Source organism: Phyllobates terribilis, unplaced genomic scaffold, assembly GCF_046119375.1.
Source record: "Phyllobates terribilis strain yellow unplaced genomic scaffold, ASM4611937v1 Scaffold_1__5_contigs__length_1240528914, whole genome shotgun sequence".
Lineage (NCBI taxonomy): Eukaryota > Metazoa > Chordata > Amphibia > Anura > Dendrobatidae > Phyllobates > Phyllobates terribilis.
Window position 1 is genome coordinate 112,278,134 of NW_027362761.1, and position 72,089 is coordinate 112,350,222.

The window sequence follows — 72,089 nt, forward strand, 5'->3', positions numbered from 1 at the left end:
CTTTGATGACTGCTTTGCACACTCTTGCCATTCTCTTGATGAGCTTCAAGAGGTAGTCACCGGAAATGGTCTTCCATCAATCTTGAAGGAGTTTCCAGAGATGCTTAGCACTTGTTGGCCCTTTTGCCTTCACTCAGCGGTCCAGCTCACCCCAAACCATCTCGATTGGGTTCAGGTCTGGTGACTGTGGTGGCCAGGTCATCTGGCGTAGCACCCCATCACTCTCCTTCTTGGTCAAATAGCCCTTACACAGCCTGGAGGTGTGTTTGGGGTCATTGTCCTGTTGAAAAATAAATGATGGTCCAACTAAACGCCAACTGGATGGAATAGCATGCCGCTGCAAGATGCTGTGGTAGCCATGCTGGTTCAGTATGCCTTAAATTTTGAATAAATCCCCAACAGTGTCACCAGCAAAGCACCCCCACACCATCACACCTCCTCCTCCATGCTTCACGGTGGGAACCAGGCATGTAGAGTCCATCCGTTCACCTTTTCTGCGTTGCACAAAGACACTGTGGTTGGAACCAAAGATCTCAAATTTGGGCTCATCAGACCAAAGCACAGATTTCCACTGGTCTATTGTCCATTCCTTGTGTTCTTTAGCCCAAACAAGTATCTTCTGCTTGCTGCCTGTCCTTAGCAGTGGTTTCCTAGCAGCTATTTTACCATGAAGGCCTGCTGCACAAAGTCTCCTCTTAACAGTTGTTGTAGAGATGTGTCTACTGCTAGAACTCTGTGTGGCATTGACCTGGTCTCTAATCTGAGCTGCTGTTAACCTGCGATTTCTGAGGCTGGTGACTCGGATAAACATCCTCAGAAGCAGAGGTGACTCTTGGTCTTCCTTTCCTGGGGCGGTCCTCATGTGAGCCAGTTTCTTTGTAGCACTTGATGGTTTTTGCAACTGCACTTGGGGACACTTTCAAAGTTTGCCCAATTTTTCAGACTGACTGACCTTCATTTCTTAAAGTAATGATGGCCACTTGTTTTTCTTTACTTAGCTGCTTTTTTCTTGCCATAATACAAATTCTAACAGTCTATTCAGTAGGACTATCAGCTGTGTATCCACCTGACTTCTGCACAACACAACTGATGGTCCCAACCCCATTTATAAGGCAAGAAGTCCCACTTATTAAACCTGACAGGGCACACCTGTGAAGTGAAAACCATTTCTGGTGACTACCTCTTGAAGCTCATCAAGAGAATGCCAAGAGTGTGCAAAGCAGTCATCAAAGCAAAAGGTGGCTACTTTGAAGAACCTAGAATATAAGACATATTTTCAGTTGTTTCACACTTTTTTGTTAAGTATATAATTCCACATGTGTTAATTCATAGTTTTGATGCCCTCAGTGTGAATGCACAATTTTCAAAGTCATGAAAATACAGAAAAATCTTTAAATGAGAAGGTGTGTCCAAACTTTTGGTCTGTACTGTATATGCAAATACCTGTTAGCCGTTATTCCTGTTATAGTTTACGGCAGCTGGGATATCTGACCACAGAAACATTCATTCTCTTTGAACCTTCCATAACAAAACAAGAGCAGCGCTCGCAGCCACGGAGGGAATGATTGGATCAGTGGTTAAGTCTCACATGCCGCACCAGTCTAAAGGGGATAAAAGCTCCACATTCTGCTGAGTGGGTCCCAGCAGTCGGAACCCCTGCAATCAATAGGTTATCACTTATCCTGTGGAGAGGTGATTACTTTTTTTCACAGGCGAACCCCTGTAAGTGCATCTCTGCCGCTGTGTTCCAAGTATTTAATCTCTAATGGAAATAAAGAATTTTCTCCTAATTAATATCAGAGGGAACAAATGAACACCATACACAACACAATCCACTATACCAAGACCAATAATACCATATACAAGGAAGAAATACCACCACACCATGATCAGACAACATATTTCCAGCATGACCAAGTGATACCACATACAAGGGACAAATACCGTCACACCATGACCAGACTACACATTACCACCACATAATGATTGAATAATACCACATACAAGGGACAAATACCGCCACACCGTGACCAGATCACATATTACCACCACATAGTGATCGAATAGTACCACATACAAGGGACATATGCTGCCACACTATGACCAGACCATATAGTACCACCACATAGTGAACGAATAATACCACATACAAACATTATACACAGGAGCTCTGTATATAGTGTATAGTGTACAGGTAATACAGTGATCAACAGTGATATTATATACAGGAGCTCTGTTTATAGTGTACAGGTAATACAGTGATTGACTCGCCCAGGGGGATAATATGGGGGAAAACTCGGTACCCGGGCCTTTACCTTCTTTGTAGGATGTCACGGCAGTCGGCTCCCGGGCCCGTCCTCTGGGGTCACTCTTTAAAAGGGGGTTTTTGTTAACAGTTTGTCTCGTGACGCCACCTGTGGTTCCCGGTAACGAATACCGGCGCTGCTGCAGACCTCCGGGGGTGATGGGATGGCAGCTGGGATGTTTCTGCTCCCCACAGGCGGAGCGGGCCCCCGGGGCAGGGTTGATGGATGGGATGTGTAGCGCCCCGATGGCTCAGTTGCTACAGGGGTATTGCACCTCAACCAGAGGTGTGATATTCCACTCCCAGGTAAGGATGGTGTGTGGACCAGGGCTCAGTTAGCTGCACACATACACACACCCCATTTCCGAGGGACAGCTCAACGGTGCTCCCAGATGCGGGCACAACTGACCATGTCCCTGGCTGGAGTGGGGAGGGGGGAGAGAACCCAGTGGTGTAGGAGCAGATAGGAGGCGGTTTCTGGAGCACAGGAAGGAGCTCATTGGGTGCAGGTCACCTGAGCTCGGACACACACAGAAGCAGATAAAAGGTGGGAGCCATCTTAGTCAAAGGGTTCAGAGGAGAGTAGCAGTTCAGTCAGAGCTGACAGGGAACCGCAGCTCAGCCTGAGCTCAGCTCCACGAGGCAGGCCTAGAGAAAAGGCCGGGGCCAGAGAGGAGAAAAGAAGAAGGAGAAGGAAGGAAGGAGAAGAGACAGAGGACTGGAAGGGCTCCAGAAACAAGAAGGCAGAAGGGACCCTAAGAGTGCAGAACGGACAGCAACCGTTGCATACCCCATTATATCGGGTGGAAGGGTCAGGCTGTGGAAAGGTACAGGATCCCTAAGTTGCTGGAGGCGAATCTACCCTCAGCCAAGAACCGGAGGTTGTGACCATTTATTAGTGCGAACCCCCCGCTAAACCTGCTAGGAAGGCACCATATAGCATAGCAGGAAGTGAAGGCCAACGCTTACCCGACACGGTCCGCGGTAGCTGGACAGAAGTCAGGACACTGGTGGGGCACGAGAGGCCAGAGAAAAGACAGAAGGGGGTCCTGTGCCATACTCCTGAATTGCCTGGGGGTTGACCGAGCTCCTCACCTGGTGGACGCAGCACGGCTCGGGCAGTCCTTGCTGACAGAAGTGACTTGGATAACAACTGTGAGTAAAAGACCCTGGACTGCATCATTGTGTGATTTCCGCTGCACCTGCACCATCACCCCCAGCATCCACTTACACTGCCCTGAGGCTACACTCTTCCTGTGGGGAGTTATCCTACCCCTGTGCTGCACACCAACACCAGCCTCAGCGGTCAGCCTCGCAGCGGCGGTTATCCCTGACCGCAATCCACGGGTGGCGTAGTCGGACATTTAAAGCACTGATTGATAGACTGCCACAATTTGGTCTGACCACCCTGAGCCACGGGATCGGGTTGCCACTACTACCCTCATCAGCACCGTACACGAGAAGGCCCGGTTCCGGGTACCCCACGGCCCAGGGGGCGAGTCAGATGCAGGGCGTTGTAGTGTAGGAGGGATGATGGCGCAGCGGCAATAACCGACAGAGACAGTCAAGTGCAGTCCTCTGATTTTTACTCACAGTTGACAAGTTCCTCAGGTTACACTGCACAGGTTACCGCTTCCCGCGTCGCGCTGCGTTCACCAAGCAGGGGTTCAGAAGTCCCTCTGGCAATTCGAGAGTACTTATCGGGACCCCCTTCTATATGTTCCTTTCCTCAGCCGACTTTCCGCTCTGGGTCTCTCCCTCCTGCCCTGCGCCTCACAAGCTGAGCCCCAAGATGGCGTCCTCGGATCCTTCAGGGTCACCTGAAATTCCTTGATCCTACACGGCTACCTTTCTTGGCTACTCGAATGCGATTATGGCAACTGCACCATAAAAGTCAGAAGCCTCCGGATTCCTAGCCGAGACTTGAAGTGACACGACTAGCCCAGGGACCGGTTCCCTTCTTGCGGCCTGGTCCCTCTGACACTTGACAGATTAGGGCGTACTTGTGGCTTCCTGCTCCTTCCGTACCCCTGGGACCCCTTCAGTTACCAGAGCCTTCCTCCTCTGCTCCCCTCCTCTTCTCTCCTCTGCCGGGCCTCATTTGCTAGGCCCACTCTGGAGCAGAGCTCCTTCAGAGCACCTGCTCCTCTCACTAGACACAGACCTCTCCTTCTTGCTTACTTTTTCCCTCTCCTCTCTAACTAAAATGGCTCCCCTTTTTATACTCCTAAAAAATGCTCCCCTAAACTCCTTCCTCCACCCACACCCACTACTTTGTTCCCCCTTACTCTGGTTCCCCTCACTCCAGCCAGGGACAGGGCTCAGCAGAACACAATGCATCTTGCCCTTCCAGCCGGCCTGGAGCAGTGTAGTGTTGGATGCAGGTGTTGGGGTCCCGGGCTGCACCCTTTCCTTACCAGAGAGTGAGGCACCACCAGATGTAGTACCTCTGTGGCGACTGAACCCGCAGGGGCGCCACAGTGATCACCAGTGAAATTATACACAGGAGCTCTGTATATAGTGTCAGTGTACAGGTAATACAGTGATCACCAGTGACATTATACACAGGAGCTCTGTATATAGTGTCAGTGTACAGGTAATACAGTGATCACCAGTGATATTATACACAGGAGCTCTGTATATAGTGTCAGTGTACAGGTAATACAGTGATCACCAGTGACATTATACACAGGAGCTCTGTATATAGTGTCAGTGTACAGGTAATACAGTATCACCAGTTACACTATACACAGGAGCTCTGTATATAGTGTATAGTGTGTGTGTACATGTAATACACTGACTCACCAGTGACTTCTGTAGGTGAAGTCCTCCATCTTCGCTTTTCTTCTTCATCTAGCACAGATCTCTATTACTTCTTCCATCCAGGACTCGCCTCTGCAGAAAATAACACACAGTTATCAATAGCTGATTGCTTCTAGAGCACATTCCCAACTTTTTCCCCAACTTCTACACTACATCAGATGAATAAAAAAAAATGACGCAGTGCCACCCTGCACAGTAACACAACCTCCCTTTTTGTCCCCCCCCCATGAAAAACAGTTTCCTAAAAAGTAAATTATATTACAGTAGTAATAATGTCCCTAATTGGACCCTAAAAAGTAATTATGTTCCCTACTTGCCACCATAAACTAATAATGTATGTTCCTCAATCTAGCCCCCAAACAGTAATTAAGTACCTCATCCTGGCCCCCTTTATTTAATAATTTAATAATGTGCCCCAGCCCTGGCCCCCTATGTCTCTTGTCCAGCCTAGCCCCCATATCTGCATCCTGGCCCCCCGATATCCATCCCGGCCACATTTTGTTTGCATCCTGGCCCCCATATGTCCCTTGTCTTGCCTCTCCCCCATAAATCCATCCTGGCCCCCATATGTCCCTTGTCCTGGCCCCCCCTCATAGAGCCATCCTGGCCCCCATATGTCCATTGTCTTGCCCCCCCCCATATATCCATCCTGGCCCCCATATACCTTGTCCTGCCCCCCACCATATAGCCATCCTGGCCCCCCATATATCCATGCTGGCCCCCATATATAACCATCCTGGCCCCCCCATATATCAATGCTGGCCCTCAAATCCCTTTTCCTGCCCACCATATATCCATGCTAGGCCCCATATCCCTTGTCCTGGCCCCACATATAGCTATCCTGTCCCCCCATATATCCATGCTGGCCCCCATATCCCTTGTCCTGCCCCCACATATAGCTATCCTGGCTCCCCCATATATCAATGCTAGCATCCATGTCCCTTGTTCTGCCCCCACATATAACCATCCTGGCCCCTATGTTCCTTGTCCTGCCCCCCATATATACATGCTGGGCCCCATATCCCTTGTCCTGGCCCCACATATAGCTATCCTGGCTCCCCCATATATCCATGATGACCCCCATATCCCTTGTCCTGCCCCCACATATAGCTATCCTGGCTCCCCCATATATCAATGCTGGCCCCATTATCCCCTTCCCTGCCCCCACATATAGCCATCCTGCCCCCCCATATATCCATTCTGGCCCCCATATCCTTTGTCCTGACCCCACATATAGCAATCCTGGTCCTCCATATATCCATGTTGGCCCCATATCCCTTGTCCTGCCCCTTCATATAGCCATCCTGCCCCCATTCCATATATCCATGCTGGCCCATATCCCTTGTCCTGCCCCCACATGTAGCTATCATGGCTCCCCCATATATGGATGCTGTCCCCCATATCCCTTGTTCTGCCCCCCATATATCTATGCTGGCCCCCATATCCCTTGTCCAGCCCCCACATATAGCTATCCTGGCTCCCCCATATATCAATGCTAGCCCCCATGTCCCTTGTCCTGCCCCCACATATAACCATCATGGCCCCTATGTTCCTTGTCCTGCCCCCCATATATACATCCTGGGCCCCATATCCTTTGTCCTGGCCCCACATATAGCTATCCTGTCCTCCCATATATCCATGCTAGCCCCCATGTCCCTTGTCCTGCCCCCACATATAACCATCCTGGCCCCTATGTTCCTTGTCCTGCCCCCCATATATACATGCTGGCCCCCATATCCCTTGTCTTGCCCCCACATATAGCTATCCTGGCTCCCCCATATATCAATGCTAGCCCCCATGTCCCTTGTCCTGCCCCCACATATAACCATCATGGCCCCTATGTTCCTTGTCCTGCCCCCCATATATACATCCTGGGCCCCATATCCTTTGTCCTGGCCCCACATATAGCTATCCTGTCCACCCATATATCCATGCTAGCCCCCATGTCCCTTGTCCTGCCCCCACATATAACCATCCTGGCCCCTATGTTCCTTGTCCTGCCCCCCATATATACATGCTGGGCCCCATATCCCTTGTCCTGGCCCCACATATAGCTATCCTGGCTCCCCCATATATCCATGCTGGCCCCCATATCCCTTGTCCTGCCCCCACATATAGCTATCCTTGCTCCCCCATATATCAATGCTGGCTCCCATATCCCCTTGTCCTGCCCCCACATATAACCATCCTGGCCCCTATGTTCCTTGTCCTGCCCCCCATATATACATGCTGGCCCCCATATCCTTTGTCCTGACCCCACGTATAGCAATCCTGGTCCTCCATATATCCATGTTGGCCCCATATCCCTTGTCCTGCCCCTTCATATAGCCATCCTGCCCCAATTCCATATATCCATGCTGGCCCATATCCCTTGTCCTGCCCCCGCATGTAGCTATCCTGGCTCCCCCATATATGAATGCTGGCCCCCATATCCCTTGTCCTGCCCCCCATATATCTATGCTGGCCCCCATATCCCTTGTCCTGCCCCCCATATATCCATGCTGGCCCCCATATCCCTTGTCCTGCCCCCACATATAGCTATCCTGCCCCCCCATATATCCATGCTGGCCCCTATATCCCTTGTCCTGCACCTTCATATAGCCATCCTGCCCCCTTCCATATATCCATGCTGGCCCATTTCCCCTGTCCTGCCCCTTCATATAGCCATCCTGCCCCCTTCCATATATCCATGCTGGTCCACATCCCCTGTCCTGCACCTTCATATAGCCATCCTGCCCCCTTCCATATATCCATGCTGGCCCATATCCTCTGTCCTACCCCTTCATATAGCCATCCTGCCCCATTCCATATATCCATGCTGGCGCCATATCCATTTTAATGCACTTTCATATAGCCATCCTGCCCCCTTCCATATATCCATGCTGGCCCCACATCCATTGCCTGCACCTTCATAAAGCCATCCTACCCCCTTCCATATATCCATGCTGGCCCATATTCCCTGTCCTGCACCTTCATATAGCCATCCTGCCGCCTTCCATATATCCATGCTGGCCCATATCCGTTTTCCTGTCCCTTCATATAGCCATCCTGCCCCCTTCCATATATCCATGCTGACCCATATCCTCTGTCCTGCACCTTCATATAGCCATCCTGCCCCCTTCCATATATCCATGCTGGCCCATTTCCCCTGTCCTGCCCCTTCATATAGCCATCCTGCCTCCTTCCATATATCCATGCTGGCCCCATATCCATTGTCCTGCACCTTCATATAGCCATCTTGCCCCCTTTCATATATCCATGCTGGCCCATATCCATTTTCCTGCACCTTCATATAGCCATCCAGCCCCCTTCCATATATCCATGCTGGCCCCATATCCGTTTTCTTGCACCTTCATATAGCCATCTTGCCCCCTTCCATATATCCATGCTGGCCCATATCCCCTGTCCTACACCTTCATATAGCCATCCTGCCCCCTTCCATATATCCTTGCTGGCCCCACATTCATTGTCCTGCACCTTCATATAGCCATCCTGCCCCCTTCCATATATCCATGCTGGCCCATATTCCCTGTCCTACACCTTCATATAGCCATCCTGCCCCCTTCCATATATCCTTGCTGGCCCCACATCCATTGTCCTGCACCTTCATATAGCCATCCTGCCCCCTTCCATATATCCATGCAGGCCCATATTCCCTGTCCTGCACCTTCATATAGCCATCCTGCCGCCTTCCATATATCCATGCTGGCCCCATATCCATTGTCCTGCACCTTCAAATGGCCAACCTGCCCCCTTCCATATATCGATGCTGGCCCATTTCCCCTGTCCTGCACCTTCATATAGCCATCCTGCCCCCTTCCATATATTCATGCTGGTCCACATCCCCTGTCCTGCACCTTCATATAGCCATCCTGCCCCCTTCCATATATCCATGCTGGCCCATATCCCCTGTCCTACACCTTCATATAGCCATCCTGCCCCCTTCCATATATCCTTGCTGGCCCCACATCCATTGCCTGCACCTTCATAAAGCCATCCTTCCCCCTTCCATATATCCATGCTGGCCCATATTCCCTGTCCTGCACCTTCATATAGCCATCCTGCCGCCTTCCATATATCCATGCTGGCCCATATCCGTTTTCCTGTCCCTTCATATAGCCATCCTGCCCCCTTCCATATATCCATGCTGACCCATATCCCCTGTCCTGCACCTTCATATAGCCATCCTGCCCCCTTCCATATATCCATGCTGGTCCATTTCCCCTGTCCTGCCCCTTCATATAGCCATCCTGCCTCCTTCCATATATCCATGCTGGCCCCATATCCATTGTCCTGCACCTTCATATAGCCATCTTGCCCCCTTTCATATATCCATGCTGGCCCATATCCATTTTCCTGCACCTTCATATAGCCATCCAGCCCCCTTCCATATATCCATGCTGGCCCCATATCCGTTTTCTTGCACCTTCATATAGCCATCTTGCCCCCTTCCATATATCCATGCTGGCCCATATCCCCTGTCCTACACCTTCATATAGCCATCCTGCCCCCTTCCATATATCCTTGCTGGCCCCACATTCATTGTCCTGCACCTTCATATAGCCATCCTGCCCCCTTCCATATATCCATGCTGGCCCACATTCCCTGTCCTACACCTTCATATAGCCATCCTGCCCCCTTCCATATATCCTTGCTGGCCCCACATCCATTGTCCTGCACCTTCATATAGCCATCCTGCCCCCTTCCATATATCCATGCAGGCCCATATTCCCTGTCCTGCACCTTCATATAGCCATCCTGCCCCCTTCCATATATCCATGCTGGCCCCATATCCATTGTCCTGCACCTTCATATGGCCAACCTGCCCCCTTCCATATATCCATGCTGGCCCATTTCCCCTGTCCTGCACATTCATATAGCCATCCTGCCCCCTTCCATATATTCATGCTGGTCCACATCCCCTGTCCTGCACCTTCATATAGCCATCCTGCCCCCTTCCATATATCCATGCTGGCCCATATCCTCTGTCCTGCCCCTTCATATAGCCATCCTGCCCCATTCCATATATCCATGCTGGCGCCATATCCATTTTAATGCACTTTCATATAGCCATCCTGCCCCCTTCCATATATCCATGCTGGCCCATATCCCCTGTCCTACACCTTCATATAGCCATCCTGCCCCCTTCCATATATCCTTGCTGGCCCCACATCCATTGCCTGCACCTTCATATAGCCATCCTTCCCCCTTCCATATATCCATGCTGGCCCATATTCCCTGTCCTGCACCTTCATATAGCCATCCTGCCGCCTTCCATATATCCATGCTGGCCCATATCCGTTTTCCTGCCCCTTCATATAGCCATCCTGCCCCCGTCCATATATCCATGCTGACCCATATCCCCTGTCCTGCACCTTCATATAGCCATCCTGCCCCCTTCCATATATCCATGCTGGCCCATATCCCCTGTCCTACACCTTCATATAGTCATCCTGCCCCCTTCCATATATCCTTGCTGGCCCCACATCCATTGTCCTGCACCTTCATATAGCCATCCTGCCCCCTTCCATATATCCATGCTGGCCCATATTCCCTGTCCTACACCTTCATATAGCCATCCTGCCCCCTTCCATATATCCTTGCTGGCCCCACATCCATTGTCCTGCACCTTCATATAGCCATCCTGCCCCCTTCCATATATCCATGCAGGCCCATATTCCCTGTCCTGCACCTTCATATAGCCATCCTGCCCCCTTCCATATATCCATGCTGGCCCCATATCCATTGTCCTGCACCTTCATATGGCCAACCTGCCCCCTTCCATATATCCATGCTGGCCCATTTCCCCTGTCCTGCACCTTCATATAGCCATCCTGCCCCCTTCTATATATTCATGCTGGTCCACATCCCCTGTCCTGCACCTTCATATAGCCATCCTGCCCCCTTCCATATATCCATGCTGGCCCATATCCTCTGTCCTGCCCCTTCATATAGCCATCCTGCCCCATTCCATATATCCATGCTGGCGCCATATCCATTTTAATGCACTTTCATATAGCCATCCTGCCCCCTTCCATATATCCATGCTGGCCCATATACCCTGTCCTACACCTTCATATAGCCATCCTGCCCCCTTCCATATATCCTTGCTGGCCCCACATCCATTGCCTGCACCTTCATATAGCCATCCTTCCCCCTTCCATATATCCATGCTGGCCCATATTCCCTGTCCTGCACCTTCATATAGCCATCCTGCCGCCTTCCATATATCCATGCTGGCCCATATCCGTTTTCCTGCCCCTTCATATAGCCATCCTACCCCCTTCCATATATCCATGCTGAACCATATCCCCTGTCCTGCACCTTCATATAGCCATCCTGCCCCCTTCCATATATCCATGCTGGCCCATATCCCCTGTCCTACACCTTCATATAGCCATCCTGCCCCCTTCCATATATCCTTGCTGGCCCCACATCCATTGTCCTGCACCTTCATATAGCCATCCTGCCCCCTTCCATATATCCATGCTGGCCCATATTCCCTGTCCTACACCTTCATATAGCCATCCTGCCCCCTTCCATATATCCTTGCTGGCCCCACATCCATTGTCCTGCACCTTCATATAGCCATCCTGCCCCCTTCCATATATCCATGCAGGCCCATATTCCCTGTCCTGCACCTTCATATAGCCATCCTGCCCCCTTCCATATATCCATGCTGGCCCCATATCCATTGTCCTGCACCTTCATATGGCCAACCTGCCCCCTTCCATATATCCATGCTGGCCCATTTCCCCTGTCCTGCACCTTCATATAGCCATCCTGCCCCCTTCCATATATCCATGCTGGTCCACATCCCCTGTCCTGCACCTTCATATAGCCATCCTGCCCCCTTCCATATATCCATGCTGGCCCATATCCTCTGTCCTGCCCCTTCATATAGCCATCCTGCCCCATTCCATATATCCATGCTGGCGCCATATCCATTTTAATGCACTTTCATATAGCCATCCTGCCCCCTTCCATATATCCATGCGGGCCCATATCCCCTGTCCTACACCTTCATATAGCCATCCTGCCCCCTTCCATATATCCTTGCTGGCCCCACATCCATTGCCTGCACCTTCATATAGCCATCCTTCCCCCTTCCATATATCCATGCTGGCCCATATTCCCGGTCCTGCACCTTCATATAGCCATCCTGCCGCCTTCCATATATCCATGCTGGCCCATATCCGTTTTCCTGCCCCTTCATATAGCCATCCTGCCCCCTTCCATATATCCATGCTGACCCATATCCCCTGTCCTGCACCTTCATATAGCCATCCTGCCCCCTTCCATATATCCATGCTGGCCCATTTCCCCTGTCCTGCCCCTTCATATAGCCATCCTGCCTCCTTCCATATATCCATGCTGGCCCCATATCCATTGTCCTGCACCTTCAAATAGCCATCCTGCCCCCTTCCATATATCCATGCTGGCCCATATCCCCTGTCCTGCACCTTCATATAGCTATCCTGCCCCCTTCCATATATCCATGCTGGCCCATATCCATTTTCCTGCACCTTCATATAGCCATCCAGCCCCCTTCCATATATCCATGCTGGCCCCATATCCGTTTTCTTGCACCTTCATATAGCCATCTTTCCCCCTTCCATATATCCATGCTGGCCCATATCCCCTGTCCTACACCTTCATATAGCCATCCTGTCCCCTTCCATATATCCTTGCTGGCCCCACATCCATTGTCCTGCACCTTCATATAGCCATCCTGCCCCCTTCCATATATCCATGCTGGCCCATATTCCCTGTCCTACACCTTCATATAGCCATCCTGCCCCCTTCCATATATCCTTGCTGGCCCCACATCCATTGTCCTGCACCTTCATATAGCCATCCTGCCCCCTTCCATATATCCATGCTGGCCCATATTCCCTGTCCTGCACCTTCATATAGCCATCCTGCCCCCTTCCATATATCCATGCTGGCCCATATTCCCTGTCCTGCACCTTCATATAGCCATCCTGCCCCCTTCCATATATCCATGCTGGCCCATATCCCCTGTCCTGCACCTTGATATAGCCATCCTGCCCCCTTCCATATATCCATGCTGGCCCATTTCCCCTGTCCTGCCCCTTCATATAGCCATCCTGCCTCCTTCCATATATCTATGCTGGCCCCATATCCATTGTCCTGCACCTTCATATAGCCATCCTGCCCCCTTCCATATGTCCATGCTGGCCCATATCCGTTTTCCTGCACCTTCATATAGCTATCCTGCCCCTTTCCATATATCCATACTGGCCTCATATCCATTTTAATTCACCTTCATATAGCCATCCAGCCTCTTTCCATATATCCATGCTGGCCCCATATCCGTTTTCTTGCACCTTCATATAGCCATCTTGCCCCCTTCCATATATCCACGCTGGGCCCTTGTCCTCGCCCCCGCATCATGCCACATCCACCGAAGGAATAAAAAAAAAAAGATTCCCCTAAAAACCGCAAGGCTTTTTTTTTTTAAACTTCTTTTTCTTCCCCTTCGCCTCTGCAGCAAGGGGCCAGGGGGAAGTGTACAACTTCTACACAGTCCCTGGTACTGCCGCTACTGACCTCAGGGGTCAACTCACAGACACAGACTGGGCTCGGAGTAACTGGCAAGACAGGATGCGGACTCAGTTCAGACTGCACAGGTTCTGGATCCTCGGTTGAATGGAAACTGACACTGAGTCACAGACAGGGCTGGATTTGGATACTGGAATAGGCTCCGACAGTATGAACTCTGGAACACTAACCAGGACTGACACAGGTACAGGTTCAAGTACTGACAGAACGGTTACAGTTTCGGGTACTGGCAGTGAGGCTTCAGATTTCAGGTACTACCGATGAGGCTTCAGGGTTTAGGGACCGCGAGGTGCAGTTTGAGGCTACAGGGACCACCAGGTGCTGTTTCAGGCTCAATAAACCGCCAGGTGCAGTTTTGGGTTCAGGGACTGCCAGTTGAAGTTTCAGGTATAGACCCTGGCCACAGAAGGACCAGGGGGTTAGGCCCTGGACACACAAGGACTAGGGGTTCAGGTTCACAAACTAACTTCACAAGATACTAAGATGGGGGACCTGGCAACATACAGTTGCACACACACTACATGAAGGGAACTATAGGGGTTGCTCAGGCACCTCCCAACTGGGGAGGGTGTCTTTTATACAAAATTCCTCCCAGCTATTGGCTGGGGGCATTTTGAAACTACGCGCGCTGCCCCTTTAAGAACAGAGGAGCACACGCACTAGGCACGCCACAGGGAATTCTGTGCGCCGTGGACAGGAAACAGGGGAGCAGGAGACGGGGAGGTCACCGTGCGGCCGGGGTGGTATGTCGACGTCCCTGCATGGAGGGGGAAGGGGAACCATACAGGGGCGCAGACATTGGTATTACAGTCAGTATCTTCCTGAGTTATAACACCTCCATTAACCACTCTCCACTCTGACTTGTAAAGGTGAGTAAAGTAGAGAGAACCTCCTCTGTGATGTACATATGCCTTAACAGTCTTGTGGTATGAGGCTGACTTAATGACAACTCCTTTATTTATAAATAAAGTATTAAACTACTCTGCACTCATTACCTGTATTAATTGCACTTGTTTGAACTTGTTACCTGTATAAAAGACACCTGTTCACACACTCAATCAATCACACTCCAACCTCTCCACCATGGCCAAGACAGAAAAGCTGTCTAAGGACACCAGGGACAAAATTGTAGACCTGCTCAAGGTTGGGATGGGCTACAGGACAATAGGCAAGCAGCTTGATGAGAAGGCAACAACTGTTGGCACAATTATTAGAAAAAGGAAGAAACACAAGATGTCTGTCAATCTTCCTCGGTCTGGGGCTCCATGCAAGATATCGCCATGTGGGGTAAGGATTATTCTGAGAAAGGTCAAGAATCAGCCCAGAACTACACGGGAGGACCTGGTCAATGACCTGAAGAGAGCTGGGACTATAGTCTCAAACATTACCGTTAGTAACACACTACGCCGTCATGGATTAAAATCTTGCAGGGCATGCAAGGTCCCTTTGCTCACTCCAGCACATGTCCAGGCCCGTTTGAAGTTTGCCAATGACCATTTGGATGATCCAGAGGAGGCATGGGATAAGGTCATGTTGTCGAATGAGATCAAAATAGAACTTTTTGGTATCAACTTTACTCGCCGTGTTTGGAGGAAGAAGAAGGGGGAGTACAACACCAAGAACACCATTCCAACCCCGAAGAATGGTGAGGGAAACATCATACTTTGGGGTGCTTTTCTGCAAAGGGGTTAGTTTAACTGCACCGTCACCACATTGAAGGGAGGATGGATGGGGTCATGTATCGCAATATTTTGGCCAACAACCTCCTTCTCTCAGTAAGAGCATTGAAAATGGGTCATGGCTGGGTCTTCCAGCATGACAATGACCCAAAACACACAGCCAGGGCAACTAAGGAGTGGCTCCGTAAGAAGCATTTCAAGGTTCTAGAGTGGCCTAGCCAGTCTCCAGATCTGAACCCAATAAAAAATCTTTGGAGGGAGCTGAAACTCAATGTTGTCCAGCAACAGCCCCAAAACCTGAAAGATCTGGAGAAGATCTGTATGGAGGAGTGGGCCAAAATCCCTGCTGCAGTGTGTGCAAACTTGGTCAAGCACTACAGGAAACGTCTGACCTCTGTAATTGCAAACAAAGGTTTCTGCACCAAATATTAAGTTCTGTTTTTCTATTGTATTAAATACTTATTTCATGCAATAAAATGCTATTTAATTATGTAAAAATCATACAATGTGATTTTCTGGATTTTTTTTAAGATTCTGTCTCTCACAGTTGAAGTGTACCTATGATAAAAATTACAGACCTCTCCATTCTTTGCAGGTGGGAAAACTTGCAAAATTGTCAGTGTATCAAATATTTATTTTCTCCACTGTACGCACACTCGATTCAGCTGAGCATGCATGTCTTCTCAGTAAGAAGAGAGTGGAGTAAGCTACTACCACAAACCTCTAGCAGTGGATTAACTCCCCGAGATCAAAAGGATCGGGCAGAAGATATTCCACTTGATCTGTAACTTCCCCAACAATCAGTTATGAGCACCCAAGTTCCCATTAGATAGTTGTCTTCTCGGCCAAAACTGATGAGTGTGGCTGAGAATGGGCAGCTTTAGTGTGGTGGAAATTGTTATGGCACTGCCAGTAATATCTTGGAATGGAGGAAATAAGCATGCAGTAAGTCTCTAGACAAACAAATAATGCTATAATGTATTTTCGCAGCATTTATAATCCTGACACATGGTAACAAGCCAACACCCCATAACTGTGGGTTTATTATTGTTTACTGAAAACTTCATTTTGTGCAAATAATTCCACATTGACATTGTTGTCAGAGAATACAAGAGTTTCCAAGGAACCATGAACTGAACAGAACACAAACAAGTTGTTACTCTGTCAGTGGGGAGTGTGAAATATATCTGAGCTGAACAAATTGGATATTCTGATGTGTATCAGCTCTGTGCAGGGCCAAGGGTATTGTTCCATGGTAACTGCAATGGGATAAGACTGAGATACTGTACCAGCCGCTCATTCACTCTGTCTACTGGCTTCTGTCTTTGGGGATGGTAGCAGCAGCATAGGTAAGCAAGTCATTGTTTGCAGCATAAAATATTGAAATATTCTGCAAAAATATTATATATGCGCATTACATAGAAGCATATAACTATATTTCTATAAACATCATTGCTTAAAAATTGTCATCAATTCAGTGGGTACTTAGACCCCCTATGAAATGTCAAAATGTTAAGAATACCATTGTTACACAGTTCTGTATTGCCTGATTGCTTGTCTTTAATGTTTAAGACAACTGATTAGGAAATAGTTTCATTCATTTTACAGCAGTCATTCTGTAAATTGGACTTAATCCTGTCTATAGTGTGTTCCCTGTATACAAAATATGTAAAACTCCTAATAATATTTAATCTGAGCATAACCTTAGACTTTAGGAGCTTATTAGCCAATTCTGCACATTGTTTTTTTTTATTAACCTATTGACATTAATAGAAAACAATCCAGAAAAGTAGGCACCACTAAGAAATGTATAGGTGCATTGGCTATATGGTGGGATCCACTATTTGAGAAAAGTATTAATGTTTGGTGACAAAAAAAAAGGTATTCTCACCATATAACGTAATTGCATATCACTAAGATTCGTTCCAGATCCTGAAAGTAAAAAAAATATAGCCCCTTTGGCTTTTTTTCATGCAAAGCAGCAGTCATGTCTACGCATTGTCCAGGGATCTTCAATAGAGCTCCAATGGCACCACAACGTCCTTCTGGAGATAATTATGTTCTGGAAGTTGGATCCTCAATGATCACTTGCCACTACTTGTAATAGTGGGCTAATGTCATGACTAAAGTAAAAAAAAAAGTCATGACACCTTATCAGTAGGTATTTTACAAAATGAGAGCACATGCAATGCTCCATTATTTAACCCCTTAATGACCGGAGCATTTTCCGTTTTTGCGTTTTTTGCTCCCATTGTTCCCAGAGCCATAGATTTTTTATTTTTCATTCAATATGGTCAGGTGGGGGCTTATTTTTTGCGGGACGAGTTGTACTTTTAAACGACATCACTATTTTTACCATATCGTGTTCTGGAAAACGGGAAAAAAATTCCAAATGCGGTGAAATTGCAAAAAAAAGTGCAATAGCACAGTTGTTTTGGGGGTTTGTTTTTTTACCACGTTCACTGAATGCTAAAACTGACCTGCCATTATTATTCTCCAGGTCATTACGAGTTCGTAGACACCAAACAATATAGGTTCTTTTTTATTTAAGTGGTGGAAAAAAAAAATCGAAGGTTTGCTAAAAAAAAAAAAAAAAAAAAAAAAGGTCGTCACTTTCTGAGACCTGTAGCGTCTCGATTTGTCGTGGTCTGGGGCCGGGTGAAGGCTTATTTTTTGCGCGCTGAGCTGATGTTTTTATTTATACCATTTTGGCGTAGATCCGATGTTTTGATCGCCCGTTATTGCATTTTATTACAATGTTGGGGCGACAAAAAAAAACGTAATTCTGGCGTTTAGAATTTTTTTCTCGTTACGCCGTTTACCGATCGGATTAATTATTTTTTTGTATTGATAGATCGGGCGATTCTGAATGCGGCGATACCAAATATGTGTATGTGTTTTTTTTATTGTTTTATTTTGAATGGGGCGAAAGGGGGGTGTCTTCAACTTTTAGATTTTTTAATATTTTTAAAAACATTTTTTTTTACACTTTTTGCTTGCTTCAATAGTCTCCATGGGAGACTAGAAGCAGCAGTTGCCTGATTGTCTCTGCTACATACTGGCGATGAGCAGATCGCCTGTATGTAGCAGAAATGCTCCTGTGCTATGAGCGCCGACCACTAGGTGGCGCTCATAGCAATCTAGACATGACAACCACAGGTGTTTGCTGCAGACCCCGGGTTGTCATGCCAACCCATCGGTGACCCGCGATCACATGATGGGGTCACTGCTGGGCAGAGTCAGTGACGCTCTTTCTGGAAGCGCGAGTTAAATGCCGCTGTCAGAGATTGACAGCGGCATTTAACTGGTTAACAGCCACGGGTGGATCGCAATTTCACCCGCGGCTGTTGTGGGCACATGACAGCTGTATAAATCAGCTGACATGTGCCCTGTTCAGTGCGGGCTCAGCGCCGGAGCCCGCTCTGAACAGGGGGTACTGACGTGATGTGTACTAATACGCACCACGTCAGAAAGGAGTTAAAGGGCACTTATCAGTAGGATCAGCCCTCCTAAGCCGTCGTGTGGAACGAAATGCTGACATATTGCACCATCACACTCAAACAATAAGTTCAGGCCATTAAAATAAATTCAGGCTGTAAAACGAGCACAATCGACAATATTGATGTCATTCAATGCTTGCTTACTGGCCTCTTCACAAAAGTTGACGAAGAATGATGGACACAGAACAATCACTAGTAGCTCAATCTGTCCTCATACAGTATAATGTTATCAGCAGCATATCTGCAGCTTACACCGGGCGATGTGCTGCTGAGAACAATGATTTTTGTTCTGCCATAAATAATCCAATCACCCGATGAATGAGCAGCATTTTACATGTTTGTTGGGTGATTGCTAATATGTTTGCATCTATGAACTCTCATCTGCGCTGCAAGTATTTATAAATGAGGATGCTATATATACACACAGTATTTGACACAAACACACATAGCACACACACATGTATACACCAAGCACATACACACATGTATACAGAGCACATACATACACATACATGTCTTCACATACAGGTGCATCTCACTAAATTAGAATATCATCAAAAAGTTAATTTATTTCAGTTCTTCAATACAAAAAGTGAAACTCATATATTATATAGAATCATAACAAACAGAGTGATCTATTTCAAGTGTTTTTCTGTTAATGTTGATGATTATGGCTTACAGCCAATGAAACACAAAAGTCATTATCTCAGTAAGTTAGAATACTTTATAACAACAGCTTGAAAAATTATTTTAAAATCCGAAATGTTATCCTACTGAAATGTGTGTTCAGTAAATGCACTCAATACTTGGTCGGGGCTCCTTTTGCATCAATTACTGCATCAATGTGGTGTGGCATGGAGGCGATCAGCCTGTGGCACTGCTGAGGTGTTATGGAAGCCCAGGTTGCTTTGATAGCAGCCTTCAGCTCGTCTGCATTGTTGGGTCTGGTGTCTCTCATCTTCTTAATCTCTTAATCATGCCAAGCCTGTGGAAAAAAGAATTGATTAAAGTGCTTTTCTCTGCAATCAGACCTCTGCTATGGGCCATACAGGTATGTATAGATTTACTTTTCTATACCCTTTATGGCCATGGTAGAGGTCTGATATCTCCCAGGGGGGTGACACATTCCCTTTAATTAAGAATGACCTAAAAATGTTTAATAAAATATGTTTTACAATCTGGAGAGTAAATAAGAAGAACACTTTCATAGGATCATCTATTTAAAGTGCACCTGTCAGCAGGATTGTGCTCAGTATACCACATACACTGCCAGGTGGGTGACATTACAGTAAAATGATACATTTGTTGATGAAATCCCTCCAGTGTTTTTTTATAATCTTTATTTTAATTTCTGCCATAATGATATGCTCGTGCTTCGGGGCGGCCTTTAGAGAGGGGCTCTATCTGGTGCTCTCATTATGTACATGTGACACCCCAGGGGTCTGGTTGCCACAGTGATAGAGATATTACGTCTGAGAGCAGGTGGGAGGTCCTTTGGTCAGGGATCCTGTGCATGCCACACCTCCTGCCCAGTCTTGGGAGGGGAAGGACTTCCCTTATATAAACCCGGGGCTGAGGCAGGGTGAGTGAGAAAGAAGACAGAACAAGAGTAGAGAAGAGAAGCAGCATAGCAAGAAACATCAGGAGCTCTGTGGGGAGCAGTGTTACAACGAGTCAGGGGCTGGCAGCTGCAGAGCTCGCCCTGACTGAGAAGATTTCTAACCGGACCCGGAGTCCGAGGCTGTGGGGACTAACTCCTACCAGCAGCAGAAACCGTCCGGCAGAGGATTTCAGGTCCTCTGGCCCAGAAGCCCGAAGGCACGGTCACACGCGTGGGACCAGCACCGCCATCGTGGAGCGGAAGCCATTAGAAGGCCCCGAGTCACCGGCCATACGGGTGAGCACCACACGGTACACTCAGGGACGTGGGCTACTTATTCCCGCCTCTAGCAAGGTAGCCAGAAGAGTACAGTTAGTTGGGAAGGCCTACAACTCCGCCTGGCCAGGGGAAATCCCATCTGCTCAAGGACTGACCAGGCCCCTATCACTAGCAAGTACTCCGGGAGGGTCTTTCTTTGTCACCAGTAAAGACCCTGAACTACACCGCACCGTCTCTGAGTGGTTCCTGCTACCCCCATCATCCACGGCGGCTGCCCTGAGGCCATACCCCTCCCGTTGGGGGTTATACCATCCACGCTGCACCATCCTTCCACCGGCCTCAGCGGTCTGCCCTGCAGCGGCAGCTCCATAGCTGCATTCAACGGGTGGCGTAGTCACCAACCATCTACTGCTAGTACATCGCCGCTCAGTTTGACTCCCTGGGCACGGACCGGGTCGCCGCCACGAGACTACAACCCTCAAGAGATCCGGCTCCGGGTAAGCTCCCGCGTGCGCAACGCAGCGCGACACAGGCCCAGGGGCGCGTCAACTTTGGCGTAGTCGGCAGGATTTCGTGCCCGCAACCACCGGGTACTGCGTGCCTGAAAAGCAAAGACTGTTCAAACTTACCAGTGGTGAAGATTCCCGCTATCCGGGGAGGTTTCCCGCCATCCGGCGCCATCTTCTACCTTCTTCCCGCCATCCGCGAAGTTTTCCCGCCATCCGGCGCCATCTTCGACCTTCTTCCCGCCATCCGTGGAGTTTTCCCGCCATTGGACGCCATCTTGAGGACGCCGCGCGGGAAGAAGAGGGGCGTGGACTCCGAAAGCGCGCGAGAACTGAAGCCCCGCCTCACGTCCGGACGTTGCGTAAGGTCCTGGAAGGAGCCCAGCAGACGCCGACGTCACCGGAGCGCGACGGAAGGTCCTCAACCCTGACGATCCACTGCGGAGCCGCGGCCTACGGAACAGGATCATCGCAAGGTAGGCCACGGTCCACTAGGGGGGAGGAAGATGTCGGATACGGAGGAGAGCTTCACTGCCTCAACCCCCGCCAGCGCCACCGCTGCTGCAGTTATGCCCTTCACCATGCCCTATATCCCGGGAGCAGCTTGGCTACCCCAGTACTCAGGGGAGTCACATACCCTGCATGACTTTAGAGAAAAGCTGGATAGCCTCTTCCAGGTGTACCCCCTCACAGAAAAGCAAAAAGTGAGCATCCCGGTGGCCCAACTAACTGGGGCAGCCAAAAGGGAAGTAAAATCCTGGCCACCTGGGAGGAAGACTGTCGCAGGGATACTAACCCGGCTGAAGGACACCTTTGATACCCGCACCTCAGCCGAGATTAAGCTTAGATTCTACGGGTGCAAGCAGAGAGCGCATGAGAGTATAAGGGACTATGCACTAAACCTACAAGAGGCCCTGAGGGCCATAAAGCAGACCGACCCTGATGGGGTGGGAAACGAGGACAGGCTGTTGACTGAACAATTTATAGAGGGTTTATATTGCAATGCCCACCGAACCCAGTTGCGGGCAATGGCCTTACAGGATCCCCATCTGGACTTTGCACAGTTCAAGGACAGAGCCATCCGGGTGCTCCGAGAACCGGCACCGGGTGGCGTTGTGACCCACAGGCGCCCAGCTATCACTTACCACCAGGAGGCGGCGCCCTTGTCGGCAGGGCCTGTGGGAGCTGATGCGCAGGCTTTGGACAATGACCCGGCTCCAGACCTACGCCATCAGGTCCAAGAGCTAGCTAAGAGCGTTGCTGCGCTAACCCGAACTGTGCAGTCTTTACAGGTTTCCACCCCAGGGAAGATCCAGCTGGCATCCGGACCGGAGGACAGCCCGTGGCGTCGACCAAGGAGGACCCCACCGGCCAGAGGAAGACCCAGTGACCGATACAGCGAGGACGGACGACCCATCTGCCGCCGCTGCAATCAACCCGGACATATGGAAAGGTACTGTTCTTTAAACGGGCACAACCTGGGGTAGAGGGCCAACCCCCAGGAAAAAGATCACCAGGCCCATCGAACTGGCGCGACAGATATGTGGGAGGACGTCCAGTCTTGCCTGTGGTACTGGATGGCATTCCCATGAGTGCCCTACTGGACACCGGGTCACAGGTCACCACCATCCCGTACGTGCTCTTTAAGCAGTACTGGAATGACTCGGATATTACCCGCTACCCTGACGACGACTTGAGTATCATCGCCAGCAATGGCCAGCCCGTGCCACAGATCGGATTTAAAGAGGTGACCATCAAAATCGGTAGAGTCGAACTGGCAGCACAGGGACTGATCATTGTAGACATTGACAAACATGAGAGCCACCCAAAAATAACTCTAGGAACTAATGTAATTGAAAATTGTCTTGCAGAGGTGATTTTCCTTCTACAGCAGGTTGCCAAGAATGCCAGCTCCGGCGAGCAGCGAGTGCTCCAGAAAGAGATCCGGGCACTGATGCGACGGCAACAGGTGGAACTCTCCGGCGGTGAGATTGGTAGCGTAAGAATGTGTGACCCTTTCCCTATTGCCATGCCCCCAAAAAGTGAAATGATGATTTGGTGCCGGGCAGCTATTGGTCTGAGAGGTAGAGATTACCAGGCAATGGTAGAACCAGTTTACTCAGACAGTAGACCCACCATTTTGACAGCACGGGGGGTGGTCAATGTACGCCATGGGAGGGTGCCCGTTCGCATAATCAATATCGGCGAGAGGGAAGTGTACCTGCCCCGGTATGCCACGCTAGCAAAACTATATACCATCAACCAAAACTCTATACAGTCTGTGGAACCCTTGCCTCCATCTCACCCGGAGGAAGGTAACGGCTCTAAGAAAGTAATGGAGGATTGGTGTCAGCAACTACACTTGGGAACTGACTCCACTCCCTCCCACCAGAAACAGGGAGTCTACCGGGTGGTTCAAGAGTATGAGAGAGTGTTTAGTAAACACCCGTTAGACTTCGGGCGAGTCAAGGGGGTAGAACACCGCATCCCCACGGGAGATCATCCTCCCATAGAAGAGAGGTATCGACCCGTACCCCCTGCACATTACCAACATGCCAAGGGGATGCTTAGAGACATGAAGGAGGCTGGGGTAATCCGGGATAGCTGTAGCCCCTGGGCAGCCCCGCTAGTTTTAGTCAAAAAGAAAGACAACACCATGAGGATGTGTGTAGATTACCGGAAAATCAACCGTATCACACACAAGGATGCGTACCCCTTACCAAGGATAGAGGAGTCATTGGCTGCTTTAAGGTCTGCTAACTTCTTCTCTACCTTGGATCTCACTAGCGGGTACTGGCAGGTTCCTGTAGCAGAGGCGGACCGGGAGAAGACCGCATTCACCACCCCGATGGGACTTAGCGAGTTCACCTGCATGCCGTTCGGACTCTGCAACGCCCCAGGAACCTTCCAACGATTAATGGAGTGCTGTCTGGGCCACAGAAACTTCGAGACGGTCCTGTTGTACCTGGACGATGTCATCGTATACTCCAAAACTTATGAGGACCACCTGAAACACCTGGCGGAGGTGTTCGAAGCTCTGGCGAGTTACGGCCTAAAGGTGAAACCCTCCAAGTGTCACCTCCTGAAACCAAAGGTGCAGTACCTGGGACACGTGGTGAGCGCTGACGGAGTGGCTCCCGACCCCGATAAGATCACCGCAATTAAGGGATGGCCAAGCCCCTCCAGCGTAAAAGAAGTGCGGCAGTTCCTCGGGTTGGTAGGCTACTACCGAAGGTTTATTCCCGGTTTCACCAAAAAGGCAGCGCCTATGCAGGACCTCCTGATAGGCCAGTCCCGGAAGGCCAAGAACCAGAAGCCGCCCTTCAAATGGGAAGAGCTAGAAGAAGAGTCCTTCCGCCAGCTGAAGATGGCCCTCACGGGGGATGAAATCTTGGCGTACCCGGATTATAGCCAGCCCTTCATCCTCTACACCGACGCCAGTAACATCGGGCTAGGAGCCGTACTGTGCCAGATCCAGCAGGGGAAAGAACGAGTAATCGTCTACGCCAGCCGAAAACTGCGACCCACCGAAAGGAACCCCGAGAATTATAGCTCATTTAAGCTAGAGTTCCTGGCCGTGGTATGGGCAGTCACTGAGCGCTTTAAGCATTACCTTGCTTCTTCCCGGTTCACCGTGTACACGGATAACAACCCGTTGACACACCTGGACACGGCAAGACTCGGTGCCCTGGAGCAGAGGTGGATGGCCCGTCTGTCCAACTACGAGTTCATAATCAAATATCGGGCAGGGCGCTCCAATACTAACGCGGACGCCCTGTCCAGGATGCCCAACCTGCCGGACGAAGGAGAAGATCCGGAGGGACTAGAAGAAATTGAACTCCCTGCGTTCCACCGTCATGGGACTATCCAGTATTCCCACCGGGTAAGGAGTAAGCAGGCTGCTACGTTGAACCCCTTACCTCACTACAACTGGGCGGAAACGCAAGACAGCGACCCTGCCGTCCGACTGGTGAAGGAGATGCTGACTCGGCCGGAGGCTCGCCTTGAACCAGACGCTCCGGAGGAAGCCAAACAACTATGGGCAGAGAAGAGTCGACTGTTCCTTTACAAAGGGAAGTTGTGCCGCAGAATGGTTAACTCCCGGACGCATGAATTACTCTGGCAAGTAGTGGTGCCACGAAGAGACGCAGCCATGGTGATGGAGGCATACCACGACGGAGCTGGACACTTCGGGTGGAAGAAGCTGGAGTTCCTGCTGCGCGAGCGATTCCACTGGGTAGGCATGAGGGGAACCATTGAGAAGTGGTGCAGAGACTGTGGCCCGTGCAACCTGAGAAGGAAGGACCGCGCCAGCCAGAAGACTCCCCTGCAGTCCATCGTCACCCGGCAACCGTTGGAACTGGTAGCCTTGGATCATGTAAAACTGACCCCAAGCAGAAGTGGCTACGTCTACGCGTTAACCATCGTGGATCATTACTCCCGGTTTCTGGTTGTCGTCCCCGTCAAGGACTTAACGGCTCAAACAGCAGCTAGAGCCTTCCAGCAGCACTTTTGCCGTCCACACGGGTACCCGGACCAAGTGCTGACGGACCAGGGACCTGCCTTTGAAGCGGAGGTCTTCCAGGAATTCTGCAATCTGTATGGCTGCCGGAAGATAAGGACGACACCCTACCATCCGCAGACTAATGGACTTTGTGAAAAAATGAACCAGGTGGTAATGGATCTTCTAAAAACGTTGCCCCTGGAAGAACGCAGTCTGTGGCCTGAAAAGTTGCCCGATCTGGTGGACCTATACAACCACATCCCGGTAGGTTCCACCAACTGTACCCCGGCTTACCTAATGAGGGCAAGACCTGGTAAGTTACCTGTTGACCTGGAAATGGGAGTCCTGACACCCGAGGACACTTCACCAGAAACAGACTGGGACACAGAGAGGCAGCAGCAGTACCGGAGAGTACAGGAGAGCGTGGAGCGAAGTCTCTGTCAGGCTAGGGAAAGACAAGAGAAAACTTACAACCAGTATGCTCCCGCTGTTCCCCTGGTACCCGGAGAGCAGGTCTTGAAGAGGAAGAGACGGCTCCACAAGTTGGACGACCAGTGGGAGAAGGACCCGTACACCGTACTGCCCTCAAGCCACGAAAACCCGAAGGTCTGTACCATCAGTAAAGACGGAGGGGAAACCACAGCCATTGTATCCCGGGACCACCTGAAGAAGTGTCCCGAACAACTGAGGAACCCTGAAGAGGAACAAGAAGACCATCGACCCGTAGAGGAAAGGGAAGATATGGTTAGTACCGTGCTCGGGGACTTCCCTCGGTCTTGGACTCAAGTCAATGGTGCAGTTGTGGTACCCGTACTCACCTTCCTCCAACCATCATCCCAAGAACCTACGGAGCAACCGGTAGAGCTGGAAGAACAGCCGGTCCAGGAGGCAGAAGACTCTACACAAGCAGACCCGGAAAATCAACCCTCTGCTTATAGTGAGCCTACCATACCCCTAGTGAGCCAGAGGGCCCATAGACAGCTGCCCAGTTTACCCTTGACAGCTCCTACACCCTGTAGTTCAGGGCCAGACAGTCAGCTCCGTAGGTCCACTAGGGCCACTAGAGGCCAGCTACCCGCACGTTGGAGGATCTAAATGTTTAAGCTATCTTATAATGTTTACTTGTTTATAGTTGCTTGTGTATAATTTTGTGTTTCTAGTTCTTTTTAGGAGTCCTTGGTGGATTTACCGGGAATCCTTGTACATAGTTGGAGCGTAACCCAGGATGGACTAAAGACTGTTAAGGACTCGGGGCAGGACAGGCCCCTACCTGGTTACGTCTCCCTGTTTTGGTGAAATGGACACCTTGCTTTTCAAAACTGCACCCGGTTGCGGACACGCCGTAACCATCTTATGTGTTTTTCTTATTGTATTGTTATTGTTATACCTTGTTATGATTTCCTAAAAAAAAAAAATATGTTTAGTCCCGGAGTACTAAATTTCACTAGGGGGGAATGTGACACCCCAGGGGTCTGGTTGCCACAGTGATAGAGATATTACGTCTGAGAGCAGGTGGGAGGTCCTTTGGTCAGGGATCCTGTGCATGCCACACCTCCTGCCCAGTCTTGGGAGGGGAAGGACTTCCCCTATATAAACCCGGGGCTGAGGCAGGGTGAGTGAGAAAGAAGACAGAACAAGAGTAGAGAAGAGAAGCAGCATAGCAAGAAACATCAGGAGCTCTGTGGGGAGCAGTGTTACAACGAGTCAGGGGCTGGCAGCTGCAGAGCTCGCCCTGACTGAGAAGATTTCTAACCGGACCCGGAGTCCGAGGCTGTGGGGACTAACTCCTACCCAGCAGCAGAAACCATCCGGCAGAGGATTTCAGGTCCTCTGGCCCAGAAGCCCGAAGGCACGGTCACACGCGTGGGACCAGCACCGCCATCGTGGAGCGGAAGCCATTAGAAGGCCCCGAGTCACCGGCCATACGGGTGAGCACCACACGGTACACTCAGGGACGTGGGCTACTTATTCCCGCCTCTAGCAAGGTAGCCAGAAGAGTACAGTTAGTTGGGAAGGCCTACAACTCCGCCTGGCCAGGGGAAATCCCATCTGCTCAAGGACTGACCAGGCCCCTATCACTAGCAAGTACTCCGGGAGGGTCTTTCTTTGTCACCAGTAAAGACCCTGAACTACACCGCACCGTCTCTGAGTGGTTCCTGCTACCCCCATCATCCACGGCGGCTGCCCTGAGGCGATACCCCTCCCGTTGGGGGTTATACCATCCACGCTGCACCATCCTTCCACCGGCCTCAGCGGTCTGCCCTGCAGCGGCAGCTCCATAGCTGCATTCAACGGGTGGCGTAGTCACCAACCATCTACTGCTAGTACATCGCCGCTCAGTTTGACTCCCTGGGCACGGACCGGGTCGCCGCCACGAGACTACAACCCTCAAGAGATCCGGCTCCGGGTAAGCTCCCGCGTGCGCAACGCAGCGCGACACAGGCCCAGGGGCGCGTCATACATCTATCTCTGGCCTCTGACAGATGACTGTGCTTTCAGTGACCTGCCTACTATTTTAAATTCTGCCTGTGTAATTTCTGTGGCAAACATAAAATTTACATATAACAAAATGGCCCCCGCCGCGCACGTATGCGTAGTAGCATCTCTCAGTTGCCGAGAGATACCACTGCGCACGCACGGGCGCCATTTTGCTTTTGGAAAAAGAATTTGGGTGCAGCAATATGGTGCCGCGCATGCACAGTAGCATCTCTCGGAAACCGATAAATGCTAACAGTTAATGTTAACAGCCGCAGGCCAAGCTCCAATCCATCCGCGGCTGTTAGAGGCATATGATAGCTGATTACATCAACCATCATCGAAGGCAGGGACACAACATATGACGTAAATCACGTCACATGTCATGAAGGGGTTAAGTTCAGTCATTTAAGAACATCCATCCACAAGCATCCATCTGTATGGGTTGCAGAGAGGACCTACCAGGACCCATACATTCTAGGTTCAACCACAGACACAGAGAGATAAACACAGACACGGACTGACCACCAGTCTATCATCTCTTCAGTCCTTCTGACTTCCGCACAGTACAGGGCATGTGGTGGCATCACAGTCACATGATCGTGATGTCACCAAAGATCCTGAAGTCCCGCACAGTACAAGACCTGTGGTGATGTGGCACCCCAGGGGTCTGGTTTTCCACAGTAATGTAATGTTATGTCTGAGAGCAGGTGGGAGGTCCTTTGGTCAGGGATCCTGTGCATGCCACACCTCCTGCCCAGTCTTGGGAGGGGAAGAACTTCCCCTGTATAAACCCGGGGCTGAGGCAGGGTGAGTCAGACAAGTGGAGTAGAGACAAGAAGCAGCATAGGAAACAGCAGAGTTACAAGGAGTCAGGGGCTGGCAGCTGCAGAGCTCGCCCTGACTAAGAAGACTTCTTTCCGGACCCGGAGTCCGAGGCTGTGGGGACTAACTCCTACCCAGCAGCAGAATCCGTCAGGCAGGGGATTTCAGGTCCTCTGGCCCAGAAGCCCGAAGGCACGGTCACACGCGTGGGACCAGCACCGCCATCGTGGAGCGGAAGCCATTAGAAGGCCCCGAGTCACCGGCCATACGGGTGAGCACCACACGGTACACTCAGGGACGTGGGCTACTTACATCAGCTTCTAGCAAGGTAGCCAGAAGAGTACAGTCAGTTTGGGAGGCCTACAACTACGCCTGGCCAGGGGAGATCCCATCTGCTCAAGGACTGACCAGGCCCCGTTCGCTAGCAAGTACTCCGGGAGGGTCTATCGTTGTTACCAGTAAAGACCCTGAACTACACCGTACCGTCTCTGAGTGGTTCCTGCTACCCCCATCATCCACGTCGGCTGCCCTGAGACCATACCCCTCCCGTTGGGGGTTATACTATCACGCTGCATAATCCTACCATCGGCCTCAGCGGTCTGCCCCGCAGCAGCAGCTCCCTGGCTGCACTCAACGGGTGGCGTAGTCATCAACTATTTACTACTAGTAGACTGCCGTCCAGTTTGACTCCCTGGGCACGGACCGGGTCACCGCCACGAGACTACAACCCTCCACGGATCCGGCTCCGGGTAAGCTCCCGCGTGCGCACCGCAGCGCGACACAGGCCCAGGGGCGCGTCAGTGACATCATAGTCACATGACCAATCACATGTTCATGATGTCACCAAAGGTTCTGAAGCAGTCTCTACATTGGAAGCTTCACTGATAATGCATCTCCTGCTGTAGATGCTGGGTAGCCCCAAAAGCAATTCACCCCTCAATGCCGGGCCTGCCTAGCAGTATAGATGGATACATGTGTATGTTCATCATATTCAGATACATCATGCTGTTACATGATTTTTGTATATTAATCTTTGCATTTTCTTGTGTTTCTTCATGCTCTCCCTAAGGAAGCTGAGCTTAAGTCATGTTAGATTCTTACTATTTGCAGGAGCTTGAAGAAGAAGAGGTATTAAATATTTTTCCTGCATGCATTTTCTATTTTTGTATACTTTTTTTTAGCAATAGTACATGTTAGATTTTAATAGATGATAGCACCACAAGTAAGAATTTTATATAGCATGCGAGTAAACAATGAGTCATAATTGTTTGAGCACTTGTACATTTAATGGTTATTGCAATCAAATTCATTTTATTCTAGAAAGCCATGCACGAATTTAATAAGGATTGGAAGCTTTCAGGCATACAAAGAATTTTCTACAATAGTCTAGTTGAGGAGCTGGGAAGTTACGGATCTGAGGATGGAAAATTTACCTGGCCAACCAGTGTGGCAATAACTGTAGATGATGATCTTGTCATAAAAGACAGTGGAAATCAAAAAATTCAGATCTTCTCCCCGGAAGGTCATCACAAGCAAACATTTACATATGGTTCTGAAACTAGCAACTGCCTTGGAGATGTGGTGTGTACAGAAGAAGGTCTTCTACTGGTGTCCAATGGATATAAGGGTGTTAAAGTGTTTTCTAAGGAAGGAGAAATGATCCATCTTTTGAAGTCCTCTAAAGCAGATTGGAAACATTCCTACGGACTGGCAATTCTAGACTCTACCAGTATTGCCGTGACAGACTGGACTGATGAGGGTAAAGTACACATTGTTGGAGTGGACTGGAGAATGAATGCTATTGTGAAAACCAATGTTGTGGATGGTCTTCAAAGGCCAGAACATATTGCAGTTAGCAAGGTATGGCCTTTCATTGATGTTTCATAATTCAATTTTAAATTTACCGTATATTTTAGATTAAGATAAAACGTACATAATCATATCCAAGACACAAACAGGTAAAAGTAGAAAGTTAATAAGTAATAAATCAACAGTAGATATAATACTCGCCACAATTTTGCAGATTTTCTAATATCCGCCTAAATGTGGACTTTATCTATTATTATCAAAAGATATGACACCGTACAAAGTACAGTATGTAGTAAAAGTGCTATTTATTAGAGAATGATCTCATTTTTATTCAAGTAATTTTTATTAAATATTTTTTTCCAAACAATAACAAAAAGAAACAAAAAAACAACCCCTCCAATCCTTCTTCCCTAGCAGCACATTTTCACACTCTTATACAAGCCTAATGTGTATAATCATGTACTGCAGTGAATGAGACTCATCAGTTTCACACTGACACAGCCCATTACTCCCTGATGATAGCAGAAACTAAAAGGCCCCCGTATCCGGAGGTCATTAGATGACCTCGAATTGCGGTAGGAACTATTGCTACCCACGGTAGCCAATCTATGAGACCAACAGTAAAAATATTTTAACAAATTCTCAAAATGGTACTAAGTAAAACAATTTTTTGTAAAAACGTAAATAAAAAACACAAAAAAAATTAAGAAAAGCTGTTTTGCCATTAAAAATGCAACTTTTATGTAAAAATAAATAAAAAACCAAACACAATTGGTATGCCACGTCTGGAACAAACCAAACTATAAAACTCTTATGCTATTTATTCTGTAAGGCAAACACCATTAAAGGGGTTGTCCAGTACTATTAATAATATGCCTATCTATTTTTATGAAGAATAGAAGTTTCTTTGTAATTACCTTACGTTGCTGTTACTGCCTGTGAATGGCGCTATCACTTGCCGTTCACAGGCATCACGTGACCCCCCGCTGCAGCCGGCTCTGACATCCGCTGATGTTACGCCATGGTTCCGGATGCAGCTGGGGGTACTCACTTCTGCGTTCCACGGTGGATGCTGGGCTGTGGCGGGGTTACCCAGTGCGTCACACCCGGCATCCACCATGCGCTCTCCCTCTCCCCATTTATTGGGAAAGCGCGCGGTGGATGCTGGGTAACCCCGCCCACAGCCCAGCATCCACCGCGGGGACCGCGTCACTGATGTCACGCCTCACTTGATGTGACATCAGCGCGGGGTCACGTGATGCATGTGAGCGGCCCGCGGTAGCGCTGCTCACAGGCAGTAACGGCAACATAAGGTAGTTACAAAGAAGCTTCTTTTCACCATAAAAATAGATTGGCACATTATTAATAGTACAGAACAACCCCTTTAACCCCTTTAAAGCCCATGACGTATTAATACACGTCTGTGCCCTGGGCTTTAAGAGCCTGACCCGTATTAGTACGTCATGGCGATCGCGTGCGCACACAGGCTGTGCGGGTGCGATCGCCGCCGGGTGTCAGCTGATTGTCACAGCTGACACCCGGTGCTATGCGCTGGGAGCGGTCCCGCACCACTCCCGGCACATTAACCCCCGCAATGCTGCAATCGAAGTCGATCGCAGCATTGCGGTGACTAAGGGGAGGTGATCTCGATACTCACCTCCTCTACCGGCCTCCAGCGCTGTCTGCCGCGGCTTCCCGGATGTTGCCATGACGACCCGATGTCGTCATGACAACATCCGGGTCACCAGACAGCAGGAAGATTTTTTGGTCATGCTCAGTGCATGACCAAACTATCTTCTCACTGTGCAGCGCTGACAGCCAGCATGGCACAGGGATGGTGCTGCATTCCTGTGCTATACAGGCGATCAGAATAAAAAAGTGAAAGTCCCATAGTGGGACAAAGTATAAAAGTAAAAAAACTGTCAGAAAGTGAAAAAAAAAAAAAAAATTGTAAAAATATAAAAAAAAAAAGAATCCACCAAAAATAAAAATATAATGTACCCATCAATAAATATTATTATGAAAAAAAGAAAAAAAAAAGTACACATATTTAGTATTGCCGCGTCCGGAACGACCTGACCTATAAAACTGTCCCACTAGTTAACCCCTTCGGTGAACATGGTAAAAAAAAAAAACGAAGCAAAAAACAATGCTTCATCATTATACCGCCAAACAAAAAATGGAATAACATACGATCAAAAAGACAAATATAAATAAAAATGGTACCGCTGAAAACGTCATCTCGTCCTGCAAAAAACAAGCTGCCATACAATTCCATCAGCTGAAAAATAAAAAAGTTATAGCTCTCAGAATAAAGCGATGCAAAAAAATAATTTTTTCTATAAAATTGCTTTTATTATGTAAAAGCGCCAAAACATAGAAAAACTATATAAATGTGGTACCGCTGTAAACGTACTGACTCGAAGAATAAAGTTACCTTATCAATTTTACCACACGTGGAGCAGAATAAAAAATTGTTGGTTTTTGTTTATTCTGCCTCCCAAAAATTGGAATAGAAAGCGATCAAAATGTCAAGTGCCTTAAAATGGCACCAATAAAAACGTCAACTCATCCCGCAAAAAACAAGCCATTACATGACTCTGTCGGCCAAAATATGGAAAAATTATAGCTCTCAAAATATGGCTATGCAAAAACTAGATTTTACAAAAAAAATGTGTCTTTTAGTGTGTGACAGCTGTCAATCATAAAAACCCGATATGATTCTGGTATCTCTGTAGTCGCACCGACCCGAAGAATAGAGTCGTCTAATCACTTATACCGCACGAGGAACGGCGTTAAAAACCAAACTCTCGGGTTAGGGTTGTGCTAGGGTTAGGGTTGGGGTTGGGGTTAGGGTTGTGCTAGGGTTAGGGTTGTGCTAGCGTTAGGGTTGGGCTAGGGTTAGGGTTGGGCTAGGGTCAAAAGTAAAAAAAAAAAAAAAGATGACGATATGGCGACTAGTGTTGAATGCAAGTGCTCGCTACTTTAGTTTGCATCGGGTGCTCGGGTATGCATTGAGTATCGTGGGTGCTCAAGTGACATGCTCGAGTCTCCGCCCCATATGCTTCGCGGTCAAAAAAACCTTGCGGGGATTGCCTGCCATGCACGAGCGATCACTCGAGCACCCTTGATACATCGTGAATACCTGAGTACCCAGTGTAAACTCAAGTAGCGAGCACTTGCGCTCAAGACTAATGACAACTTATTCAATATGATAACCTAATGTTATCAAATTCTGTGTCGTACCTCTGGGTTCAAAATGTTCACTATACCCCTTGATAAAATCCTTGAGGGGTGTAGTTTCCAAAATGAGGTCACTTGTGTGGGGTTTCCACTATTTAGGCACATCAGGGGCTCTCCAAACGCGACATGGCGTCCGCTCTCGATTCCAGCCGATTTTGCGTTCAAAAAGTCACACAGTGCTCCTTCCCTTCTGAACTCTGCCATGCGCCCAAACACTGTATTTTCCCCACGTATGGGGTATTGGCGTACTCAGGAGAAATTGCACAAAATTTTTGGGGTCCATTTTCTCCTCTTACCCTTGTGAAAATAAATAAATTGGGGCTAAAACATAATTTTTGTGGAAAAAGTTAGATTTTTTTATTTTCACGGCTCAATGTTATAAACAACTGTAAAGGACTTGGGGGTTCAGGGTGCTCACCACACATCTAGATAAGTACCTTGAGGGGTCTAGTTTCCAGAATGGTGTCACTTGGGGGGGGTTTCCATTGTTTAGGCACATCAGGGGCTCTCCAAACGCAACATGGCGTCCGCTAATTATTCAAGCAAATTTTACAATCAAAAAGTCAAATGGCGCTCCTTCCCTTCTGAACCCTGCCCTGTGCCCAAACAGTGTTTTTTCCCCACATATGGGGTATCTGCTCACTCAGGAGAAATTGAACAACAAACTGCATGGTGCAATTTCTCCTGTTACCCTTATGAAAATGCAAAATTGGGGGCTGAAAAACATTTTTGTGGGAAAAATGTAAAAATTTTATTTTTACGGCTCAATGTTATAAACTTCTGTGAAGCACCTGGGGGTTCAAGGTGCTCACCACACATCTAGATAAGTACCTTGAGGGGTCTAGTTTCCAGAATGGTGTCACTTGTGGGGGGTTTCCACTGTTTATGCACATCAGGGGCTCTCCAAACGCAACATGGCGTCCGCTAATTATTCAAGCAAATTTTACAATCAAAAAGTCAAATGGCGCTCCTTCCCTTCCGAACCCTGCCGTGTGCCTAAACAGTGTCTTTTCCCCTCATATGGGGTATCTGCGTGCTCAGGGGAAATTGAACAACAAATTTAGGGGTCCATTTTTTCCTGTTACCCCTGCGAAAATAAAAAAAATTGGGTCTAAAGTAACATTTTTGTGAAAAAAGTTAAATGTTAATTTTTTTCTTCCACATTCCAAAAATTCCTGTGAAGCACCTAAAGGGTTAATAAAGTTCTTGAATGTGGTTTTGAGCACCTTGAAGGGTGCAGTTTTTAGAATGGTGTCACTTTTGGGTATTTTCTGTCATAAAGACCCCTCAAAGTGACTTCAAATATGATGTGGTCCCTAAAAAATGGTTTTGTAAATTTTGTTGGAAAAATGAGAAATCGCTGGTCAACTATTAACCCTTATAGAAAAAATAAGAAAAAATGTTGGTTCCAAAATTGTGCTGATGTAAAGTAGACATGTGGGAAATGTTATTTATTAACCATTTTGTGTGACATATCTCTCTGATTCAAGGGCATAAAAATTAAAATTTTGAAAATTGTAAAATTTTCAAAATTTTTGCCAAATATCTGTTTTTTTCACAAATAAACACAAGTGATATCGAAGAAATTTTACCACAGTCATGAAGTACAATATGTCACGAAAAAACAATCTCAGAATCAGGGGGATCTGTTGAAGCGTTCCAGAGTAATTACCTCATAAAGTGACAGTGGTCAGAATTGTAAAAATTGGCCTGGTCATTAACTTGCAAACCACCTTGGGTTGTAAAAGGGTTAAAAACAGCAACAAAAAAACAAAACAAACAAAACAAATAACACGAAAAAAAGTAATTTTTTCATCATACTGTCACAAAAAAATGTAATAAATATCAATCAAAAAGTTGTATGTAAAAAAAAATGGTATTAGATGAAAAACGTCAACTAATTCCGCAAGGGGGGGTCCTCATTGTTTTTACCCTTTTTTTGTGGCTTGTATTTTCAATAAAATTTAATTATGTATTGTTATTTATAGGTGATCCCTCTGTTTTGTATACCTCTTTTTCTTTTGTTTAGTAGAATCACTAGGATAGGTTAAAGGATTCCGGAGTTGTCCAGAATGACAAGTCACATTTGAAGAATGGGGCTTGGTCATTAAAGTGAACTGGTTAATCTCAGAAAACACTATTTACCTGCAGAAATTGATCAATCTGCAGGTTATTAGCGTTACAATGCTGTCCGGTCACCTTACTAAAAGTGCGGCTACTGGAAAAAAATTACCTTCTTTTCTCCAGAGATCTGCTGGCTACCAGTTGTGGAGGCGAGCATGGAGTTGGCTACAGTTACCGATCACAGCATACGCAGGATCTTGACAGCTCACTCTGCACAGATGCAGTGCATCACCAGCTGTTAGTCAAACTGCTGGGACGTGCTTACAGCCACCACTCACAGTACAGTGAGCCATGACTGTAATAGCTTCCTACACTGCCTCTATGACGCTGCAGCGAGCAGGCCCATGAACTGTGCTGAGCTCAGTGAGCTGACGAAGCTGTGCTAGACACGGCGATACGCGTGGGGCTCTCCCCCTGCTGCACTGTGCTCGGTTACTTCATTCCCCTCTCACCAACTATATGGGTTCCTAGGTTCCAGTAGGTATCCTTATCGTCTAGTCCAGTGTCTTGCTTGCAAATATTCCTTGGATGCAGATTTATTGTATGAATCCTCACATGGTGCATTCTTTTTAGGGTCTACTGTCCTCTCTTTGGGTCCCTCATGTGCCTTTGGCATATTTCTTATGTCATGTGCTTAGGGCTATTATAGGGTTACTTATTGTTTCCTTACAGGACTCTTTGCATAATATATGTCTACTGACTCATTGGATCATCCTGTATATGTAGGGCGTCTTTAGGTAGCCTTGTATCTTGTGACATCTTTGATATTTTGAGGGTACTATCTTTCTGAGTGTTATTCTGTAATTTTCTTACACTATATATAACATCCTTAGATTGTGTTCCTCATTGGGACACGGCGCCAGGACATCTTTGTGCAATTATGGGATTACCTGGGTGATTAATTATGCCACTTTTTGAGCACTTTATTTGATTCTTGTAATTATCTGTGTAGAATCAGGTGCCAACATGGTGATGAATTTTTAAATGCTTTTAATTGTTTGTCCAATTGTTCCCTAATAAATTGATTTATATTTCTATATATACTTATGTATTTATATTACCATTTTTTAGTTTTTTTTTCTTCATTTATATCACTGTCAGTCAGTGAGTTTAGCGCAGTTCAGGGGTGAGCTCGCTGCATCGAGTCATTCTCCCCAGCTCCTCAGCATGTGCGGTCGCCTCACACCACCGCACACGCTGGTGAAGAAATGTCACACAGATGGATTACAGTGTGGGACACTGGATTATTTAATCTTTGGACAGGCGAGGGATATTGTGTTTTTTTATTTTTGGTGGTTTGTTTACAGGTGACAATGGCTTCAGGGAATTAGGTGTAATGGTGAGTATAAGTGTTTTTTATTTTATTCTTAATTTTACACTTGTTGGAGACAGCGGGGGCAGAATACAACTCTCAACATTGTCCCCTTCTCATGCTGATCGCAGCGCAAGCAAGGGACAATGATGAGAGGTGCCTCCAGCACCCGGCGACGGGGAACAGCACTAACTGTACCACTGATTCCCAGGCCCTGGTACGTGCGATACTGATGACACACGGGTGTCATCCTTGTGTCATCAGTGTGCACATGTGTGGGACGCTGTGCGGCATGCAAAAAACTAACATGTCAGCATGTTTTGCCCACGGACACACGGTTCGTGGAAACACACTGACACACTGACATGTGCGCAAACTCATTCATTTGAATACATGTGTAAGTGTCTCCGGTACATGTGAAAACTTACACCACACCTAAGGGGTAAAACTCCCTTTAACAGGAACTCGCCCTATGATCAGATGGAATTGCTAGATTTTTATCTGTACCTGTCAGATCTAATATCTCTGACCAATTTCATCAAAGCCGTAGGCAGTTCAGAGAAATATCTTTAACCTGTATTTTAATTGTATTTTTCTTCAATTTTGGAAGCTTTACATTGAACATGTCAGCAGTTTTTAGAACCCCTTCAACAGATCGAATCTGTTCTAGGTCGCTATAATTCATATTAATTCACATTCATTAAAGTCACAGAAGTAAATCCAGCTCACCACCTGCAGTTCCACACTTCTGGAGCACGGATTGCACCTGGCCAGGGCGCAACATCCAATAGAGAAAGCAGAAAAATCCAGCTCACAGATAAAGTCCAAAAAAGTGCATTTTATTTTCCAAGGTACATGAAGCAAAGATTAAAATTGTGTTTTCACAAAAAAGAGGCATCTTTCAACGCGTTTCGAGCGACAAGCCCTCTTTGTCTGTGAGCTGGATTTTTCTGCTTTCTATATTAATTCTATACCTTTCCGTACAGAGATCTCAAGCAGTGGTCATCATTCCCCAGGGCGGTGCATTCGCAGTCAAGTCCTGATGACTATTATGAGAGCCGGATTATAGATCTCCACATGCACTGTCAAAAGGAATCTACGGTGAGGGAGGCAGGTCACGCAGACAAGAGTGACCTGTCATTCAGTGATCAGAGGACAGCAGTGGGCGGGGAAAGAAGGAGGGAGGCTGGATTGCTGTAAGTGCAGGGCCAAGCGCCATCTGCGGCTCATTTACAAAAAGAAATTGGAAGAGCGATTACTCGGGATTGTAATAAAGAATTGAATAAAACAAAGGTATGGAATTAATCTGCATTACAGCGACCTAACACAGATTAGATCAATTGCTAACTTGCTAACAGGTTCCCTTTAATGATTTGATCTTTGCAGACCATGTAATGGGAAAAATGTAAGTACAGCCCTTCAAGACTTTCCACCTCATTCCCATCGTTCTAACATTTTTAATATCTCTCTGTGTTGGGGTCATTTCAATTTGTGCACCGTGTGTGCTCTGCTTGTCTCTCTTTACTGTATTGAATATGAAGTATAAAAATATGACGTCTAAGACACTTTTTGCCGAGAACAGGAAAGCATTATACTTGACTTCTCTTGTCTTAAAGTGTATATAGTGCTGTACTTGCCTACACGCTCCTCCTGAATGTGTGATAACATTTTTCAGTATATAAAATGAAGGTTAATTTTTTCTTGCAAAAAAAGCCTCCTAAGGTTGTTTCCCTGACATGCACGAGCCTTTTTAGCTTAATGGATAGCTTAATGTCTGGGTGACATCAGACGCCAAGCAAGAAAATCAGACAGTGAGCTATCAATCATGCTAAAGAGGCTGGTGCTGGGCAGGGGAACAATTTCAGGAGGTAGTGGCTCCTTAAAGAGGTTGTCCGGTCAAAAGTGATAAGTCTGCAGTCACTCTGCAGACTTATGAATCCCCCGGCCATTCAGCGCCGTCTCTCTCCATTCACTTGTATGGAGTGAGGTCACGCCCCATCTACTGACGTGGACGGCCAGTGGACACGTCCGACTAGAAGGCGCGACCTCGCTCAGTACAAGTGTATGGGGAGCGAGGCCACGCCCACTGGCCGGGGGTATGTATAGCGTATACACACCCTTCGTTACCGGGTCTCATACCAGCGAATCCCCGCAGAGCACAATGACTGTGCTAGGAGGATTCATAAGTCTTCAGTCACACAGAGTGACTTCAGACTTATCACTTTTGACCATACAACCCCTTTATGTGTTCTGCCATGCCAAAAGGACATCATTTGTATATGAATTTAAATATTAATTATTTGGGAAAGCAGCAATAAATAGAAGATAAAGAGGTGTCGATGGATTTACATATTAAAGACAAGCATGACCATACACACGCTTTTTTTTGGGGGGGGGGGGTGGTTGTTATCTTATAGACAGATTCTCTTTAACAATAGGTGATGGAAATCACACAGTAAACCCTACATACAGTACTTTGCAAACGTTTTATGCAGCAAAAAATGCTGCAACATAAGAATGCTCTAAAACATAGAAGTGTTAATAGTTTATTTTTAGCATTTAACCCCTTTAAAGCCCAAGACGTACTAATACGTATCTGCGCTCTGGGACTTAAGAGCCAGATACGTATTAGTACGTCATGACGATCGCCCCCGCACACAGGCTGTGCGGCCGCGATCGCCGCCGGGTGTCAGCTGATTGTCACAGCTTACACCCGGTGTTATGTGTTGGGAGCGGTCCCGCACCGCTCCCGGCACATTAACCCCCGCAATGCTGGGATTAAAGTCGATCGCAGCATTGCGGTGACAAGGGGAGAAGATCGTGATACTCACCTCTCCTGCCGGCGTCCAACGCTGTCTGCCGTGGCTTCCCGGATGTTGCCATGATGACCCGATGTCGTCATGACAATATCCAGGTCACCAGACAGCAGGAAGATACTTTGGTCATGCGCAGTGCATGACCAAAGTATTTTCTGCATCTGCAGCGCTGACAGCCTGTATAACACAGGGATGGTGCTCCATCCCTATGCTATACAGGCGATCAGAATAAAAAAAGTGAAAGTCACATAGTGGGACAAAGAATAAAAGTAAAAAAAGTGTTAAAAAATGAAAGAAAAAAAAAATTTGTAAAAATATTTAAAAAAATAAATAATCCACCAAAAATAAAAATATAATGTACCCATCAATAAATATTATTATGAAAAAAAAAACAATAAAAGTACACATACTTGGTATCGCCGTGTCAGGAACGATCTGACCTATAAAACTGTCCCACTAGTTAACCCCTTTAGTGAACACGGTAAAAAAAAAAAAACGAAGCAAAAAACAACTCTTTATCATCATACCGCCAAACAAAAAATGGAATAACACGCGATCAAAAAAACGAATATAAATAAAAATGGTACCGCTGAAAACGTCATCTTGTCCCGCAAAAAACAAGCTGCCATACAACTCCATCAGCCAAAAAATAAAAAAAAGTTATAGCTCTCAGAATAAAGTGATGCAAAAAAATAATTTTTTCTATAAAATAGCTTTTATTGTGTAAAATCGCCAAAACATAGAAAAACGATATAAATGTGGTACCGCTGTAAACGTACTGACCCGAAGAGTAAATCTGCCTTATCAATTTTACCACACACGGAACGGTCTAAAAAAATTTTTTAAAAAACACAATTCCTGAATTGTTGGTTTTTGCTTATTCTGCTCCCAAAAATCGGAATAGAAAGTGATCAAAAAATGTCACCTGTCTGAAAATGGCACCAATAACAACGTCAACTCATCCGGCAAAAAACAAGCCATCACATGACTCTGTTGGCCAAAATATGGAAAAATTATAGCTCTCAAAATATGGCGATGCAAAAACTAGATTTTACAAAAAAATGCGTCTTTTACTGTGTGGCAGCTGTCAATCATAAAAACCCGATATTATTCTGGTATCACTGTAATCACACTGACTCGAAGAATAAAGTCGTCTAATCACTTATACCGCACGAGGAACGGCGTAAAAAATAAACTCTAGGGTTAGGGTTAGGGTTGTGCTAGGGTTGGGGTTGGGGTTAGGGTTGGGCTAGGGTTTTGCTAGGGTAAGGGTTGGGGTTGGTGTTAGGGTTGGGCTTGGGTTAGGGTTGGGATTTTTTTCAAAAGTAAAAAAAAGATGACGATATGGCGACTAGTGTTGAGCGCAAGTGCTCGCTACTTGAGTTTGCATTGGGTGCTCGGGTATGCACTGAGTATCGCGGATGCTCGAGTGACATGCTCGAGTCTCCGCCCCATATGCTTCGCGGCCAAAAAAAACTTGCGGGGATTGCCTGCCATGCACGAGCGATCCCCGCATGTTTTTTTGCGGTGTCTAATAACCGTGAAACATGTGGGTGGAGACTCGAGCATGTCACTCGAGCACCCGCGATACATGGTGCATACCTGAGTACCCGATGCAAACTCAAGTAGCAAGCACTTGCGCTCAAGACTAATGACAACTTATTCAATATGATGACCTAATGTTATCAAGTTCTGTGTCGTACCTCTGGGTTCAAAATGTTCACTATACCCCTTGATAAAATCCTTGAGGGGTTTAGTTTCCAAAATGGAGTCACTTGTGGGGGGTTTCCACTATTTAGGCACATCAGGGGCTCTCCAAATGCGACATGGTGTCCGCTCTCGATTCCAGCCAATTTTGCGTTCAAAAAGTCACACAGTGCTCCTTCCCTTCTGAACTCTGCAGTGCGCCCAAACACTGTATTTCCCCACATATGGGGTATTGGCGTACTCAGGAGAAATTGCACAAAAGTTTTTGGGGTCTATTTTCTCCTCTTACCCTTGTAAAAATAAAAAAATTGGGGCTAAAACATTATTTTTGTGGAAAAAGTTTGAATTTTTTATTTTCACGGCTCCATGTTATAAACTTCTGTAAACCACTTGGGGGTTCATGGTGCTCACCACACATCTAGATAAGTTCCTTGAGGGTCTAGTTTCCAAAATGGTGTCACTTGTGGGGGGTTTCCACTGTTTAGGCACATCAGGGCCACATCCGCTAATTATTTAAGCAGTTTTTACATTCAAAAAGTCAAATGGTGCTCCTTCCCTTCCGAACCCTGCCATATGCCCAAGCAGTGGTTTTCCCCCACATATGGGGTATCGGCTTACTCAGGAGAGATTGCACAACAAGTTGCATGGTGCAATTTCTCCTGTTACACTTATGAAAATGCAAAACTGGGGGCTGAAAAACATTTTTGTGGGAAAAATGTGAAAATTTTATTTTCACGGCTCCATGTTCTAAACTTCTGTGAAGCACCTGGGGGTTCAAGGTGCTCACCACACATATAGATAAGTTCCCTGAGGGGTCTAGTTTCCAAAATGGTGTCACTTGTGGGTTGTTTCCACTGTTTAGGCACATCAGGGGCTCTCCAAACGCAACATGGCGTCCGCTAATTATTCAAGCAAATTTTACAATCAAAAAGTCAAATGGCACTCCTTCCCTTCCGAACCCTGCCTTGCACCCAAACAGTGGTTTTCCCCCACATATGGGGTATCTGCTTACTCAGGATAAATTGCTCAACAAACTACATGGTGCAATTTCTCCTGTTACCCTTATGAAAATGCAAAATTGGGGGCTGAAAAACATTTTTATGGGAAAAATGTGAAAATTTTATTTTTACGGCTGAATGTTCTAAACTTCTGTGAAGCACCTGGGGGTTCAAGGTGCTCACCACACATCTAGATAAGTTCCCTGAGGGGTCTAGTTTCCAAAATGGTGTCACTTGTGGGGGGTTTCCACTGTTTAGGCACATCAGGGGCTCCCCAAACGCAACATGGCGTCCGCTAATTATTCAAGCAAATTTTATATTAAAAAAGTCAAATGGCGCTCCTTCCCTTCCGAACCCTGCCATGCGTCCAAACAGTGGTTTTTACCCACATATGGGGTATCTGCATGCTCAGGTGAAATTGCACAACAAATTTAGGGGTCCATTTTTTCCTGTTACCCCTGCGAAAATAAAAAAAATTGCGTCTAAAATAACATTTTTGTGAAAAAAGTTAAATGTTCATTTTTTTCTTCCACATTCCAAAAATTCCTGTGAAGCACCTGAAGGTTTACTAAAGTTCTTGAATGTGGTTTTGAGCACCTTGAGGGGTGCAGTTTTTAAAGACCCCTCAAAGTGACTTCAAATGTGATGTGGTCCCTAAAAAAATGTTTTTGCAAATTTTGTTGGAAAAATGAGAAATCACTGGTCAACTTTTAACCCTTATAGCTCCCTAATAAAAAAAAATTTTGGTTCCAAAATTGTGCGGATGTAAAGTAGACATGTGGGAAATGTTATTTATTAACTATTTTGTGTGACATATCTCTCTGATTTAAGGGCATAAAAATTCAAATATTGAAAATTGCAACATTTTCGCCAAATTTCCATTTTTTTCACAAATAAACGCAAGTGATATCGAAGAAATTTTACCACAATCATGAAGTACAATATGTCACGAAAAAAAATTCTCAGAATCATGGAGATCCGTTGAAGCGTTCCAGAGTAATTACCTCATAAAGTGACAGTGGTCAGAATTGTAAAAATTGGCCTGGTCATTAACGTGCAAACCACCTTGGGCGGTAAAGGGGTTAACAAAATGCAAAGTGAATGAACAAATTGGAAATCTAAATCAAATCAATATTTGATGTGACCACCCTTTGCCTTCAAAACAGCATCAAAGCATCAATCCTTTTAGGTCCACTTGCACAGATTTTGAAGGAACTTAACAGACGGTCTGTTCCAAACATCTTGGAGAAGTAACCGCAGAACTTCTGTGGATGTAGGCTTCCCCAAATCTTTCTGTCTCTTCATGTAATCCCACCAAGACTCAATGATGCTGAGACCATGCCTCTGTGGGGGCTATATCATCACTTCCAGGACTGGTTATTCTTTTTTATGCTGGAGATAATTCTTTATTGGCTGTATGTTTGGGGTCATTTGCCTGCTGCAGAATAAATTTGGGACCAATCTGATGCATCCCTTATGGTATTGCGTTATGGATAGGTATCTGCCTGTATTTCTTAGCATTGAGGACACCAAGAAATGGGCAACATTGAGGACCTTAGATGAATTGGTCAACCGATGACTTAGTGCTGTACACGAAAGACACATCACGCTTCTTACCTTTGAAATCGGAATATGTTGAGCAGTGCCATCAGCTCAGAACTAGCAGCAAACGGTAGGACCCAGGTACACCCATCTACTGTTCAGAGAAGTCGGACAAGAAGTGCTATTCATGGAAAAAATTGCAGTCAAAAACAATATTTTCAACATGGAAACAAGATTAAGTGACTAAAATATGCATGAAAACATAGGAACTAGGGTGCAGAAAAAAGGCAGTAGGGGTCTGGACTGATGAGAAATAAATGTGAAAAATTTGGCTCTAACAGAAGGCAGTTTGTCTCATGAAAGTCTGGAGAGTGGTCCAATAATAAGTGTCTGCAGGCAACAGTGAAGCTAAGTGGAGGTTCCTTACAGTTCTGGTGCTGCATGTCAGCAAACTGGATTGGGAATTTGGTCAAGATTAATGGTGTCCTCAATGTTGAGAAATACAGGTGGATCTATCCACAATACCTTCAGGGAGGTGTCTGATTGGCTGCAAATGTATTCTGTAGCTGGACGACCCCAAACATACAGCCAATGTCATTAAGAACAATCTTCATGTTATGACAGTATAAACACACTCACACAGGTAACATAAAAACCAGGAAAGACACAACACCTGCGAACAACAGGTCCCTGTTCAGACAAGGAAAGTCATTAATCTGACCCGGACTTGTCCCTGCCTGACTTCGGAGGTTGACATCCTAAGTAAATGTCATGGTGCGACCACTCAACGTCGACTGACCCTGAATATCCTTAACTGCACCCGATCTATAAATACTGTGTAACACTAAAACAATAACTAGAAAATGAATTAAACATAAATCTGAAGAAGAGGACCAGGCCCAAGAACGTGTCCACACAGTCACACAGGAAATACGGAGGAAAATAAGAGGAACCAAAATACAAACGGAACACGTGGAAACCTCCTAGATGTAAAAAAAGAGAAGGGTGCGGGGGAGGAAGACTCACAAACAAACCGCAGGAAAAGCAACAGAGATTAACCAGGCAAGATAATCTCTAGCTGAGGAGCTGGAACACCAATTAATCCATTAAAGTATAGTCAGCAATTGCAAGGTGAGCATAAATAGCCCCTCCCAAGATGTGATAGCAAAGAACCAAATGAGGAAGTGAGAGACACCTGAATAGAAACAAACCAAGGAAAGGAAAGCAACGACAAGACAAGGCAACTATCAGCTGGACAGAGACCAAATAGGTTGTGGCTCAGCAGAGGGGGAAGCCGACCACGCAGCAAGAAGTCAACGGATCGAGTACCAAAACCGAGCCATGACACTTCAATGTAAAGAACAACATGGAATCTTGAAGTGATATTTAAAGGGAACTTGTTGTGTTGAAAATAGTATGTGATCTCCAGGCTGGATGCTACAAAGCAGGAGGAGCTCATCAGGTATATATACATTTTTGAAGTAAAAGTTTTAGTTTAACTAGCATTTTATTCATTAAAATCCCTTATGTTTGTAAGAGTCTAGTGGGCGGTCCTATTCAGTGACTGACAGCCTTCTCTGTATGACTCTGCTTGCAGAGATAGCTGTCAATCACTAGTAAGACCGGCACTGGACTCATACATACAAACCCCAGGGATCTTAATGAATCAAATACTAGTTATACTGAATCTTTTTGAACAAACCCATATATCATTCTGCTCAGCTTCTCTATACCATCCATGCCACAGATCAGACTGCATGTATATCGTGACAGGTTGCTTTTAAATATACAAAAAGAAAAGAAAAAATAATAATATTTCATCTCGTAATTTTTGCTGGTTTAGGATAATTCTGGGGCTAAACGGGTGCATGGCTTATAAATGTCTAGTGACTTGGAATTCAAATATGAAAACCATGTACATTCTCTTTAAATAAGGTGAACAATACATTTTATACATTGGATTGTTGCACAATATATGGTGAGTTGCGATGGGAAGTGCCAAATTTACCAGTCATGCAGACTGAAGCACTAGAACTATCCTTGTGTGCCCAAACTATCTTTTAGGCGTTGTCAGACTGAAAGAATAAAAATGTTTGCAGTTTTCTGTTGTTTTTACCAGCCCCTACTTGATAAAGTGAAAACTTGTTACAACCTGTCTTGTGTACCATCTGCTTTGTGTAGCATTTCTACCTTGGCAAACAACCTTGTTTAATTACTTATAAAGGCATAGCTCATACTTGGGATGGGCAGCAAAAAGCCTGCAGATATTTTGTTCTTACACAAAATGTGACATGATAAAGAAATGTTCCAAAATTGGAAATAAAGTCGGTAAAAGTTAATATTATAGTCCTTACTTCACAAAGTAGCAGCCATCGAGAGGTTTAGGAATGGACAGGAACGTTGCTATAGGAGGACCATGTATTTCAGGTGGCCCAAAGGACCCTATATGTTTTCCTTTTACATACTGCTTTAAAGGGGTTGTCCCTTTTTAGAAAACTTTTACTCATATGCACAGTTTGTTGTAAAAATAAACAATTGTGGTTTACGTACCCTTCTGGGGTCCATCTGAGTGTCTCCGCCACTGCTTTAGTCTCTGTTAATTGCAGTAATGTCAAATTGAAGTCACTACAGCCAGTCAGTGAACTCAGCAGCTCTGTGCGACTTGTGCCATCTACATGAGCAGAGTCACTGAGCTCATGGATTGATTGCAGCCATAAAACAAAGACCAAGGCAATGGTGTAGACACTGCGATGGACCCATAAGGGTAAGTAAAGCATCAAATTATAGGTATGAGACAAAGTTTTCTGAAAGTGTACAATCTTTTTCTTACGACACTTTTGCTAGTTCCCTCCCCCCATGCAGTGTCTGCTTTTGCAACAAGAAGAAAAGCACAAAAAAATGACTCCTCTGTACTATGAAGTCTCTCAGTACAGACACATAACACCTCTCCCTCAGGTACAGGGTGCTTATCAGAAGAAAACAGTCCATCTAAAATATCACTAAAGAAGTAAAGGATAGCCTCACTGGTGCATAGAAAATATTCACCTTTATTGAGTCACATTAAAACATGAAGCGTGGAAAAGGGTGGTACACCTGGAGGACGACGCCCGTTTCATGAATAGCTGCGCTTCTACAGGTCACAATACCTGACCTGTAGAAGCGCAACAGTGTCCCCGCAACAGTGTCCCCCAACTCCGAGATAATCCCCTCCTTCTCCAGTGTAGAGGTGGCAAGCCACATCCATTCTATGCTCAGGAACATTACATCCAAGCCATGTGAATTCACCCTAATAGTTATCCATATAGTAACAAGCTATAATATTTTTTCTCCCATAGGATGAAGACTTGCTGGTGACAGAAGGACAATTGTTTGGACAACATGCAGGTTGTTGTCTCAAGATTATAGACACTGAACGTACAATTAAAAAGACAATTGGACCCACTTATGGCAGCCATTTCAATTTTATAAACCCATCTGGGGTGTGTGTAGATGTAAATGGCAATTTTCTGGTAGCAGATAAAGGCAAGAACAATGTCACCATGTTTAATCCGGACTCATCTTTGGTTGCTCTGGTCGTGACACAGGACCTCGAGGGTCCCTGTGGTATCACAGTAACAAAGAATGGTCTTCTGGTTGTTACCGATTGTTACCATCACAGTGTGAAAATGTACAAATATAAACAGGGAATAGCATTATAAAATTATATAAATTATGAGAATGTAATGTTTGAACAATAAATGGGTGAAAATAAAAAAAAGAGAAATGTAATTCCTAGAAAAAAAAATAAACATCTGATCTACTGCAGGAGTGGTGCTGTATTACTGTGTGTGCTAATCATTCTAATGCAAGTTCAGTGTCATGGCTCGATCCAGTGACCTCTAGCTGTGGGTCGGTTTCCCTCTCTGTTGGACCACAGTCTGTGTTGTATTTATCCAACTGTTGATTATGCTCTTTCCTTTGTTTTGTTGCTTCTATGCAGGTGTTTTCACTTCCTTGTTTGGTTTGCCCTATGACACCTTGGGAGGGTCTATTTATACTCTCATGGCACATGCAGTGTTTGCTGGCTATATTCCAAGTTAGATGGATGTTTGGAGTCCCAGCTCCCCAGTGAAGGATTATCTTGCTGAGGTTTTCTCTATTATTTCTCCTGTGGTTTGTTTTCATGTTCCCTTTCTCAGCACTTTCCCATTTTATTACATTCAGGGTACGGGGGTTTTGACGTATACCAAAGGTCTTTTTGGGTTCCTTTCTTTTCCTTCTGTCTTTCATGTATGACTATGTGAACACATCTTTAGTAGTGTTGAGCGAGTATGTTCTGTTCCAAGTATGCTCGGGCGAGCTCCGAGTATTTACAGCTGCTCTGTGATATATTTGAATTGCTCCCATGTGCATGATTTGCAAATGTTTGACAGCTTTATTACATGCGAGGAATGTGTAAGAAATAGACATTCCTCACATGTATTAAAACTGTCAAACAGTCGCAAATCATGCACACGGGAGCGATTCAAACATATCACCGAGCAGCTGTAAATACTCGGAGCTCGCCCGAGCATACTCGGCGAAAGGGTTAATAGAACATACTCGCTTAACACTAATCTTTAGCACTGTGTCTCACCCTCTGTCTGTGCACACTATGTTCTGCTGTTGTTTTGGGTCACACTCTGTGTATAGTTGATTGTGCAGTTAAGGACACTCAGGGTCAGCCAACGTTGAGTAGGGGTGCCATTGCATAATTGTAGGTTGCCAACAGCCGGCCCCAATGCAGAGCCAGTATCAGTCAAGGCTGGGAGTGCAGTTACAGCCGTCGCTCTGTATACTTAGGGTGGTGACTGAACCTGCGATGCCCTGTGACTGAAACCTGAACGCTGCCGGGAGAATAAAGCTCATTTTCTCCCGGCAGCGTTCGGGTAAGTGCGGCACCGAGCAGGTTAGTAACACGATTGACCTGCAGATTAACCCCATATCTGCAGGTTAATAGCATTTTTTCTGGTGACAGGTTCCATTTACACAATTGCTTTGGAAACTTCTACAAGACAACTTCTGTGAGAACTATACATTTTATAGTTCTGAATGAATTACATATAATAGAATGGAATATATAATTTAGCACTAACTCATATTAACAAGTAAGGAGTATGTAAAGATTACCACAGATTTTTAAGACTAATGCTCATGGCTGTATTTCTCTGTATGGATGTTTAAAGAGAAGCTGTCATGAAGGATACTGCTATTGATCGGCAGATATAGACTTAATCTGCAAGTTACAATAACAAATTTCAAATAGAAAAATTCTACCGAGCAAAGTAAATGTATATAAATCAGCAGGGTAGAGATGCTAAAACATAATTTTTAATAGATAATGCTAAATAGCCTCCTGGCTTATTGACATAAACACCAAAACAAGACACAAAAACATATATATCCTCATGCCTCTGAATATCACCAAGTATAGTAAATCAACGAACAGTAGATATGGTTCTCAAAGGCTATACACCATGTCATAAAAGGAACAATCTCACCGTGGGTCAGGTAGTGTCCTAATGAGAGGTATTCCAGGTGGTTGATCCTCAATAGTGGACAAGGAACCATCACAAAAAGCCACACATTACCCTACAGTGTTATCCATGGGATCAATAATCCAAATTCCCCACAGTACTCCCGACGCGTTTCATCTAGGAATCATCAGGGAAGGCAAGGGCTGGGGAAGGGGGGACCAGCCAACACGGCTGGAACTATCAAATCCCACAACAGCGGTGTATATCAATACCTGCAAGTTAATAGCGTTAGAAGGGTACCAGGCCATCATACTGAAAGCGCAGCATTGGGGAGAAAATGAACTTTATTCCTCTCGGGAATCTCAGGCTTTCAGTCATACCGGCGTGCCAGCGTGACTGCTCACCGTACTGAGAGTGGCGGCTGTAATCACACTCCGGCACTGACTGAAAGCCGGCTCTGCAAGGATGCACTGTAAAGCAGTGACTGTAGTCGCATTGGCATGCCGGTATTACTGAAAGAATAAAAGTCATCAGCTCCCGGGAGGAATAAGGTTCATTTTCTCTCAGTAGTCGCACTTTCAGAAAAGCAGTCAGACACCTTTCCAGTGCTAATAACTAGTGTTGAGCGAGTATGTTCTGTCCGAGTACGTTTGGGCCGAGCTCCGAGTATTTATAGCTGCTCGGTGATATGCTTGAATCACTCCCGTGTGCATGATTTGCAACTGTTTGGCAGCTTTATTACATGTGAGGAATGTGTAAGAAATAGACATTCCTCACATGTAATAAAACGGTCAAACAGTCGCAAATCATGCACACGGGAGTGATTCAAACAGATCACCGAGCAGCTGTAAATACTCAGAGCTCGGCCCGAGCATACTCGGCGAAAGGGTTAACAGAACATACTCGCTCAACACTACTAATAACTAGTGTTGAGCGAGCACTAAAATGCTCAGGTGCTCGAAGCTCGGGCCAAGCTCACCGTGATACTCAGGTGCTTGACCCGAGCAACGAGCCCAATGTTAGTCTATGGGAGACCTGAGCATTTTTGCGGCGGCACCCCCGGCAGTCTGTAGAAAGCCTAAAAAGTGCCCAAAACGATAGTGACAGTGCTCAAAAGACATGGGGACAGCATGGGGATCGCCCCAGGAAGCATTTCTGACCCCCAGGTCACTGCTGTCAACAACGTGGTCAGAGGTATTAAGCCACTTTTATGGGCTCACAATAAAACGTTCAAAAACGAAACTGAAATGGTTTTCCTGTGAAATATGTTAAGGAACTTCCTTTCCAGGGTAAAGACTTGTGTATAAGGTAAAATAAATAACCAAAAACAAAAATACTCCTCCACACCTTGGGCTATGTTCACAAGTAGCATTTTTCATGCGTTTTTGCACTTTTGCATTGCTTTCAACCGTGACACATGCATTCACAGGGAAATGTCATTTTAACATTTTACAATCTTATCTGGCCATGTGCTGTGTGACACATGCATACAGTGCTGAAAAGACATGGGAACAGCATGGGGAAGGCCCCTGGAAGCATCTCTGACACCCAGGTCACTGCCTAAAAGTGTGCCCATCAGAAGTGATCCTTGCCGCATCAGAAGACGCAGACTTGCAACTATCCCCGTGCAAGTCCTTGTCCCAGGGCAGTGTTCAATTGTACCTCCCCCATTCCTTGCAATGCAAGCGCAAGTATGCAGCCTGCCACCCACCCACCCCCAGGCTGCAATACCATACTGCTAGCTTGCTCTTGAAATGGGGCCTTTTAGTTTGGAGGAGGCCGAAGCTGGCCACTACCTCATGGCTGCTTTGGCAGCGAGGTATCCATACTCAGTCCCCAGCCGCCCGGCGGCCGGGTGTCCACGCTTGGTCCCCAGCCGCCAGGGGGCGGCCGCGTGTCCATACTCGGCCCCCAGCCGCCCCGCGACCGGGTGTCCACACACGGTCCCCAGCCGCCCCTATTTCTCCTTGGAAGTTAACCCCACACTTTTCTTAGCCCGGCCTGCTTTAGGGCAGCATTGGACGAGCCCACCAGAGAACCAGACTCCTCCGGTGGGCCCTGGCTTCTCCACCAGGGGAGTTGAGAGTGCCAAGGTGAGGAACATGATGATAATGATAGAAGTTAGCATCTGCTTTGTTTTCTTGGAATGCAAGCGTAAGTGTGCAACCTGCCACCCACCCACCCCCAGGCTGCAATACCATACTGCTAGCTTGCACTTGAAATGGGGCTTTTAGTTTGGAGGAGGCCGAAGCTGGACACTACCTCATGGCTGCTTTGGCAGCGAGGTATCCATACTCAGTCCCCAGCCGCCCGGCTTGGTTTTCTTGGAATGCAATGCACATGTATGTAGTAGCGGCTAGGCCTGAGGTGGTCAGCGTTTTGGCGCATATCCTACCTCCTCCGAGGATTGCTGGATGTTTTCCTGCTACTATCCCAGTTCTATGACTCCCGTTAAAACAAAGCTTCAGGTGATGAATGATGGATGAGGTGGTGGCAAATGACAAAGAGCAGGAGGAACAGGGACCATTCACATCAATATCAAGCCAGTCAACCACACATGTCTTGTAGGATATGTTTCTGTACCAAAAGGAGAAGTTCGGCTACACAGTTATAGGGCATGCAATGAGTGCAATGCCTACCAAAAATTTAAAGGCACTCCTATGCCCCTTGGAAGTGACATGCAGGTCAGAGGGCCTTAACTAAACCGTTGTTTCCATTTATAGCAACTGGGTCTCCTGTGCACTGTTGGCCTAAGCAGTGAATGGAAGGCTTTCAAAAAGTTATGAGGAACTGCAATGCCCCTTGAAACAGACGTGGATTACAGCATACTAAAAATGTTCTACCCATTATTGAGGAGTGGGTCTCCCTTAGTGTTCACCTATGCATTGAAAAGCAAAAGCTGACTAAAATTAGGAGGAAATGCAATGCTCGTTGGAAGAATGGTGGAGGTCGCAGTGGAATAAAAAGACAATATCAATGCCCCTTGAAAAAGTGGTGGAGGTCGCAGTAGCTTAACAAGACGGTTTTAATGACCCTTGGAAGAATGGTGGCGGTCGCAGTAGCTTAACAGGACGGTTTTAATGCCCCTGGGAAAAGTGGTGGAGGTCGCAGTAGGTTAACAAGACGGTTTTAATGCCCCTTGGAAGAATGGTGGAGGTCGCAGTAGCTTAACAAGACAGTTTTAATGCCCCTTGGAAGAATGGTGGAGGATGCAGTAGCTTAACAAGACGGTTTTAATGCCCCTTGGAAGAATGGTGGAGGTCGCAGTAGCTTAACAAGACGGTTTTAATGCCCCTTGGAAAAGTGGTGGAGGTCGCAGTAGCTTAACAAGACGGTTTTAATGCCCCTTGGAAGAATGGTGGAGGTCGCAGTAGCTTAACAAGACGGTTTTAATGCCCCTGGGAAAAGTGGTGCAGGTTGCAGTAGTTTAACAAGACGGTTTTAATGTCCTTTGGAAGAATGGTGGAGATCGCAGTGGAATAAAAAGACAATATCAATGCCCCTTGGAAAAGTGGTGGAGGTCGCAGTAGCTTAACAAGACGGTTTTAATGCCCCTTGGAAGAATGGCGGAGGTCGCAGTAGCTTAACATGACGGTTTTAATACCCCTGGGAAAAGTGGTGGAGGTCGCAGTAGCTTAACAAGACTGTTTTAATGCCCCTTGGAAAAGTGGTGGAGGTCGCAGTAGCTTAACAAGACAGTTTTCATGCCCCTTACAAGAGCCATGCAGTACAGCATATTAAAAACATTATTCCTATTATTGGGGAGTGGGTCTCCCATAGTGTTTGCCTATGCCTTCCAAGCAAAATCTGCCAAAAATTAGGATGGAGGAACTTGCAATGCTGGAACACGGACCACGGTCACCCTGGTGGTATAGTGGTGGTGGAGGCTGAGGATAAGGAGAAGAGCAAAATACAGCCGAAATGAGGAAGCATATAACCATGTGTGGGTGTGAAGCGGTGCATGGGAATACACCTCCCGAAATAACACAGTGGATTTGACTTCATGTTACTCTGCTGTCATTTGGTGGTGATGAGAAGTCCGGCCCAATCCAGCCCTTGTTCATTTTGATAAGGGTCAGCTTGTCAGCATTGTCAGTTGAGAGGCGAGTGCGCTTATCAGTTCTAATTCCCCCAGCGGCAGGGCGGGCCGCCCTGCACGCTCCGATAACACGCTAGCGGCAGGGCAGGCCAGGACCTCCAAGGCGTACAGAGCGAGTTCATTCCTAGTGTCCAGCTTGGATACCCAATAATTAAAAGGCACAGAGGAATCATGGAGGATGCTGGTACGGTCGGCAAGGTAATCCCTCACCATCTTTTGAAATTTTCCACTCCTTGTGAGAGTACCCCACACCTCAGGGTCTGTAAGCTGGGCGGGTCCCAGAAAACTGTCCCAGAATGTTGACAGTGTTCCCCTGCCTCTGCTGGATTGGAGTTGCGTCTCTCTCGCCAGTACGCCTTGGTTGGTCAACGAACTGTGACCTCTGCCGCTAGCGTGTTCAGATGGGAATTTTTTTAACAGCTCTGCAGTAAGGGCCTTCTGGTACTGCCACATTTTTGTAAACCTCTCCACCTCAGGAATAAGAGAGTGAAAGTTCTCCTTGTAGCGGGGGTATAAAAGTGTCACCAACCAGTAATGACTGTCACCCAACATTTTGACAACGCGAGGGTCAAGGTTAAGGCAGCGTAACATAAAGTCAGCCATGCGTGCCAGACTGGTAACGGGCAAGACTTCCGAGTCCTCACCAAGATGACGACTGATCATGCTCTCCTCCTCCTCCTCCTCCTCCCCCATGTCCTCAGGCCACCTACGCTGAACCGGCTGTATGACAGTTGTACAGGTACTACCATCTACATGATACCAGCTCCTGTTCTTCCTCCTCCTCCTCCTCTCCCTCATTGTTCCCCAATACACGTTGGGATGAGATGAGGCTGGGCTGTGTGTAATCACCCATTACGGGTTCTTGATCCATCTCATCATACTCTGGCTGCAAAGCGTCCTCTTTAATTCTCTGCAGAGAGCGTTGCAAAAGACAGACAAGTGGGATGCTGACGCTAATGATGGCGTCATCGCCACTCACCATCTTGGTGGACTCCTCAAAGATTGTCAGGATGGTACATATGTCAGACATCCAGGTCCACTCCTGAGGTCTTATGTGTGGAGTCTGACCTGAATATCGACGGCCTTGTTGCAGCTGGTACTCCACAACTGCTCTCTTCTGCTCACAAATCCTTTGCAACATGTGGAGGGTAGAGTTCCAACGTTTGGGGACATCACACACCAATCGGTGTGCCGGAAGCTGCAAACGATGCTGCAACACAGCAAGGGAGGCGGAAGCTGTAGCCGACTTGCGAAAATGAGATGACAGGCGGCGTACTTTGACGAGCAGATCTGGCAACTCGGGATAAGATTTAAGAAACCGCTGAACCACGAGGTTAAGCACATGAGCCAGGCATGGTACGTGAGTGATCTCGCCTTGCCTCAGAGCCGCCACCAGGTTACGGCCATTGTCACACACGACCATGCCTGGATGTAGGCTCAGCGGTCTCAGCCACAGATCTGCCTGCTCTCACAGCTGTCCACAACTCACAAGCAGTGTGAGGTTTATCACCTAAGCTTATGAGTTTCAGCACAGCCTGTTGCCGCTTGGCTGAGGCAGTACTGCAGTGCTTCCAGCTTGTAACTGATGTGGTGATATCTGAGATGGAGGCTGAACATGAGGAGGAGGAGGAGGATGATGCGCAGGAGCTCTACACAGTGGGGCAACTCTGACTGACATAGGGCCCGCAATCCTCGGTGTGGGGAGGATGTGTTCCGTCCCAAGATCCGACTGGGTCCCGGCTTCCACTATGTTTACCCAGTGTGCCATCAGGGAGATGTACCGTCCCTGGCCACAAGCACTTGTCCACGTGTCCATTGTCAGGTGGACTCTCCCAGTAACTGCGTTGTTGAGGGCATGGCAGATGTTTTGCGACACGTGCTTGTGTAGTGCGGGGATGGCACACTGGGCAAAATAGTGTCGGCTGAGGACCGAGTACCGAGGGATGGCCACCGCCATAAGGTTGCGGAAGGATTCTGTCTCCACCAGCCTAAAAGGCAGCATTTCCAACGCAAGCAGTCGTGAAATGTGCGAATGTAGGACTGTGGCCTGTGGGGCGTTGGCTGTGAATTTGCGCTTTCGTTCAAAGCTCTGGGATATGGACAATTGAACGCTGTGGTGGGACGTGGACGTGGATGCTGTTTCTTGAGAAACTGCCATAACAAGTGAAGACTGAGAGGAGCGGGCATCTTTGCATGCAGTATGGACAGGGAATTGCCTTGCACGCACCACAGGGGGTTCTATTACACGCACAACAGTGGAAGAAGCATTGGTGACACCCGCTGACACTGGTCGTGGACCCTGGGGTTCGCCCCACAAAGTCGGGTGCTTTGCTGACATGTGCCTGATCATGCTGGTGGTGGTCAGGCTGGTAGTTTTGTCACCCCTGCTGATGCTGGCATGGCAGGTGGTACAAATGGCCTTTTTGGGGTTATCAGCAGAGTCTTTAAAAAAAATCCAGACTCTGGAAGACCTACCGGTTGTACTGGCAACGTCCCTTGTGTTGGTGTTAAGGGGAACTGTTGCCCGCCTTCTGTGTGCGGCCACCACACTGCTTCTTCCTGCCTGTTGGGGTACTCAGCCTCCCTCCCCCTGTGTGCTGCTGGCCTCGCTCTGCGTGTCCTCCTGCCATGTTGGGCCAGTTATTAGATCATTCACCACCTCCTCCTCTTCCACTTGCGCACCACGATCCTCCTCCTCACTTCGTGGCAATTGTGTCTCGTCATCGTCCACCTCTTGTGACAAATTGCCAGCGTCGACTTCCGGTGGCCGTGGCTGTTCAAATATTTGGGCATCGCTACATGGGATCTCCTCTTCCACCACTTCAAGAGGAGCAGGCGAGGGGCACAAATATGGAAATAGCCCAGTGAACACCTCTTCAGAGTGTCCAAGTGTGGGATCAGTTGCTGTCTGACGACACTCGGCATGGTGGGAGGAAAGAGCATCAGGGTGAGGAGGAGTATGCGGTCGAGACTCACGGCTACTAAAACTTGACCGTGTGGAAGACAGTTATTTTTACGGCAAAAAATGCCAAAAGCAGGATAATACAGACATTTGACCAGTGGAACTGCAAAACCACATTTATAGTTATGTGGCGTATACCAGAATCTTTTAAACAGATACATTGATGTCTGACCAGTCAGGGAGACACTATTACAGTTTTTTTTTAACGACAAAAAATGCCAAAAGCAGGATAATACAGAGATTTGACCCGTGGAACTGCAAAACCACGGTTCTATTTCTCAGGCCTACACCAGACTCTTTTAAACAGATATATTGGTGTCTGACCCGTCAGGGAGACACTATTACAGTTTTTTTTTAGAGCAAAAAATGCCAAAAGCAGGATAATACAGAGATTTGACCCGTGGAACTGCAAAACCACAGTTCTATTTCTCTGGCCTACACCAGACTCTTTTAAACAGATATATTGGTGTCTGACCAGTCAGGGAGACACTATTACAGTTTTTTTTTAACGGCAAAAAATGCCAAAAGCAGGATAATACAGAGATTTGACCCGTGGAACTGCAAAACCACAGTTCTATTTCTCAGGCCTACACCAGACTCTTTTAAACAGATATATTGGTGTCTGACCAGTCAGGGAGACACTATTACAGTTTTTTTACGGCAAAAAATGCCAAAAGCAGGATAATACAGACATTTGACCAGTGGAACTGCAAAACCACATTTATAGTTATGTGGCGTATACCAGAATCTTTTAAACAGATACATTGATGTCTGACCAGTCAGGGAGACACTATTACAGTTTTTTTTTAACGACAAAAAATGCCAAAAGCAGGATAATACAGAGATTTGACCCGTGGAACTGCAAAACCACAGTTCTATTTCTCTGGCCTACATCAGACTCTTTTAAACAGATATATTGGTGTCTGACCAGTCAGGGAGACACTATAACAGTTTTTTTTACGGCAAAAAATGCCAAAAGCAGGATAATACAGGGATTTGACCCGTGGAACTGCAAAACCACAGTTCTATTTCTCTGGCCTACACCAGACTCTTTTAAACAGATATATTGGTGTCTGACCAGTCAGGGAGACACTATTACAGTTTTTTTTACGGCAAAAAATACAAAAGCATGATAAGACAGAGATTTGACCCGTGGAACTGAAATACCACAGTTCTATTTCTCTGGCCTACACCAGACTCTTTTAAACAGATATATTGATGTCTGACCAGTCAGGGAGACACTATTACAGTTTTTTTTATGTCAAAAAATGCCAAAAGCAGGATAATACAGAGATTTGACCCGTGGAACTGCAAAACCACAGTTCTATTTCTCTTGCCTACACCAGAGTCTTTAAAACAGATATATTGGTGTCTGACCAGTCAGGGAGACACTATTACAGGGTTTTTTTATGGCAAAAAATGCCAAAAGCAGGATAATACAGAGATTTGACCCGTGGAACTGCAAAACCACAGTTCTATTTCTCTGGCTTACACCAGAGTCTTTTAAACAGATATATTGGTGTCTGACAAGTCAGGGAGACACTTACAGTTTTTTTTTACAGCAAAAAATGCCAAAAGCAGGATAATACAGAGATTTGACCCGTGGAACTGCAAAACCACAGTTATAGTTATGTGGCGTACACCAGAATCTTTTAAACAGATATATTGGTGTCTGACCAGTCAGGGAGACACTATTACAGTTTTTTTTTATGGCAAAAAATGCCAAAAGCAGGATAATACAGAGAATTGACCTGTGGAACTGCAAAACCACAGTTCTATTTTTCTGGCCTACACCAGATTCTTTTAAACAGATATATTGGTGTCTGACCAGTCAGGGAGACACTATTACAGTTCTTTTTACGGCAAAAAATGCCAAAAGCAGGATAATACAGAGATTTGACCCGTGGAACTGCAAAACCACAGTTCTATTACTCTGGCCTACACCAGACTCTTTTAAACAGATATATTGGTGTCTGAACAGTCACAGACACACTCAATTTTTTTTTTTTGGGGGGGGGATACCAAAAGGTTAATAAGACGCGTATTTGTACAGTCTGACTGATGGAAAAAAAAAAAAGGATTTAGATGAAAAAAAAGGATTTTTCCTAGCCCCTGAGACCGGGGATAAGTCTAGCAATTTGACCAACAGGAGCACACAGGACTGTAATGCAGCGTTTGCTGGTATAACCACTGCTTCTCCTATACAGCCTGCCTGCCTGATATCTGGGATGGATATTAGTCCTGAGAAGGACTGTTTGTTTGATTTGGTAGGCTTTAGAGACCCTACACTAACTATTTCGGAGTATAAATCTCTCCCTAGCTCAGCAGCACTGACCCTACACTGGCTGATCCGGAGCGACTGTGTCCAAGATGGCAGCGCCCGATTTTAAATACTCGAGGTGACGCTGTGCGGCCAGTCAATCACTATAATGCCCACAAACAACATGGCTGCGGCATTCCAGTGACTGGCTGGCAATCCCTGCATGTTCATTGGCTCTGTAAAGAGCGCCAAACGTGCAGGGCGGAGACCCGAGCTCCCGCCCGAGTGACCCGGAAATGCTCGGTGCTCCCCGAACATCCCGAGTAGTGAGATGTTCGGGCGAGTAACGAGCAGTGTCGAGCATGTTCACTCAACACTACTAATAACCATATCTCAGCAGGTTAATAGCGTTATATGACAGGTTCCTTTTAAGGGGAACCTGTCACCTTGAAAAATGCTATTTAGCTGCAGATGTAGGGTTAATTTGAAGGTAAATAGCGTTATAATGTTTCCTGGCCGCCTTATTGAAAGCCTATCTACAGCGAGAAAATGTACTTTATTCTTCCTGGGAGCTATTACCTTTCAATCATGGAAGCATGCAAAGTGCATTCACCACTCACTATACACTGTGAGCGGCGAGTAAGCATGCCCCGGCACTTTGACTGTTCGCTGCACAGATGCACTGTCAAAGTGCTAACAGTGCTGTGAGCAGTGAGTAATCGCTTTATGCAAGCGAAAATGACTGAAAGCCAGAGTCTCCTGAGAGGTAATAAGTTCATATTTTCCTAGTAGCTGCAGTTAAGAGACCATTAAAGGGGTTTTCCCACAAATAAAATTCATTTTAAAAATTCTCTGTGTTTGACCGTGTAGGGAACATACCACATCTCCTGGGCAGGGGGGAAGCAAAAGAGTATACAGACAGAACAGCAGGAGATCGCAGAGGATTCATTTTGTGAGTTAAAATATTTTTATAAACAGGCTGTGAAATGTTTTACCTCACAAGATGAATCCTCTGTGATCCCCTGCTGTAATGTTTGTATTGTCCCCTGCCCAGGAGCTGTAGTGTGTTCCCTACACGGTCAGACACAGACAATTTTTAAAATTAACTTTTGTTTGTGGGAAAACCCCTTTAAGCATTGTAACGCCATTTATCTGCAGAGTAGCCATATACCTGTAGGTAAACAGAGTTTTCTGAGGTGACAGCTTCTCTTTAAAAGAAACTAGTCGGGTGACTGCCCCAATCTAGGACTGCAGAATTAAAAGCAAAGCCACAAGGACTTTAAAATTTCCAAAAAATAACAGCAAAAAAGGCAGCAGTATTTACCTGCCCAGATCACAAAAACTCATGCACTAACAGGATGCAGCAATCCCACCTTGATACTGATGGAGGAAACACAGTGGCAAAATACTGATGAGAAAACCTGAGCTCAACACAGAAGGAGCAAAACATCTGAATGGGCCCCTAAGCTAGGTAACCGTGATTCCAACTACAGTGGTGTGCACTAATCATAGTAGGTAAAGGCACTTGACCATCCTGTTACAGAAACATATAAAGCCAGTGGACCGATACTTTATATGGTCACCATATAGCAGTAGATACCAGTTCTGCAGAACATATAAGAGATTACAGTGCAGTTATAGATAATGACTTACAGGTAATGTTCTTTCTGATAGAGTTGTTCCATTTTCCCGTCTTTTCCATCTGGCTCAGACCGACAAAACAACTTCTTCCATGCTGACTTGTCTGTAGAGATTACAACAAAAATTCATTTGAGGTCTCACATTTCCACCAGCGTTCCCATCTATTCCCAACCTGCACATACTCCTCATCCTACTATCACCCCAATGCTCTGCCTGCTTGTGCCAAATTTCTCTCTATTGCATTTACTGTATGGCACAAAAACAGTGCTTATCTTAGTGGCTCACATAGTAATGTCCACTTGTGACAGACAGTCGCCCTGCAGTTGGTTGCATAAGATCTCTTTGTTTGGCATTACAGACACCTTCTTAGATCTGTCTCACTCTAGTACCCAGCGGCTACCTCCCTCCTGCTAATTGGCCTGGGTGTTTAAATAGTTTCTGTTTGCTATTGGGAGGGGCCGGTGATATTCACATGTTCCCTTGTGAAGGGTTGGAGCTATTGAGGTCTGCTTACTTTCTCTCTGGTGCCTAGGACGACGTTTGGTGTAATCTCTCTGAAGTCGGCTCAAGCTAAGTTACTTTCCCCTGTGTTTGTATCCCTTGTTGTCTTTAGTTGTTAGTGGGGACTGACTAGCGCTCACCCCCCCTTCCTTATCCAGGGCCAAGCTCTATGGAAATACAGGGTTTAGGATCCTATGCGGCGATTGGTGAGGAACCAATATAGGGACGTTAGGGGAGACAGGGTGATATCAGATCAGCCTAGGAGGTCTCCACTACCCCTTTCCCTAGTGTCTGGGCTCCCTTACCCTCTTCCCTTCGTGTTGCACTTAGTCTTTCCTACACCTTGCGTGACACCATCAGTGTGTCCATTACATAGTTAAATGGCTCCATTGTGCCTTCTACATGGTAAAATTGCCTCCTAGAAATTATTAATGCTCTCTGTGAGTGACCTAAATTAATCATGCTCATATTTGCTCCTTAGAAAGTAATAATGCTTCCTGTATGCCCCTCTCTTGGTTATAATACCTTGAGTGCCCCTATAATGTCTTGTGAGTGTCCCCTTAGTAAATAATAATGACCAACAAAAGTGCTTCAACAAAAGTAATAATGCTCCCTAAGTTCCCCCACATACTATAATGTTCCATATTCCTGCACAGTTTTAATTTTTCTGGGTCCACCACATACAGTAATAATGGCCCCTTCACTTCCCCCACATAAGATAATGCCCCCTGAGTTACCCCACAAAAAAAGTAATAGTGCGGCAGAATATTTATTTTAAAATTAAAAAATCTATACATATTTAAACAGTCTGCACACAAGAAAATTGCATTAACGGAATGCCAACATTTTTCCCCTTTGTGCTCTGCCCTGCCCAGTGAACCTGCACAGGATCCTATTGGTGGAATTCACTACAGTTGATGCCTTCCCCCCAAACAAAAATATGAATTTCACTAAAAAGAAGTAAGAAGCTGAGACATAAAAGACCAAGTAAAGACACAGATGCCCAACAATTTTTTATAACCTTGCTTGCCCTTTGTCTCCATCCCTGCACAGGGTCCTACTTGGGAAATTCACCACAGTTGAGGCCCCCCCAAAAAAAACATGACATATAAAAAAGTAGTTGACTTTCTATTACTCAGATTTTTTTTAACATTGTTTGCCCTTTGTGACAATCCCTGCGCAAGGGCCAAAACCTGTGCATGTGCCTACTGGGGAAAAGTCAACCCAGCAAATTCCTCCCAAAATCTTGGTTTTGCAAAGAATGATGGAGAAGCTGAGACATAAAGGAAAACTGGATGTCATAGAAAACAAACAATTTTTACCCAATTTTTGACCATTTGAAGGCCGTCAACAACCTCATATTCACAAAAGCTGTGGATTAAGGTATTAGTTATCATTTAAGCCAGGGGTCCTCAAACTACGGCCCGCGGGCCACATGCGGCCCGCGGAGGACTTTTATCCGGCCCGCCGGGCTATGGGCGGAGGAGAGGAGAGCGGTGTCAGCGCCCGCCCTTCTCCCCCGCTTGCTCAGGGCCCCGGCAGGCGGATACTTACCTCTCCCCGTGCCTCTGCAGATCCGCTGTCTTCCTGCTCTGCGCTTCCTGTGACGTCTCAGGTCAGAGGGTGCGGTGACGTCTTTACACCGCGCCCTCCCGAGTGCCGTCACAGGCAGCGCAGAGCGGGACGACGCCGGAGACGCTGGAGTCCAGACCTGAGCAGCGGCAGCAAGTGAGAAGTGAGGTGAGTATTTGATTTATTATTTTTTTTAATGTATGGAGGCACAGGTCATTATATGGGGGGTGACATCCTGCAAGGGGTATAATATGGGGGGGTGACATCCTGCATGGGGCATGATATGGGGGGTGACATCCTGCATGGGGCATTATATGGGGGGGGTGACATGCTGCATGTGGCATTATATGGGGGGTGACATGCTGCATGGGGCATTATATGGGGGGGTGACATCCTGCAAGGGGTATAATATGGGGGGGTGACATCCTGCATGGGGCATGATATGGGGGGGGGGTGACATGCTGCATGGGGCATTATATGGGGGGGTGACATGCTGCATGGGGCATTATATGGGGGGGTGACATGCTGCATGGGGCATTATATGGGGGGGTGACATGCTGCATGGGGCATTATAAAGACAGGGGAGTGATAGCCTGCATGGGGCATTATATGGGGGGGTGACATCCTGCATGGGGCATTATATGGGGGGGAAAGGGACATACTGCATGGGGCATTATATGGGGGGAAAGGGACATCCTGCATGGGGCATAATATGGGGGGGTGACATGCTGCATGGGGCATAATATGGGGGGGTGACATGCTGCATGGGGCATAATATGGGGGGTGACATGCTGCATGGGGCATAATATGGGGGGGTGACATGCTGCATGGGGCATAATATGGTGGGGGTGACATGCTGCATGGGGCATTATATGGGGGGTGGCATCCAGCATGGGGCATTATAAGGGGGGAACAGCCTGCATGGGGCATTATAAGGGGTGGAACAGCCTGCATATGGCATTATAAGGGGGAAACAGCCTGCCTATTGGGAACATTTACCTGCCCATTGAGGACCTATGCTGCCTATTGGGGATATTTACCTGCCTATTGGGGACATTGACCTGCCTATTGGGGACCTATGCTGCCTATTGGGGACATTTACCTGCCTATTGGGGATATTTACCTGCCTATTGGGGACATTTACCTGCCTATTGGGGACATTTACCTGCCTATTGGGGACCTATGCTGCCTATTGGGTACATTTACCTGCCTATTGGGGATATTTACCTGCCTATTGGGGACATTTACCTGCCTATTGTGGATATTTACCTGCCTATTGGGGACATTTACCTGCCTATTGAGGACCTATGCTGCCTATTGGGTACAGTTACCTACCTATTGAAATACCGGTTGATTTAACTTTACTTGTTCTTCATTTTAAATATTGTATTTGTTCCTGTATTGTTTTTTTTACTACAAAATAAGATATGTGCAGTGTGCATAAGAATTTGTTCATAGTTTTTAAAAAAAAAACTATATTCCGGCCCTCCAATGGTCTGAGGGACCAAGAAATAGCCCCCTGTTTAAAAAGTTTGAGGACCCCTGATTTAAGCAATGGTTTATTTTTAACCCCTTAAGTTACAATCCTGTTTTTACCTTTCTGACCAGGTCAAATTTTATAATACTGAACACTGTCACTTTATGAGGTAATAACTCTGGAATGTTTCAACATATCCTAGTGATTCCAAGAAGGTTTTTTCATAACACATTGTACTTCATGTTACTGGTAAATTTTTGGTCGATATGATTTATGTTTATCTATGAAAATATTGAAAATGTGACAAAAAATGTGATAATTTTGCAATTTTCAAACTTTGAATTTTCATGCCCTTAAATCAGATAGTTACACCATACAAAATAAATAATACATAAAACTCACCACATGTCTACTTTACATCAGCATAATTTTTTTTTAGCATAATGGGTGTTCGAGCAACAAAATTTACAAAACCAATTTTTTTAGTTACCACATATCACATTTGAAATTACTTTGAGATGCCTATGTTATAGAAAATACCCCAAAGTGACACTATTTTAAAAACTACACCCCTCAAATTCCTTAAAACCACATTCAAGAAGTTTATTAACCCTTTAGGTGCTTCACAGGTGTTAAAGCAATGTGGAAGGAAGGAATTAACATTTAAAATTTTTCCGACACAAATATTTCTTTTGCCCCAAATTTTTCATTTTCATAAAGGTAACAGTAGAATATGGACTGCACAATATGTTGTGCAATTTCTCCTGAGTATGCTGATACCCCATATGTGGAGGAAATCTACTGTTTAGCCACACGGCAGGACTTGAAAGGGAAGGAGCGCGATTTGCTTTTGAAGTGCAAAATTGGCTAAAATATATAGTGTACGCCGTGTTGGCTTTGCAGAGCCCCTGATGTGTCTAAACAGTAGAAACGACCCACAAGGGACCCTATTTTGGAAACTACACCCCTAACGGAATTTATTTAGGGGTGTGCTGAGCACCTTGAACCCACAGTTACTTCACAGAATTTTATAACGTTAAACTGTAAAAATGAAAACATATATTTTTCCCACAAAAATATTGCTTTAACCCCAAATTTTTCATTTTCACAAGGGTAATGGACGGTATAATTTATTGTACATTACTCCTGAGTACACTGATACCCCATGTATCAGTGGAATTCATTTAGAGGTTTAGTGAGCATTTTTAGCCCTTAGACGATTCACAGAATTGTATAACATTGGGCTGTGTAAATGGAAAATTACCATTTTTTCCACTAAAATGTTGCCTTGGCCCCAAATTTTAAAAAGGGGTAATAGAAGAGAACAAATGTGTAAATACAAGAAAAGTAGTCAGCTCACCTGTTTGGGGTGTGGAGCAATCTATGCCACGCACAGATCCAGCTTGAGCAACTAGGAGAGGATCCAAAACAATATCAAATGATCCAGGGAAGACGGCATGTAGATAAAAATAAAACTTAACTTTTAATTAGTCATATAAAATATTGCTCCACAGGGTGTTACAGGCAAAGTGCAGCTGTGCAAAGATAAAGTCCTACGCGTTTCGACAACGAGTCTTAATCATGGCCTATGTCATTGTCTCCTGTCATTGTCTAATGGGCCACCGTAGCTGGCAGACCCGGATGTCACCTCTCTTTGACTTCTAAATGCTGTGATCGCTATTGATCACGGCATTTAGAGAGTTAAATAGCCAGGGGCGGTGTGGGTACCAACACTGGTTGTGACAATCACTTAAGCCACGCGATCGCCAGGATTTACCAGTACGTCCATTTGCAAAATAGGATGTACTTGTATGTCTGATGTCGGGAAGGAGTTAACACTTGAGAAAATCAAAGCAGTGTAGCAGCAGCCCTATAATGTTGAGTCATGTTGACCACCACACTTCAAATAAATCCTAAAGCGCTGGCCCCTTCCTGTAATAATGTCCTTCATCCTGGGCCCTTTCCTGGTATAATGTCCCCCATCCTGAGCCCCTTTACTTAACAATCTCCCCATCCTGTAATATTCTCTTTCATTCCGCCGCTCTTCTCCAACACATTTAAAAAAAAAAAAACTCCTTCTTACCTTCCCCTGCTCCCACGATGTGCGACATCCTTCTCTATAGCTGGCAGCTGACTTCGGCGTTCCTGCTATGGGTGACACGAGGTCACTATGATGTGCTGCCTGTGGCGGGCACACCGACTTCAAATGCCGGCCTCTGATTGGCCGGCTGTGTGTATTACAGTGTAGGGAGCTGGTGGGTCTCCCCTCCTGCAAGGGCCCAGTCATGCCCTATGCGACTGCTATCGTTACACTTCTGATACTGCAGATAATACAGTGATAAGTCTCTGACTACAGATAATGTAGATGTTGCTTGCAGTCCTATGTAACACCATTGGTAACAGTAACTCTCTGAGCATAGATAATGTAGTAGATGTTACCCGATGTTATTCTGCAGCTTCTGGTGATAGCAGGTTGACAGAGCAGCTTGTTCTCTTCAGCTCTGATCTGTCGACTGGGTGTGACTTCCGGTCATACTGATTGACAGCTGGCTCCCTCCTGCTTAACTACAGTGACGCACAGTGAAGAGAGTAAATCAGAAGAGGAAAATCAACTCTGTTGACATGAGGTCAAATGAAGCAGCAGAATCGCCAGCAGGATTGTTTGATGACCGCTCTGAGCTGGCAGGGATCGGCGCCGGGCAGAACAGGTAGGTAGTTAGCAACTGCCTGTACCTTCTTAGCCCCATAGGGAAAAATAAGTAAAGTCCGGATAACCCCTTTAACATAATACTCAAAATCCTAGTGATATGAAAACCTATTACTGCCATCCGAATAAGGGTATGTGACTCGCCCCCTGGGCCGTGGGGCACTCGGGACCGGGCTCGGGGTAATGATGGCAGTAGTAGTGGCAACCCGGTCCCGTGGCTCAGGGTGGTCAGACCAGTGGTAGTCTATTATATGCTTTGCAATGTCCGACTACGCCACCCGTGGATTGCGGCTATTATGAACCGCCGCTGCAAGGCAGTCCCCTGAGGCTGATGGTGTGTGCAGCTGAGATCGTATAACTCCCCACGCGAAGAGTGTAGCCCCAGGGCAGTGTAGTAGATGGTGGGAGTGATGGTGGTCTTGGGACAATCTGCTGACAATCACCTTCAGGGGCAGCCCCCCCACCTTGATGGACATCTCCACAGCCGCACTCATGTCTGTTGGGGCTGGGCCCCTTCTTTGGCGCCTTTCTGGGACCTGGCCCACGATGGGAGGTGGCTTCCTGTTGTCTTTTGGCGCGCACATTATGGCGTCCGTTCTTCTGGGGCGGGCGCCATCTTTAATACAGTAAAACAGTCTCTTTTCAGGCACGCAATACCCGTCTGTGGCGGGTTGGTCACGATCCTGCCGACTACGCCAATGCTGACTCGCCCCCTGGGCTTTGGCGGCACTCGGAACCGGGCTTCAGTGTAATGATGGGGGTAGTAGTGGCGACCCGGTCCCGTGGCTCAGGGTGGTCAGACCAGTGGTAGTCTATTATATGCTTTGCAATGTTCGACTACGCCACCCGTGGATTGCGGCTATTATGAACCGCCGCTGCAAGGCAGTCCCCTGAGGCTGATGGTGTGTGCAGCTGAGATCGTATAACTCCCCACGGGAAGAGTGTAGCCCCAGGGCAGTGTAGTAGATGGTGGGAGTGATGGTGCAGGGAGTCCCAGTACCGTTAGTGCTGGCGAAGTAAGAAGCACAAAGACAACATGTTGCAGTCCAGGGTCTTTTACTCACAGTTCGTATACTCCAAGCCACTTCTGTACAGGTAGTGACTGCCCAAGCCGTGCTGCGTCCACCAGGTGAGGGGCTTGGTCAACCCCCAGGCAATTCAGGAGTATGGCACAGGACTCCCTTCTATCCTTTCTCTGGCTCATGCCCCACCAGTGACCAAGCTTTTGTCCAGCTGCCGCGGATCTATGAGGGCAAACGTGGGCCCCGTTTCCCGCTATCCTATATGGTGCCTTCCTAGCAAGGTTTAGCAGGGGATCGCACCAAGTAATGATCACGACCTACGGTTCTTGGCTGAGGATTATTTGCCTCCACCAACTTGGGATCCGGTACCCTTTCCTTGCCTGACCCGTCACCCGTAATTTCCTGGGTCCTTAGGGTCCCTTCTGCCTTCTTGTTCCTGAGCTCTTCTACACTTTGGGTACTTCTTTTTCTGTTCCTTTCTGTTTCTGTTCCTTTCTGCTCCTTTCTGTTCCTGTTCTCCTCTCCTCTCTGGCTTCGGCCTTCACCCTAGGCCTGCCAAGTGGAGCTGAGCTCAGGCTGAGCCGCAGCTCCCTGTCTTCTTCTCTCACTCTGAACTGACTAGACCAGACAGACCTAGAACTAAGATGGTGCCCACCTTATATACCTTCCCCCAGTGTGTGAGCTCAGGTGACCAGCAACCAATGAGCTCCTACCTATGCTCAGAAACCATCCCCTTCTGCTCCTACATCACTGGGTTTTCCTCCCCCCTCCCCACTCCAGCCAGGGACATGGTCTGTCGTGCCTGCATTACTGTATAAATGGGAGCACCGTTGAGCTGTCCCCCGGAAATGGTGTGTGTGTGATGCATGCAGCTAACTGAGCCCTGGTCCATACTTCATCCTTACCCGGGAGTGGAATATCACACCTCTGGCAGAGGTGCAATACCCCTGTAGCGGCCGAACCCTCGGGGCGCTACATTCCCCCCTGGTAAATCACAGCACGTTCTCGGGCTGGAAAAGAGCAAAGACATTTGATTACAAGACATGCACAACTTTTTCAATAACTTTTCACATTAGAAAACGGACGACATTGTTCAATTCCCTTTATTGGAAACACTTTTCTTTGTCACTGTTAATACTACCGGAACTCTTTTGTCATATAAAACATTCTCATTATCATATAGCAGCATATAAAACTGTTCATATAAAACATTTTTAAGTAAAACATATTCTTGGGTACTGGCCGCGGTGCAACTTGCGATCAGGTGTTCATTCTTCTTAAAGGTGCAACAGTCCAGTAAATTTGTCCTGAGGTAGACGTTGCAGTTCTTTTATAAAACCAATAGGGGGCGCTTTAGGAAGCGCAACTATTTACAGGATGGCCGCTCTCAGTCCTCGGCCAGGCAGGGAAGGGGATGGCTGTTCTCAGTCCTCAGCCAGATTAAGGAAAGGGGCAACTTTTAAACTGGTAGCAGTCCCATAATAGTCCCAACGGGGACCACACTCTAATCCGGAAACAGTCCCAAAACAGTTCTTTGTACCCGGACGGGTAACTATGTACAATCACACTTTACCGTTTACTGGTAACGGTGTCCTCCTGATGCGCCTTGCTCCTCCTGGTCATCTTCAGTCCCGTCCGGGCCCTCTTGACTCCCTCCATGATGGTACTGCAGCTCTTCCTCTGTTAGCCGGAGGACGTGGAGGGCGTACCACCCTTTTACACCCTTATGCCGGGTGTAGGTCACCACGTCACCCGGGTATAGGTCTCGTCCTCGATGTCCCTCTGGCTGGTGACTCTCGACGTCCCTCCGGGTCACAAAGACGTCGCTGATGGTCCCAGGATCTTTGATGAAGCCCCAGCCGTGCTCCATTTGAAATTTCACCACGGTCCCGGTGACTCTGGGACCGCTGGCGGCTCGGGGGTTCTGTCGGGCTCTCCTTTTCTGCTCCGCACTTTGCACTTGGAGCCGCTCTTGCCGGACACGCCGCTCCCGCCGCTCTCTCTCAAACATCTCCAACTGCTGACGGCAGGACTCTCGTCGACGGGCTGCGTCCGCCTGGGTTTCTTGGGTGAACCCCATCAGATTTCCTCCGGTGGGGTCCCATTCGAACTGAGCGTCCTCGAGCGGGGGCTGGGCAACGTCCATAGGCTCCGGAACAGGTATTAGGGGTTCGAGTGCGGCTCCGGCCTCCGCAGACAGGCTTCTCTGGAGGCGGGGGTTGACATACTCGGGCGGCCAGATGAAGGGTTGCCCGTCCGGACCGGTGTGCTGGGCGAACAAGTCCGCGTCCAGGGGCTGCATGGCAGGGGGCACCGGTGGGGGAGAGCGCCCGGGGGCACTCGGCCTTGCAACCAGGCCGGTGGTCGTCTTCCGGTCGTGCCCGGGAGTGGCACAGCTGGGGCCAGGGGCGCTTGTGGGGTAGCGGCGCCTAGAAGTACTAGGCCTTGCGACCCGGCCTGTGGCATCTGTTTCTTAATCGCGCCCGGGGTTAAAGGGCACGGCGCGGGGCGTAACCGCAGCGCTTGCAGCCTGAGGCCTAGCTGGTAGCGGCGGAGGCGTGGTGACATGCACGGTTCCCGGGGCTTCGGGCCTCGCGATGGGAGGCTGAGGCAGGCTCGCGGCTTCAGGGCTGGGGGTGGTGACGTCCCCATTACCTGCCTCAGTCGTCGCAGGCTCCTCCGTGGCGTCGTCCCCGGACTCCGATCCTCCTTCACCGTCCTCGGAGGCAGGCGTACTGCTGGGCGGTGGTGGCGCCTCCTGCGGTCAGGCCATGGCTTGCCGGGCCAACTCCTCCTTCCACCCGGCGATCACATCCCGCTGCGCCCAGACCATCCTCCGGTCCAGTTCTTCTAGCGCAGCTTGCGCACGCTCCGGGTCCTTGGGGAGCTGTGCTAGCAGCTCCGCAAAGCTGCAGAGTGGCTCGGCCTGCAGCAGGCCACGCGCCAGGGTACTGGTGCTGCTCTCGCCTTCCATTCCCGGGTGCGGTCCGTACAGACTGATCCAGACCACACCCTGCCCCACAGTTTTCTTCTCTTTCCGCCCCCATTGGGGGTGGTCTTGGGACAATCTGCTGACAATCACCTTCAGGGGCAGCCCCCCCACCTTGATGGACATCTCCACAGCCGCACTCATGGCTGTTGGGGCTGGGCCCCTTCTTTGGCGCCTTTCTGGGACCTGGCCCACGATGGGAGGTAGCTTCCTGTTGTCTTTTGGCGCGCACATTATGGCGTCCGTTCTTCTGGGGCGGGCGCCATCTTTAATACAGTAAAACAGTCTCTTTTCAGGCACGCAATACCCGTCTGTGGCGGGTTGGTCATGATCCTGCCGACTACGCCAATGCTGACTCGCCCCCTGGGCTTTGGGGCACTCGGAACCGGGCTTCAGTGTAATGATGGGGGTAGTAGTGGCGACCCGGTCCCGTGGCTCAGGGTGGTCAGACCAGTGGTAGTCTATTATATGCTTTGCAATGTTCGACTACGCCACCCGTGGATTGCGGCTATTATGAACCGCCGCTGCAAGGCAGTCCCCTGAGGCTGATGGTGTGTGCAGCTGAGATCGTATAACTCCCCACGGGAAGAGTGTAGCCCCAGGGCAGTGTAGTAGATGGTGGGAGTGATGGTGCAGGGAGTCCCAGTACCGTTAGTGCTGGCGAAGTAAGAAGCACAAAGACAACGTGTTGCAGTCCAGGGTCTTTTACTCACAGTTCGTATACTCCAAGC

The 72,089-nt window shown here is 47.1% G+C and overlaps 1 protein-coding gene and 1 long non-coding RNA gene across 2 annotated transcripts; one reads left to right on the plus strand and one right to left on the minus strand.

Moving 5' to 3' along the window:
* Positions 1-16,538: 16,538 nt before the first annotated feature.
* On the plus strand, positions 16,539-48,437 carry LOC141166009 (E3 ubiquitin-protein ligase TRIM32-like). The gene is made up of 3 exons (XM_073652213.1): positions 16,539-16,742; positions 30,403-30,942; positions 47,969-48,437. Exons 2-3 carry the CDS (start codon positions 30,409-30,411, stop codon positions 48,329-48,331), a joined length of 897 nt encoding a protein of 298 aa, XP_073508314.1. The 5' UTR covers positions 16,539-16,742; positions 30,403-30,408; the 3' UTR covers positions 48,332-48,437.
* On the minus strand, positions 19,708-47,317 carry LOC141166016 (uncharacterized). Its single transcript, XR_012251237.1, has 3 exons — positions 47,184-47,317; positions 44,709-44,814; positions 19,708-19,878 (listed from the first exon to the last, which is right to left on the minus strand). It is a non-coding gene; the product is annotated as an uncharacterized lncRNA (long non-coding RNA).
* Positions 48,438-72,089: the final 23,652 nt, after the last annotated feature.

Excerpts from the sequence above, each read along its gene's own strand:
- LOC141166009 (XM_073652213.1), top strand. The coding sequence starts at position 30,409 with ATGCACGAATTTAATAAGGATTGGAAGCTTTCAGGCATACAAAGAATT. Across the intron at positions 30,943-47,968 it reads AACATATTGCAGTTAGCAAG|GATGAAGACTTGCTGGTGAC; the intron begins GTATGGCCTTTC and ends TTTCTCCCATAG.